This window comes from Papaver somniferum, chromosome 3 (assembly GCF_003573695.1).
Source record: "Papaver somniferum cultivar HN1 chromosome 3, ASM357369v1, whole genome shotgun sequence".
Lineage (NCBI taxonomy): Eukaryota > Viridiplantae > Streptophyta > Magnoliopsida > Ranunculales > Papaveraceae > Papaver > Papaver somniferum.
This window is the reverse complement of record NC_039360.1, coordinates 145258428-145320543: the sequence shown is the minus strand read 5'-3', so window position 1 is coordinate 145320543 and position 62116 is coordinate 145258428. Positions and strand designations below refer to the sequence as shown.

General features: G+C 37.2%; 1 protein-coding gene and 1 long non-coding RNA gene across 2 annotated transcripts; one reads left to right on the top strand and one right to left on the bottom strand.

The window, feature by feature from the left end:
* The first annotated feature begins 37166 nt into the window (after positions 1-37166).
* LOC113361702 (cytochrome P450 CYP82D47-like) lies at positions 37167-39071 on the top strand. Its single transcript, XM_026604855.1, has 2 exons — positions 37167-38212; positions 38333-39071. The coding sequence occupies exons 1-2, from the start codon at positions 37196-37198 to the stop codon at positions 38960-38962; spliced, it is 1647 nt and encodes a 548-aa protein (XP_026460640.1). The 5' UTR covers positions 37167-37195; the 3' UTR covers positions 38963-39071.
* Positions 39072-40674: 1603 nt separating this feature from the next.
* LOC113361701 lies at positions 40675-43693 on the bottom strand. Its single transcript, XR_003365273.1, has 5 exons — positions 43526-43693; positions 43198-43254; positions 41909-42033; positions 41231-41411; positions 40675-41109 (listed from the first exon to the last, which is right to left on the bottom strand). It is a non-coding gene; the product is annotated as an uncharacterized LOC113361701 (long non-coding RNA).
* Between the last annotated feature and the right edge of the window lie 18423 nt (positions 43694-62116).

The window sequence follows — 62116 nt, the reverse complement described above, 5'->3', positions numbered from 1 at the left end:
GTCATGCGATCTTCTTCTCCAAAAGAGATGTTGTCGATCGAATGCCCAGGCACTAGGGAGACTTCTTCAACTGAGGGTGTAGGTGGCGTTATTTGCACGCTGGATGATATCTGGTTGAGTGCTGAAAAATGTGTTTGTGCGCTGATCCCTGGAGAAGTGCAGGAGTTCACATAGATTTTCAATAAAATATGTGACCTCTTGTTCCACCGGCTTCTCGTATGTGGTTAAGCTGTTGATTTGAGGGTCAGATGACATCTCAGTCCCCGGTGTTGAGGCTTCTGGAGCGGAGATACCGCCTAACTCGGATGTTAATCTGATGAGAAAGTCGAGGATGTGGATTATCGTCTCCTTCATCAGGTCCATCTTCCTGGTATGAACCTCTAGGATTTGAGCCAACTCTGCCAAAGTCGGGATCCCTCTGTCTTCCATGCCGCCAGGTGTAACATGAGGAATGTTGTCGTTTGAAATATTCTGATCTGAATTAGTTGAATTAGTCCTAAGACCAACCATCTTATGAGATTGTTAGATTGCAACCGAGAGATTAATCTCCCACTGTGGTCGCCAATCTGTAGATGGGGAAAAACGATTTGCTGGTTTTTAAGGAATTGAGGAGAGGACCGTACGGAGGAGACTGCTCGAACCGAGCGAAATGTTAAACCTCACACAGATGCACCGCTGCAAAGGGGGTGCTTTAGATGCGAGAGATCAATCTATAGTACTCCGGCCTAAATCAAGACAATGACCGTTCCAGAGTAAATTCGGTCACAAGAGAGGATGGGTTGATCTGTAGGAGGGAAGCTGAGAAATGTGTGGAATCAATGGTAATCAAAGATTGTGGGTGTGTGAATTCTGAATACGATAAGCTCTGAGTGATTGAAGTTGTTCAATTTAGAGTAGTTGCTCAATTGATGAGTTGATGATCTCGTGTTGTCGATGAGACGTGAGATTGATGATACTGTTGATGATGATGATTCAATCATGATTCAGAGAGTTATTTATATTTTTGGAATTTTAGACACCATGATTCCATGAAGTGTGACAGTTGATGGAATCAAGGAGTGGGGAAGTGGAGATCGTGTTTGAAACCAGTTGCTCAACGTGTGGAGACTTGGTCGATTTTCCACCCACTACCTCGTGAATTCCTTCAACTGATTGCACGACTTATTCACATTCCATCGTGTTTTTGAACACACGTGCCGTAGACCGCCAGACCAAAACCCTAAGTGATATCCCCCCAAGTGACACGATTGACGTCTCGTGGTTTGTTAGTCAATTGATGACTTCATGGTTTGATGGGACGATGAGTCCATGTAGTTGTTGAGTGTCGAACATGATGTTCTGAAACTCATGAATTGAACATGTCATGAGACAGAGGTATAGTTCTTACAATGAAGTGAGCAAGTATTGCTCATTCGTTGAATATTGATTGTTGAACCAATACTCCTTGGTTTGAGAAAATATTTATCATCTGAGCAACTGTTGCTCATGTGATGAATTGTTGAATATTTGATCGTCTGAGCATGTGTTGCTCGTCTGATGGATTATTAGCAGCGTATCAAAAATATTAATTAGAATATTGGTCGTTGAACCGAGCATAATTAATCAAATTAATGACCATGAGGTCGTTGTAAAATTATTAAGGTTAGAATCTGGAATGACGATCCTTGGATTCAGAAACCATAATTTGATCAATTGATGATTAATTCATGGTTCGTCATAATTTCAACCATGGGACGAAGGAGGGAGCGACTACATGGGACCGTGGATCAACCATGTAGTGTCCATATTCTCACGTGAGAAAATACGAAGAACTCCTGAAGAGTTGACGATTTGTTGGTGGAAGAATGATTAAATGCTGGCTTAATCATTTATTCAAAAATGCTCGTCTGAGTCTTAGGTGAGAAAACCTAATTAATTATGACGAGGCGAGGGACCGACCATGGAGTCATGAAACCGGCCTTGGGTTGTCTAGTGATCGCCTGACGATCACTTCATGAAAATCCAAAGTGTTTGGAAGAGTTTTGGACCTAATACGAGTAATTGTGCAAATTAGGTCAAAAATGTGAAAATTGATGGGACCGGCTTCCGTGATCCAAAGAGACAATCTTGGTCGGTCAAGATAGCGTGCTCGTGTCCCCAAGGCGTCTGCTTCTCAGTCCTGAGACTTTTGATATTTTCTGGCGTGCAATTGAGCATTCATTCGAGAAAATACGCCAAAATTAGGGTTTCGGCGAAACTGAGGAAAACACCATGAGATGATGAAAAATAATTATAAAATAAGGAATGAGGAGGCGTGGGACCTCCATGGTCAAGGCATGGTCGTCCGGTCGTGACCACGGTCCCGTGGTGCATTTTTCTTAACTTTATAATATTTTGATGATTTTATGAAAAACTCATGAATTTTGAGAAATTTGATGAATTTAGGGAGTTTCCATGAATTGAAGGAGTTTTCATGAGTTCAAGGAAGCAAAAAATATTAAAATAATAAAAACAAGGGCGTGTGGCACCGTGGAAGGCATGGCGGACCGGCTTGGGCCCGGTCCCACGAGTTTCCCAAATTTTGTGTATTTTTCATGTATTTTTGATGAATTGAGGGAATTTTTCCTAATTTGAGAGAAATACCATGAAATCAAGGAATTTGATGAATTCAAGGAAAACTAACAATAAAATAATAAAACAAAGGGGCGTGTGGGACCGGCTAGGCATGGCCGGCCGGCCAAGTCCCGGTCCCACAAGTTTTCATATTTTATTTTATTTTATTATTATTTGATGATTTGTGCAAAAATACCATGAAATCAAGGAGTTTTTTCATGAACTTAGAGAAATAGTAATAATAAAATAATAAGGAACCGTGGGGTGTGGGGCCGGTTGGGACCAAGGCATGGTCGGTTAGCCAATGGTCACGCCCCACACTCCTTTCCTTAATTTTATATTATTTTTTATGGATTTATGGAAGTACCATGAAACCGAGGAGTTTCCTCGAGACGAAGGAGATTTGATAAAATGAGAGAATTTTCATCAAATCATGGAAAATAATAAAAATGCATTAAAAATATAAAACTGGCGTGGGATTGACCACAACACGGTCGGTCAGTCGTGTGTCCGTGCTCGCAGCACCCTGGTTAATATTTTTAATTATTTATTAGTTTCTTCTCTATTTTGCATAGGTTCATCGTTTCGTTGTATTTTTGAAATACTCGTTCGTGCGGTGACTGTTAGTGTATCGTCGTTGAATACACCTTCACCATTTGAATCGGGGCTTACTTAGAGGTAGCTCAGACACCCAGTTGTTAATTATTTATTACTAATTGTGGAATTCAGTGGAGAATAATTCACAAAACTGAGTAATAAGATGTTTATTATTAATTCATAGGATTAGCTGAGGATTCGACTACGAATTCAGAATAATAAAGTGAGCATTACCATTCCATGGGATCGTAGATTCGACCATAGAATCAGAGTAATTAAGTTTTATCTATTACCATTTATGAGACCAGTTGTGGATTCGATCATGAAATCGGAGTAATGAGATAATATAGTTATTGCCATTCTATGAGATCAAGCCGTGGATTCGATCATAGCTACAGAACAATTGTTTATCGCATTCTATGGGACCAGTCGTGGATTTGACCATGAAATAGGAGCAATTGTTATCGCCATTCCATGGGACCAGTCGTGGGTTCGACCATGGAATAGGAGCAATTGTAATTAGGGATAATTAACTTTGTGGCTCTATACTAGCAGAGCAAGCTGTCTAGGAGCATTAATTATCCCGATATGAGCTTGTCGGTAAGTCATATCCTTTATATAGTCAGGGTAAACTCGTTGTTTGTTCCTGAAGACGTTATCGCTCTATACTAGCAGAGCAAGCTGTCTAGGATCCGTCCATCTCGTGATACTATGTAGAAATAATCACTGAAAGTGTTCAGTATTCATGAGATATATCGTTGTCCAGTCGTGAGACTACGTATCTACATGTACTCTGAGAGAAAGTACTCTCCGTTGAGAATTAGATGAGAGACCCGTGTCTCGATACTCACGTATGATTGATGAATCAGAGCTTCGTATAATTATGAGTTTAAGATTTTAGCCTTTGTCGAAAATCCACCATCTACATGTGGGTAGGGAATGTGACTGATCAATCCCACACGTTGGCAACTGGCCAATGGTGTGCGTTGTCAGGCCCGGCTAGCATCCCACTTACGAGTGGCAACCTGGATGACCGTCAGGGACGGTGGGCAACTGGATCATGTTCCACACAGTACTATAATTTGTTGGCACCAACTTTGTGAACTTTAGGGACTCTTGAGTGTGTAGTATGTGGGATGCACATTCAGGATACCTTATTGAGATATCCTTTTTTCACTGGCCAAATGAGATTCTTGTTAATGTTGTGGACTCTTTTTGGATTCCTGAGTATGCAGGATGGGATGTTTTCTCAGAAAGTCCTAATAGATGTTCCATGAAAAAGTCAAGAAAACTTGTGATTTCTGAGCATCTGTTATGAGACTTTTGTTTAGGAATCCAAACCGAAGAGATTGTCCATAATAGTTTTTGTTTTTAATTTCAGGGACGAAATTCTTTAAAGGGGTGAATATTGTAACATCCCATGTTTTTAGCATGGCGCATGCTAAAAGATGCGTCATGGCATGAAATGAAGCTTCATCTCAAGTTTCTGTCGCGTTAAGAGGAATATTGACCCAGAGTTAATGTTGCATCATCATGATGCATTATGCCAGTTGGCCTTGAGTGTTGCAGCGTAATCATTGTGCATCATGCGGACGATTTCTCTAGAGCCAATATCGCACAATCATTGTGCATCAGGACGGAGCAGGTTGGCTGAGTGAATATTGCACAATCATTGTGCAATATGCTAGTGCGGACTGGATTAGAGAATGTTTCGTAATCATTGTAAGCAATCATTGTGCGCAATCATTGCACATGAATAGTGAAGCAAGCACCTCAAAAGTGGCAGTTGGTGAATGTCCATCCTCTCCCTTTTCCAAAGTTGTAAAAATTGCAAGTTAACATATATAGGGAGGGGTAGTCGGTTGAAGGTGCATATGCGGACTATGCACCAAGTAAGCTTCATAGCTTAGCCGAAAGAGTATAAATGATGTGTAAGCCTCATTCATAGATGCGTAGCCTTACGAAGAGGGAATTTGATGCTAAGGCATCACTATGCCATGCCGCTGACCCGATAATGCGCAACCTTTGTGCATGTTCACGGAACGACCTATACAGACTAGGTCATTACCATTTTTGCTAGGCCACAACCTTTCAAATGAGTTTGCTTAAGTTTCTGTCCCTTCGTGATGAAATAGAGTCAGTGCTTGATCCCTTTAGAGTAGGGAAGGGTACGTAGGCAGCCGCAATGAGTTGCAGCATTGCCAGTCCAGCATGTTGGCCCCTCATATCATCTAAGCTCGGTAGCTCGATGCAAGAGATGATTGCGGCCAAGATTGATGAGGCTTAGTTGCATGCCAGCAAGTGTATGTTCATACTTCCTATCAAGATAGAAAGAGTTAGTAGGCGGAGTAAGGAAATGACAATAGGATTGGAGCGGCCTATGCCTAAGTCCAAGGCTTATGCCTTATGGGTGGACAAGACTCGGCAGTTTGACGGTTACTCAGCTAGATAGGAAATTCAGTAATGAACTCCCTACGCTGAGGCCAAACCAGTGATGCATGCAAATATGTATTGTCCTTGGCCTTATGGCCTTATACCTTTTTGCGGACAAGGGTAAGTTTGGAACTGTGTGGAAGCTAAGTTAGCCGCATCATGCTTACGGAGCATGCCTGCATGGGGAAATGGACGTGCATTTGCTTAGCTTTAAGCCCCGGACTGTAGCATCATTATGGCGCATCGGAGAAGTTATGGCCTGCGCGCCCAGGCGCGCCAGGCGTAATTTTCCGGTCCGTCACACAAATTTCAAAAGATAAACGTTATACTTCGTAACATTATTCCTTAATACATTGATCATACTATTATGACCAAGTCTAATACTCGAGTTTCATATGTATATATCTTTGCATGTTATGTTTTCAATCTAAAATGACTTGAAATATATGTCCGGAATGGAAACAAGATCAAGTCAATATTACTAACCTCAAGAGGAAGGATGATGTCATTGTTGCCGTCGTTACTTCTTCACTTTCTTGTGGTCTTCGAATTAATACTCGTACGTCTCGACATTCCTAGACTTTCTAGTCTGACCTAAACGAAGTTGGTAGTATTTAATCAAGCGACTCTAGATAAGTTTTGATACTAAAATATTACAACCAACCTTGACATACCAACACTTGGTGGCTTCAACCGAGATATGCTCTAACACTTCTAGACCATAATTAGGGTTTTAATGCGAAAAAATTATAGGAAACTCTTGTTCCATGATTGGACAATCTAGTGTTCGACGATTGGGAGTCAAGATACTATGCCTCGCGCAAAACTGAGCAAAGTTAACAAATTTTAGCGTGCTCACATGATTTTGAACAAAATAGATAAATTTTGCGTACTCACATGAAATTGAAAATAACCAATTTTGTGCGCTGACACAAAATTGGGTAAAATAATTGAATTTTGTATGTGGACACAAAATTGAGTAAATGCGCAAATTTTGCATGCTCACACAAAATTGCTAGATTTCGCAGTTCTTGCGTCTGACACGATAATTATTTGATCTTATGAATTTAGTTGTGATGCTTCAATCAAATATTTTATGTGTTGCTTGTTCAAACACTATAGAATATCTGGGAGTAATGCAACATGCACCAGTACTATTCTAATAATTTAATATGTATGTGGATACCGAGTCATACAATAAATAGATATGCATATAAATCTATATTTGCTGAGTTCAGCTGGGTGAAGCACATAGATACGTCTATACATGTGTAGAAATATAAGCATGAACTCCTAATATGATTTAAGTGTATTCCTAAAACTCTTTGCAGAGTAAATAAAAATGCTTCTGTGATATGTCAGAGACATAGATTTTTACAATTTCCGCCTTAGGAAAAAACCCACCATCAACATTTGTACTTAAAGTACTATCTCTTCTAGAGCTGTCAAACGGGGCAAGCTAGGGTCAACCCGGCCCTAGCTTGCCAACCCGTATTAGGGTCAGGGTCAGCCCTAACCCTAGTACTATTCACGAACAAGCTCAAAACCCCAACCCTAGTCCTAGTAGGGTCAGCCATGACGGGTTAACGGGTTGGCTGGTTAATGGTATCTATTCAAAAAGGAAAATAAAAACTGACTTTGGTAAGGGTCGAACTTAGCTCAGGCTTAGGTCAATTTGGTGTTTAGTTAACAGCCCAACCACTGGGATGTGAAGTGGACGTCCATAGTCCCACTTAATCAACACTATAACTAGCGAGTGCACTTTAACTTCTTAGGAACGAAACCCTAACATCAACTGAGCACTTCATTTTTCTATCATTTAATTAGTTTAATGTCGGTGAGACTAACCACAGTTTAAGTTTTTTTCCCCGTGGTTGTTCTCTTTTTCTCATTTGTAAACAATCCTCTATCACCTGTCTCAATTTTATATTTCAACTTTTACAGTCGATAATTATATATATATATATATATGAGAAAGATCTGCATCAATTTTTCATCATTTAATATTTCCCTTGCCATTGATCACTCCTCCGCTCTACTAAAATCAACTATCAGGAATATTGAAAGCACCTGCATAAAAAGAATAAAATATGCGCTTATGTGTTTATTAAGATCTTGTTTGTTATGCTACTCTTCTTATAGATTTGGGGCATCCTGAATAGATATTTGATTAATGAATCAAAGTTTTTATTTGATTTATTGATTGATATTTGAAACCTAAAATTGTAATATATGTTTGGTTAGATCTTAAATTAACTAAATTTATTGATTTAAAATGAACTAAATTGTAATATATGTATACAAGTCAGGGATTTTAAATAGTTGGTAGGGATGAAGGATGTATTTATTAATTTTGACGGGTTGGCGGGTAACCCGCGGGTTAGACCTAGCCCGGCTTGTTTTCTAGTAGGATTGTATATGCCAACCCTAACCCGGCCCGTTTAGACAACAAGCCAAGCCGGGTCGGGTTGAAACAAGCCTGGTTAGGGTCAACCCGCGGGTCGGGTTACAAATTGACAGCTCTAATCTCTTCATCAAACACGCATTTATGTCTCCTCCTGTAATAATTTTTTTTCACAACATAAAAGGAAGCTTACTATTGCGTTCCAGAATATCAACAAAAACATTTATTTTCTCTTCTTCATTTATTAAAAAAATCAATTACTTTAATATTCAAAAAAACAAAACTCAAGAGAGAATAGGAAATTACAAGAAACAGGTTGGATTCCTAGCAACCAGCTGAGCACCAACCCCTTTTTGAATGATAACCTGTTAGAGCGCCGCTTGACCGAACTCGCAACCGTTGATATCACAAGCTTTTTTGTCAAGTTTAGGTGATCAAAATTATAAGTCTTGATTTCTAGTCTACTTATAGCTATGTCTCGGATTAGAATATAATGTGTAGTTGAGCTTTAGACTTCACGACGTTCATCGATTGAAGACGAAGATCTACTGAGGAGATCTTGGAGGAACTTCATCAACAAATGGTATGTGGAGACTAAAACTTATCTATCACTCAGAAGTCTATTCTATTCTATATCCTATTGAGACTAAGTCGTATAGCTGTATAGACTTTTACATTATACACATTTGATATTTCGAGCTGAGTTTAACTCGCTTATATATTTCTCGAAATATGTGTTGGAAGCTTTTTGATTTATCCACGTTCATCATTATTCTTGACGAGTTTAGTTGAAAACAATTTATTTGTTGGAAACTAAATAATAAGTCGAAAGATGATCATGTGAAAATTGGCTTGAAACATCTTACATGATTTGTGTGAGACAGTCATTTGACATCGACTCGGAATGTTTCGTATTGATCATTCGATCCCTTGAAAATTACTTATAAGGTAATAGTTTGTGTGAGACAGCTATTGTCGTCTTCTAAGGATGTTTCAATGATTGAAATGAGAGTTTAGAACAATTAACCTTTGTCTAGATACATCACAGTATGCATACCAGTATGCAATCTGTTGTGGTATGATTCACGTTCGGAAACCTAGTTTGCATACCAGTATGTGAAGGGTTTCACTGTTAAATCCGGGAACCAAGTATGCATACCAGTATGCGAACGGTTCTACCTGAGTTACGGTCCGGGACGAAAGTATGCATACTGGGTTGCAAACTGCTGGACAAGACCAAAGTCCGGAACTTAAGTTTGTGTACCCTTTTGTAAACTAAGTGGTTAAAGTTCTAAAATCGGTTTACTATGATTTCATACTCATGAACAAATACATTTATAAATTAAGGAATGCAATCTTTGCACACCATGGCTTAATGTTCATGAATTGATTCTTGTATAAGTACTTTGTACAATCATGAATCAAATATGATTTTTCTTCAATTGTTTCTTGTACATTTATATGAGATATAAACAATTGAGCAACTCTATGAGTAACACAATTAGATTCATTTGATTATCTTTCATGTTTGATTGCTCATCATATTTGATCTAGAAGTGTTAGATGAATGTGGTTAATACAAAAGTGTTCATATGGCTAACTTCATTTAACTATTGTTGAGCCAACTCAATATACACATTTAGGTACGGTTACCCATATCTAAATGAAGGTATATTTCATTTGTGTGTAACAAGCTAAGAACATCTAACGGTGGAGAGATATTGCTTTGGTTTTAAGAAAACTCAGTTTGAATCATAAATCAGGTTTTCGTCTAACGTTAAATATTGATTGCTTTGTTTCTAAGCTATCAAACCCTGATTTGAAGAATATATAAGGGAGAACTCTAGCAACTGGAAAACCTAATCCCCACACTTCTGTGTGATACTAGTTGCGACTAGAGTCGATTCTCCTTTAACCTAGGTTTTTCCTACAACCATTATAGGTTATCGACTTAAAGACTTCATTGGGATTCTGAAGCCAAACCCAACTATTTTTTTTGTAGTTGCGTATTCTGATCTTACTTGTTCTGTGTACTGAGTACCATCTTCTCTAAGATTTGCTCGAGATTTATCTCTGATAGGTAAGATATAAAAAGAAATCACAAAGCTCTTCGTCTCATTCTTTGTGATTCCACAATAACTTCTTCTACTACCATATAGTTAAGTTATTGTGGGGTGATTGATATTTCTAGGTTGTTTTTCGGGAATATAAGACCGGATCATCAATTTGTTGCCGTTCACCTTGATTTATCAAAAGACGGAACAAAACTTCATATCTTTTTATGTGGGAGACAGATTTATCTATCGTAATAGACTTATCCGTGAGAGACAGATTTGTTTATAAGTCTTCGATTTTGGATCGTAACAACTCTTAGTTGTGGGTGAGATCAGCTAAGGGAATCAAGTGAGTAGAGTCATGCTGGGATTCAGAGACGTAAGGAACGCGATTGTACCTTAATCGGTGTGAGACTTGGTTAGGGCTCAACTACATTCCAGTCTAAATTTAACTTGTAGTAGGATAGTTTCTGTAGAGGATTAATATAGTATGGTGTTCAAGTCTGGATTAGGGTCTCGGGTTTTTCTGCATTTGCGGTTTCCTCGTTAACAAAATTTCTGGTGTCTGTGTTATTTCTTTTCCGCATTATATTTGTTTATATAATTGAAATATCACAAGTTGTGCGTAGTTCACTCAATTGGTAAATCCAACCTTTGATTGTTGATACAAATTGATTGAACATTGGTCTTTGGTACCGTTCAAGTTATTCTCATACCAATCAGTTCACGGATTCCATCCTGTTGATTTGCTGATTGATTTGAGAAAGGGATATAACTCTTGGATAGCTTTCCTTGATTGAGTCTGACTGTCTAGTTGATTCTCTTGGAATTATATTAGAGTTAGTCCATACATATTGCCGAACAAAATATTGGGTGTGGTTGTTAGATCCCCGCTTTTTCAATTGGTATCAGAGCAGGCAAACACGCTAAGACCTCATAAGTCTGTGATCGTAGGAATCTGACTTTATGGACAGAAGTGTTATCTCTATAAATGTACCTCAAGTATTCTATGGCTCGAATTACTTGTGATGGAAAAATTTTATGCGTTCCTTTCTCCAAGAGCGTGATTTTCAATCATGGGTTCGTGCTGTTAATGGTTATGATCCTCCAATGGTTACAGTAAACGGTGTAACTGGTCCAAAGGATATTGGTTCTTATGAACCCGACGAGATTCTCGTTGCAATGCAAAATTATGACGGTTTGAATGCGATCATCCATGCCATTACCCCAGATCTTCAGCACCATGTGACCACATGCAATAAGTCTAAAGATGTTTGGGATATCTTAGAAACCGTATTTGAAGGGAATACCTCTGAAAAGGAAGCTAGGCTTCAAAACCTAAATTCTGATTGGGAAAATCTTCGTATGGCTGATGAAGATTCATTTGATGAGTTTAATCACAAAGCGTCTAAAATTGTTAATGCTTCTTTTGCATTAGGTAAGACTATTCCTGAAAAGGACATTGTGATGAAAATTCTCAGATTGTTTCCAGCTAGATACAATTCTAAAAACATGTCATCGTTGAGGAAGATAACCTTGAAACGCTTTCCAGAAATACTCTTGTTGGAAAGTTAAATATCTTTGATCATGAGCATAATCTAAATGTGGAAAGGATATTGCTTTCAAAGCACAAAAAACACTAAATTACTTGATAAAGTAAAAGTGTTGGCAACTCTGTGGTTGATCCTATTGAGACTGATTCATCAAATGAAGGTCTTGACAACTCAGTCTCACTGATCACAAGACAGTTTAGAGACCTTCTTGTGAAGAGAAGTAAACGGTTCATCAGAGATAAACCTAGATCATCAGTTAAACCTCATGATCGTGTTCCTCCTAAAAACAGGGATACTGTCGACACTGATGATGATGATACGCCAAAGTGATTCAAGTGTAAAGGTTTTGGTTATTTTGCTAATGAGTGCCCAAATCGTAGAAAATACACTGGAAACAAAGGTCTTGCTGTAACTCTTGATGAAATGCCTGATAACTATGATTCAAATGAAGATGAAAAATCAAGTATTGCACTCCTTGTCAAAAATATTCATTTTGATAATTGTAGCAATACATACATCAATCTTGATATTATTCTTGGAGAAACTTCTTCAACCACCTTGGAGGAAAATATGGCATATCTACTAAAATTTTTATCTCACATGTTTCAGGTACCTCAGTTTGTTTAGAAACATGCTCGGCTATGGTACCTGAACCGTCCTCCAAATTGACATGTTCTTATTGTACTTTTAAGGGTCATGTACTCTCTAATTGTTTCAAGTACAAACATAAAATAAGATTTGTCAACAAACTTCAACGGAGAACAAATCGATTAGCAAACAAGCTCAAACTTGTTCAGAAGTCGAATACATCTGAGGTATGTTTAATTCATTTCTGAAGAAGTTAATTTCTAAAGAAAAAGATAGACCTCTACAGAAAAGAACCAGGTCTAAACGATCTATGAAAAAGGGTACAGAGAATTCCATACATGGATTACTTGGTGGATAGATTATTGTTCACCCCAACACAGCCTAATTGTGTTGAGAGCGCATCTTGTCTCATGTGCCCGATTTCAAAGAGACAAGAGTTATGCACAAATCGGGTTTTAGGAAAAGAAATTTTTTGTTTATTTTTTTCTTTTTGTTTTCTGGAATTCTGTTGATCTTTTCATATCCTATATTGGTATTGAAAAGGTTTTCCCTGTTTGATCATTAAAATAGGGTTAAAATAGACAATTCTACCTTTTTTAGGGTTGAGAGTTGTTTGTACATGAATCCTATTTACTCTGTTTATAGGTTCCGTAACCCTACATTCCTTTTTCCTTCCATGAAAACTCTTTTTATTAAAAGATTGCTTGTGGAGCCAAGATTGTACATTTCTCTCACAATTTCATATTTGAATGGAGACTCCAAGCATCATATCTTCTGATGGAAAATATGTGAATATGATTGTTAAGCCATCAATCATGAAGGAAAAAGATAAATCTCATTCTTCTACAACTTTGAAGAGAAAAACGAAGAATATGAAGAAACCAAGGGCTAACCCCTCAAATCTTCAGAAGTTTTCTGGTGTTCTTGAAGAGTTGAAAGAAACAAGGATGGATATTCATAAAATAAAGGTTATTGTTCTAAGAACTCTTAAAATTCAGAAGACCCTGATTCGGGATCAGTCAAGAAGGTTTATTGGAATTGACTTCTTTCTTCATGAACCTTATGTTCCAATGTCTGTTGACGACAAGGAGTTCGGGGACGATAAAGAATTTTTCAAGAATCTTAATGTCTAGGGAACTTCTTATGAGCATTTATTCTTGTGTTTTTTAAGAAGGATAACTAGGGTTTGGAATAACAAATATTGTGATTACACATAGCTATTGCCAACGATTTTTCATCTTGCAATGTTTTATATTTATTTATTTAAATTCTAAGTTATTTGGAAGATGATTTTGCAATATTAATCTTTATTGGTTTTATATATTGCAAAAATATTTTATGAGATATGTGTGTTTACGTCAGTGAACTATGATTATCTCATATGTGTTGAAAGTTAAGTCTATTATGTCATTATGCAAATATTGATAAAAGATAGAATGAACTTTTGAATATTCCGCAGTATTGATCTTTCCCTGATTCACTTCTATGTGAAAGTACTGTATGGGTCCGTATGTTTTATTATGTTGAGCATTTCCGATTAAATTAATCATTAAGGTCTTCTTGTGGTTAATTTATTCGAGTCTTCTGGATACAAATTCATGTTTCATGTAATTTGTTAATGTCCAAAGAAATCCTTCTTTTCTTGTAAAAGTAAGGTCGCTCTTGTTGTTCTTTCTGGAATGACATTTTATGGGGGAGAGTTCTTAATTCAACTTGTGCTTAATTTCCAAATCTTTGTGGGGAGTACGGTTGTGGAATATGTTGGAGTTATCTTGTATCTTTATAAATTCCTTAATGAATACACTAAGTTTCGACTATGTGAAATCATCAAAACCAAGTTGATATGTTCTCTTTTAGTCATGAATAATCTCTTTGAGAATTTCATTATAATCCCGCTAGTTTTCGTACCTTTACCAATTTATATTGAAAAAAATGGGGAGAACTATTTTGTAGTTCATACTATATACATATGGTTTACGGATCATTATGTAAGGGGGAGTAGTTTTCATTGTGATTTGAAGTATTGACTAAGGGGGAGTGATACATATCACCGTAGTATTATTGTCAAAGTTGTGATACAGTTGAACTTTGATGTTGTGTAATAATACTATGACATTGTATAACAATAATTGAGAACAAATGTTTTCTTATTGTTATGGCTACGGATCTTCAACAACAATGATGCTGAGTTGAACATATTCAGTATCACTGGAGTACTTGGAGTGGCGAAGAATTCAAGGAATGTTGAAGAACCAAAGAAATCAAGCATGTTGGATGAGAAGCTACAAAGTTTATTTATTTTGTAATCCATATGTATTGATAGTTTTGTCACTAAAATTGACAAAGAGGGAGATTGTTAGAGCAGTGTTCGGTCGAACTCTCAAGCGTTGCTATCTCAAGCTTGTTTGTCAAGTTTAGGTGATCAAAACTATAAGTCTTGATTTCTAGCCTACTTATAGATATGTCTCGGATTATGATAGAATGTGTAGTTGAGCTTTAGACTTCACGACGTTCATCGAGTGAAGACGAAGATATACTGAGGAGAGCTTGGAGGAACTTCATCAACAAAAGGTATGTAGAAACTAAAACTTATCTATCACTCGGAAGTATATTCTATTCTATCTCCTATTGAGACTAAGTAGTATAGCTATATAGACTTTTACATTATACACATTTGATATTTTGAGTTGAGTTTAACTCGCTTATATATTTCTAAAAATATGTGTTGGAAGCTTTTTGCTTTATCTATGTTCATCATTATTCTTGACGAGTTTAGTTGGAAACAATTTATTTGTTGGAAACTGAAAATTGCCTTGAAACATCTTACATGATTTGTGTGAGACAGTCATTTGATGTCGACTAGGAATATTCGTATTGATCATTCGATCACTTGAAAATTACTTATAAGCTAATAGTTTGTGTGAGACAATTATTGTCGTCTTCTAAGGACGTTTCAATGATTGAAATGGGAGTTTTGAACAATCAACCTTTGTCTAGATACATCACAGTATGCATACCAGTATCCAAACTGTTGTGGTATGGTTCAGGTACGGAAACCTAGTTTGCATACCAGTATGCGAACGGTTTTAACTGTTAAAGTCCGGGAACCAAGTATGCATACCAGTATGCGAACAATTCTACCTGAGCTACGGTCCTGGACGGCAGTATGCATACCGGTTGCAAACAGCTGGATAAGACCAAAGTCCTGAACATAAGTTTGCGTACCCGTTTGCAAACTAAGTGGTTAAAGTTCTAAAATCGGTTTAGTATGATTTCATACTCATGAAAAAAATACATTTATAAGTTAAGGAATGCAATCTTTGCAAACCGTGGCTTAATGTTTACGAATTGATTCTTGTATAAGTACTTTGTACAATCATGAATCAAATCCGATTTTGCTTCAATTATTTATTTCTAAGAGATATAAACAATTAAACAACTCTATGAGTAACACAATTAGATTAATTTGATTATCTTTCATGTTTGATTGATCATCATATTTGATCTAGAAGTGTTAGATGAATGTGGTTAATACAAAAGTGTTCATATGGCTAACTTCGGTTAACTATTGTTGAGCCAACTCAATATACACGTTTAAGTACGGTTACCATATCTACATGAAGGTATATTTAATTTGTGCGTAACAAGCTAAGACCATCTAACAGTCTAGAGATATTGCTTTGTTTTTAAGCAAACTTAGCTTGAATCTTAAATCAGGTTTTCATCTAACGGTGAATATTGATTGCTTTGTTTCTAAGCTATCAAACCCTGATTTGAAGACTATATAAGGGAGAACTCTAGCAACCGGAAAACCTAATCCCCACACTTCTGTGTGATACTAGTTGCGACTAGAGTCGATTATCCTTTAACTTGGGTTTTTCCTAAAACCATTATAGGTTAACGACTTAAAAACTTCATTGGGATTCTGAAGCCAGACCCAAATATTTTCTTTGTAGTTGCATGTTCTGATCTTACTTGTTCTATAGTATTGAGTACTATCTTCTCTAAGATTTGCTCGAGATTTATCTCCGATAGGTAAGATATAAAAAGTGATCACAAAGCTCTTCGTCTCATTCTTTGTGATTCCACAATAACTTCTTCTACTACCATATAGTTAAGTTATTGTGAGGTGACTGATATTTCTAGGATGTTCTTCGGGAATATACGACCGGATTATCAATTGGTTCCTGTTCACCTTGATTTATCAAAAGTCGAAACAAAACTTCATAGGTACTTCTGTGGGAGACAAATATATCTATCAGAATATACTTATCTGTGGGATACAGAGTTGTTTATAAGTCTTCGACTTTGGGTCGTAGCAACTCTTAGTTGTGGGTGATATCAGCTAAGGGAATCAAGTGCGTAGAGTCATGCTGGGATTCAAAGACGTAAGGAACGCAACTGTACCTTAATCGGTGTGAGACTTGGTTAGGGCTCAACTACATTCTAGTCCGAAGTTAACTTGTAGTAGGCTAGTGTCTGCAGCGGCTTAATACAGTGTGGTATTCAAATCTCGACTAGGTCCCGGGGTTTTTCTGCATTTGCGGTTTCCTCGTTAACAAAATTTCCGGTGTTTGTGTTATTTCTTTTCTGAATTATATTTGTTTATATAATTGAAATGTCACAGGTTGTGCGTAGTTCAATCAATCGGTAAATCCAACCTTTGGTTGTTGATAGAAATTGATTGACACTTGAACATTGGTCTTTGGTACCGTTCAATTTATTCTCATACCAATTAGTTCACGGATTCCATCTGGTTGATTTGCTGATTGATTTGAGAAAGAGATATAACTCTTGGATATCTTTCCTTGATTGAGTCTGACTGTCTAGTTGATTCTCTTGGAATAATATTGGAGTTAGTCCATACAGATTGCCGAACGAAATATTGGGTGTGGTTGTTAGACCCCCGCTTTTTCATAACCCCTATCATGTGGAAAAGAAAATTCCCCACTGCAACATTCGCATCGTGACTAGCCATGTAGATTCACAATCTCTTCATAAAGTCGATAGTATGACCACCAACTTCCCCCCTAAGTAGTGAAGGCAAAAGTACCAAAACCATGGGCTTTACACTTATCAAGATATTTAGACCCTCTTCGAGTGACAACATAATTAATTGCTTGACCAGGATTGAAAGCACGTATACCCCATCCCATAAAAAGATATGCAACAATTCATTTATTGTTTTATTAGAAATTTTGTATGCTTAAGTATCACTACCAATTTCTTAGGACACTTTGATTTTGTGTTACATTGAGAAGTATTTACGATAGTTGTATCATGAACGACACTCTTCTACAAAGCTATTTTTAAAAGCAGAGAGCACAAAATACACTACCAACCTTTTCGTTCGGAAACCTGTATGGACAGACCAAATATAATCACCAAGTAGGTCAACTATAAAAGACCCTTGCGTAAGATTGTACATAAATTTTCTCTCTTTCTCTTGCACAATTTATATGTAGAGACCAAATAGTACGCTAACCTGATTGTGTATAAGAGTTATTGGCAGATCCCAAAAATGAATATCCAAGAACAACCTAATATGTACCCGAATTGCACGAGATCCAAAATCAAAAAAGTATGAGACTTATAATATATTTTTCAAGATACAGATGCAACAAGAACAAGTCTTGTGAGATCTCAGCCAATAAGGGCTCGAAGACTATCTAGGTTGTTTACGTGGTACTTGTGATATTATTATTATAAAGATTAATATTATAATTTAAAATGCGAAGTAACACAAGATACTGGAATTTTGCTAAAGAGAAAACCGCAGAAGCAGAAAACCCCTGGGACATAGACCAGTTTGAATATCGTATTTTATTAAACCACCACAGGCACTAGCTTACAATCAGACTTCGAACTAGAACATAATTGAAACCAAATTCAGCCTCTAAGGAACTTAGCTCCAGTCGTGATCGTGAACATCTCTTGAATCTTGTAAGATCTCACACACTTGATTCTCTTACCAGACGTCCATCATAACCTAATAATTGCTTCAGCATTTGTAAAGAGTTTTGGGACTTATCTGCCTAGAACCTTAAGCCTATTAATTTTCCTTTAGATATTCTAAACAAAGTTTGGAAATATGTTTGCATTAGAATAATTCTAGCAAACTCAAGAATCCAGAATACTTATAATCTCTTACCAAAGATAATCCTATATCATGGCTACCTCACAGGAACAATCCAAACAAATCAAAGAAGAGTTTAGATATTTATCTTTTGGAATTATAAAGGCTGGGATGACGAGAACTTTATAATTTATTTCTATCTTGTTCTTGATCTATTGTTCGATAACTAAAATAACCAGTAAAATAAGATCTAAATTCAAGATCAATCAGGTAAAAATAATAAGTCTTATTAGTCTTGTTCTTCACGAATCCCTAAGTGATGTTTTCAAAGTCGTAACCTAATAAGTCTTATTAGAGGGAACCTAGGTTATAAAGGTGATTCTAGGTTTCCAACTAGGACACAAAAATGCAAGAGATTAAGAAATCCAGTGCCAGAGGTATAAAAAAAGTGCAAGGATGCCTGAATAATTAGTGCAAGAACGTACAAGGGATCCTCTGCAAGTAGTCACTTTTTTATTTTCACAAAACGTTTAAACAAACATGTCCAAACCGACATGTAATGCAAACCGGGTTTACATACCCTTGGACAGTTCATGAACTTTTCCCCTTGTCAAAAGACAAGGCACACATACTAGGTATGCAAAATATAGGAAGTTCGTGTACCTTTTCCTTAGTAATAAGATTCCAGAATTATGTCAAATATGACATGGTATGCATATGGAGTATACATACTCCTTGTAAGTTCTTGTACTTAACCTTTATAAATAAAGGATACAATATTATGTTAAATATGGCATGATATGCATACATGGTATACATACCCAAACAGTTCGTGAACTTTTGTATTTCATGTAAGGTTCAAAAATATTCCTAATATCTAAGGTACACATACAAAGTATGCAAACCCAAAATAGTTTTTGTGAACTATTTTGCTTGGCCAATATTTTCAATTCCAAAAATAATAATTTGAGAACATTAAATTGTTCTTGAATATGATTGTTAATGATCTATGAACTTCCATTGATTGAATCATATTTCGAGAGTTTACACAAGACAAGCTTAAGATCGAAATTTCTTTTTTTGTTATATTAAATCTACTAAAATAATACGACATAGTCTCATTAGATAAAAACAATAGATAGTTTTAGTGAATAGGATAATTATGCCTTCACATACCGCTTGTTGATGAAGTTCTTGATAGACGCATTTATGTGTCTAATATAACTCATTTGTATATATTGTTAGTACTCGATATTGTACTTATTTGGTTATTTTATGTATTTGTAGGTGTTTTTGGAAAATAATCTCTTGCGGCGAATTTGGCTAAAAATGTGGCATTTGGACCTCCGTTGATAACGTACCGGAAGAGCCTCAGAAGTGTACCGGAAGTATCCCAGAAATACCCCGGAGGAACCCTGAAAAAAGTGCGGAAAATGCCCCAGAGGACACTTGCTATACGGACCCTTGATTTTGGATAAGGGGTAACCTAATTACTAAGGGGTGACCCATTTCCAGGCAGCTGCTAAAGGGACACCAGAACTGGATAGGGGGAGATCACATTTCTTCACGTTTTCAAATTAATGTTTTGGCGGGAAACTTCATGCATGTTTACTGGCAGAGTTGGATTCGATTAATGGACGGTTTATAAAGAGATTCAACCCCTAAAATCAGTTGGGCTGGATGTGAATGGACTAAACAGAGATGGTACATGTGTTTTGATCAATCAGATTGGGCTGGAATAGCCGGGAGAAGAAATCAGAGTCCAAATAGGACACGTATGGTTATGTTTACGTTTCAAAGATTTTTTGAGGAGATTCTGGGAGAGTTTTACGCTAAAGAAAACTCTACTTGGTCATGTTAAAGTCTTGGGAGAGTTTTGGGGCAATAGAATAGCTCATAAACGCGTACAGGGAGATCAGAGAGAGATATTCTCTCAACAGCGCAGAGAAGAAAAAAGAAAAGAAAAAGTCGGATTCAGTAGAGATTTTTGGGGATTAAAAGACTATATAAGAGTTGGTTCAAGTCATAGAAGGGTTAGAAACCCTTAGGAGAGAATTGGGAGTAGAGGATAGACGAGAAGAAGAAGTTACAGGAGATATTGCTGCTGCTGCTGCTGCCATTGAAGATCCTGAAGAACACGAAGAACAGACTCACATAGTCAGTAGTTCTTTAGCAGTCTTAAATAACAATACCAGTGTCGTTGTTTAACAGCAGTAATGGCTTATCGTTTACAGCAGTCTTAAAAGCACTTACCCCTTTGTAACAGTGGCGCTGTAACACCATTACAGCGTTGCAAATTTCTGTTTCATCTTATATTCATCAATAAAAACACCTATTTTAGCCATGAATTCATCTTGTGAGTGTGTCTTTGGGATGAGGAGCTAAACCCATTAGCCGAGACGACGGAGGAAGCCATTGGTCCATATTGATTGGTATAATTCTAATTTTATTATTTATTTGCAATATTATTATTTGATTATTTGCATGGAATTGAATTTGAAATATTAGTTTTTATTGAATAGTTGTGAATTATTTTAATGAAGCATGCTGGGTTTTAAAAACTTTTGATGTTTTATACTTTGTGATTACAATTATTACTTCAAAAATATATTTGAGGCAAATATTAGAATTATTTTTAAAGATAGAATTGCATGAATATTATTTAGAATTTACTATTTAATTGGTCAATGGTGGAATCCTAGTCTTGGTATTTTCTCTAAAGGTTTGAACTATTTTATTTATTTGCCTGTTTAATTTAAATCTATAAAAATTGTTTTCTTCACAAGTCTGAAAAGACCCAGTTTTTACCACTACTACAATCACTATTTGAAAACCATCAAATTTTTGGCGCCGCCGACGCGGACCTGTGTTTAGTTAGCATTTTTTTTAGATTTTTTTTTATTATTTTTGTTCTTCTTTACGTTTTTTGGGTTTTTCTTGTTTCCTTGCAGATTTTTGAAGATTGGAGCGAAAGACAATTTTGCCAAAGCTTGTGGTGATTTACTTAAAGTTTGGGAGCGAAAAGCAAAGCTATAGGAACGAAAGAAGAAGAATTTTTTTTATTTTTTGATAAAAAGAGAGAAAAAAAAAGAGAGACATTTTTATTTTGTAATTTTTTTTAGACTTTCTTTTCTTTTGTTTTTTTTATGGACTTTGGACATTAATTTTGGGACATTTTTATTTTTTTTTTAAACCCTACGGAAGGGTCCTTAATACAAACTGTTTGCAGGGAAGGACGGTTACAATATCCTCGGCCCCTCGGGTTCGCACACATAGGAGTCGTGGCCCGAGTCGACTTCAGCGGTTCTTCGCCCGTCTGGTACGGGAGGTAAAATTCTAAACACCCGCGAATCTCCTGCAAGCGGGTTACTGGACTCCTTAAGGTGAATATATGCTGAGGACTTGAATATGGACTGTTTTTAAATTCCTAGTAAAGGGCAAGGACTGGACCATATAAGATAAGGGTTCGGATTTCATCACCGCTCCCTTCTTGCCCGCCTTAGGAAAACGAAACCTAAAGCGAACCTAAGCCTAAAATTTGGACTAGAAAGAGACCTATAGGGTATCGAGCTTAACAGGACAATCATTCGAAAAATATTGGTTACTCTTTTAAGCACACCTCGAAGTTCTTGACGGTTTCTGCGAGTTGAATGCGTGACTGCGCCGCATTGGATCGGTGAGGTTTTGGGTATCAAAGCTCCACTGAGCTTCCCTCGCCTCGATTCAACTTGCTTTAACTCGGATTGATTCCAGAGGGGTTTGCTCAAATTGTAACGAATTCCCTTTCGAAGGATTAGAAGCTGGTCTAGAAACAATCTAAGTGGAGCCATCATGCTTGTTGTTTGCTAGAAATCTTTAGGTTTGCTGTGGTAAAGTCGAGTCAGCCTGCTGTGTGATTGCTAGAACCTTCTGTTAGGATTTTTATTTCTTTTTGAATTCTTTTTAGTGTATGCCCGATTTTGTTTAGGGCTTGGAAAAGAGATACTCTAGGTCGATTGATTAGCGAAAAACCTAGTAGTTCTTCTGATTTAAGCAGGGAGCTCGAAGACTCTTCTTTGGAGAGCCCTGTTTTTGGAAACTTCTGTTTTGAGAATCTGTCTCTTTGTGAGGATAGTACCCCTAGTACTTCTGTTGTGCCAGCGATGGCAACTTTGAAAGATTACATGTTCCCAACTAGGACCAACCGAGCTTCATGCATTAAATTGCCAGCCACTACGGCTAATTTCGAGATAAAACCTAGTATTCTTCAAATGATCCCTATATTCTTAGGAAAAGATGATGAGAACCCTTATTTTCATATTAGGGACTTTGAGGAAATCTGTGGGACAATTAGGATAAAGGACCTTACCGATGAAGTCTTGAAACTTAAGATGTTTCCCTTTTCTTTGAGAGACAAAGCCAAGACCTGGCTAACAACCTACCGTCTGAATCCATAGAAACATGGCAGGAACTTATCGCTGCCTTCTATATGAAATTCTACCCTAAGCATAAAACTGCAGCTGTTAGGCAGAAAATTAGTGCTAGTGTGCAACAAGAGGGAGAGTCTCTTTATAGGTTTTTAGAGCGATTCAATGATCTCCTATCTCAGTGTCCTCACCATGGATTTGATAATATGAAACTTGTACAGATTATTTATGATGGTTTAGACTATTCGACCAAAGCCATGGTTGAGTCTATGTGCGCTGGTGAGTTCACTAGTAAAAATGCTGATGATGCTTTTACCTTCTTAGGAGCTATCGCTGAAAAATCCCAACAGTGGGAATCTTGTGTTGAACCCCCTAAAAGACTCTTGGTCAATAGAAGTAGCACCAATATGGTAGATACGAGTTTTGCGTCAGATGCTAAGTTTGCTGCTTTGTCCAGAAGGTTAGAAGCTTTAGAAATGGGTCAGTCTAAAAATAGGTCCCTTGTTGAACCTAATAGAGCCTCTCAAGTCTCTAGTTGTGGAATAGAGCCCGATAATTCATTTTGGGAAGGTCAGTTAGTGAAGAACAAGCCCATGCTGTCTATAACAACTCTTTTGAGAACCGTCAGAAGTTTGACCCATACTCAGAAACCTACAACCCTGGTTGGAGAAACCATCCTAATTTCTCTTGGTCTAAGGGCCAGAGTCAAGGCCAGTCTAGCAATTCTCAGCCTCCCCCAGGTTTTGGTTTTAAGAACTCTTCAGGTCAAACCCAGTTTCAGAACACTTCCGAGAAAAAGATCTCTACCTTAGAGGATACTCTCACTATGTTAGCAAATAACCATGAATGCTAACAAAGAACCACATGAGCTTTCAACAAGAAACTAGGCAAGAATTGAAGAATAATTCCCAGAGTCTTGCCAAATTAGAACTTCAAGTAGGACAAATAGCTAAGTTCATAAGTGAGAGAGAGATGGAAGGTTCCCTAGTCGTACTGATCCAACCCAAAGGAGAGAAATCGTACAATCATGTGAATGCTGTCACAACCCTAGAAGTGGAAAGAAAGTTGACAACAAGGTGCCATGCCTGATAGTGAACATGTGTAGTTCACCCTGCTGAGCCAGAAAATGAGGAGACTGATAGAGTCTCCAAAGAGACCAATGAGGGTCCTGTTGAGCCCCTTTGTCCTTCCCAGAGCCCCATTCCCAGCTGCTAGTTCCGACTAAGAGGGAGTCCAACTTTAATGATATATTGGAGGTTTTTAAGCAGGTTAATATCAACCTTCCATTATTAGATGCAATTAGGCAGATTCCCTCTTATGCCAAGTTCCTTAAGGACTTGTGTACGCGAAAGCGTAAGCTCAGTGTCCAGAAGAAAGCCTTCATAGCTAGTCATGTGAGTTCTATTATTCAGAATACCACTACTCCTAAGTATAAAGACCCAGGGTCCCCTACCATTTCTTGTACAATAGGTAAGTACCGTGTTGAGAAAGCGTTGCTTGACTTAGGAGCCAGTGTGAACTTACTCCATACCATGTGTACCTTAAGCTAGGACTTGGTGAGATGAAACCTACCCAGATAACACTCCAGTTAGCTGATAGGTCCGTTAAAATCCCTCGTGGTGTGATCGAGGATGTTCTTATTGAGGTCGACAAGTTTATTTATCCAGTGGATTTCGTGGTCCTAGATACCCAACCTGTCCCCGACCCAGAGAACCAAATACCTGTGATTTTAGGTCGCCCATTCTTAGCTACGTCTAATGCGATCATAAACTGTCGAAATGGTATTATGAATCTATCTTTTGGTAATATGACTATTGAGCTGAATATTTTTAATGTAAACAAGCTACATTCTGAGCTAGAGCACGTGTATTGAAGAGGTGAACATGATAGGAACCTTAGTTCGAGTCATTACCAAACATCGTCGGAAATACATTGGAGAGTTGTATCCCATTTTAGCCTGGATTTCGACGATGATAGTAACATTGAACAAGTAAATGCTCTGTTGGATTCTGTTCCTATGTTAGATATTGATATATGGAAAGATAGGTTCGAACCATTACTAGCTTCTGAGTCTATCTTAATACCTTATTTAAAAGAGCCTCCTGAGTTGGAGTCTAATTATACATTTTTAGGCCCACCCGAGTCTTTCCCTGTGATTATAGCCTCCGATTTGGATAGTGATCAGGAAAGTAGTCCAGAGACCGTGCTTCAAGAAAATAAGGAAGCCTTAGAGTGGACCATAGAAGATATGAAGCAAGCTGAGGATGAACCACCTGATTATGACTTAGAGAAAGCAATTGACCTTTTTCAAGAACCCGATGGTCTAGAAATTAGGAACATTGTGACTAGTCATTGTAGAGGCACCCAAAATTCTAAGTTTGGGGGTAGAGATTGTCAATTATCCCCAATAGAAGTCCCTAACTTGGGACTCAAGCCTAGTGCATCTGAGGTATCGCTTGAGTGTATTCAGACTCCACAACCTGATCCGCCTGATAATGTCCAGGAGAAAATCTATTGTTAGAGACCCGTTTTTCGGATGAATCTGTTTGCCGAGACACTCATATGAAGCCCAAGTGGGCACCTCAGATAAATCCAGTTGTCTTGCGAGAAACTTTAGATCAGGTTGTGCTCTATCTGCTCATTTTTCTGATCTTGAGCATTTGTCTCCTATTTGTGGCAGTTCTATTTGGTCTTATGGACCCACAATTATTTCGACTATTGGTATACGACTTTGGAAGGTGAAAATTCTTTTTGAGGTATTTGATGTCTAGCTAATGACTATAAATTTAGCATTTACTGGGAGGCTCCCGCGTTCATGTGATACGGTAATATCCTTCCTTATTTCTTTTCCCTCCAGTGGTAATAGTTTCTCCTTGTTCATGCTTTTAATTTGATCTTTAGAACATTGAGGACAATGTAAGATTTAAGTTTGGGGGTGGGGAAGAAACACTTTTTGTCACCTTTTTGCAATAAATAAACTCCAGAGCCTAGAAATTTATGCCTATTGAGGATTGCACTAACTAATCTAAGTGGATGGAAGCATTTTGATTGTAGGAGTTTGAGGAACCAATCTGATTAGATGGAAACATCTAAAGAGTCTATTCATAAAAGCACAGAGCTCAGGTGTTAGAAATAACATGATAGTTTCACCATATCTCGTTGAGTCCTTTTCACTTTTTCTTTTTATTTTATTTTGTTTTTAAACTATGTTTCTCTAAGTGATAGGTGGGGCCCACGATTCAAGTTGTTACCAATGCTAGGGTGAATTAGAGTGATTGAGATACCATGAAAAAAAAGATTTAAAAAAAAAAAAAAAGGTTGAAAAAGTAATGAAAAAAAAAGATGAAAAAAATGGTAGTTACCAAAAAGTGAAAAAAAAAAAGAAAAAAAAAAAAGAAATTGAGACCAGACCATTTGACCAAAAGGAATAAATTCAATAAAGTCGACCACTGGTACCCTTGTATAAGCCAGTTGTGTTGACCTAGAGTTAGGTTATCGACCACTGGTACCCTTGTATATGCCAGTGTGTTGATATTAGTCAGACTAGTATCTCAATCCATTAGGATAGGTTCATTTTGGCGGAGGCCTTCAGACAGATATGGGAAACGCCGTTCACTTAGTAAACATCAAAACCATATATGTTTTTCTATATCCATCTTCTTGATCTATCCATGTGATTAGTTTTGACTCCGAATATGATGTCCATAGTGCAACTATCTGAGTAGAGCTCTGTCACTTTATATGAATTTTAGTATGCTTGAGTGCAAACTCGTGTACAGCAATTGGAATTTCGCATCAGGGTACTTCTTCCTGTAGTCAATAAGTATGCCAACCAAGGAGATTCTTTAGTGCCTTCCAAGGTTCTGCGTAGATAGCTAAGCTCTGGAGTATTAAGGTTTTGTGGGTACACCTCTGGTAAACCCCCCGGAGACAACACTCCGCCACTAGGGCCACCTAGTGGTTTAACGGCTTACTGCACGTGCTAAGTGTAGTCATTTTATTTTAGATTAGATTTGCTCGAGGACTAGCAAATAATAAGTTTGGGGGTATTTGATAGACGCATTTATGTGTCTAATATAGCTCATTTGTATATATTGTTAGTACTCGATATTGTACTTATTTGGTTATTTTATGTATTTGTAGGTGTTTTTGGAAAATAATCTCTTGCGGCGAATTTGGCTAAAAATGTGGCATTTGGACCTCCGTTGATAACGTACCGGAAGAGCCTCAGAAGTGTACCGGAAGTATCCCAGAAATACCCCGGAGGAACCCCGAAAAAAGTGCGGAAAATGCCCCAGAGGACACTTGCTATACGGACCCTTGATTTTGGATAAGGGGTAACCTAATTACTAAGGGGTGACCCATTTCCAGGCAGCTGCTAAAGGGACACCAGAACTGGATAGGGGGAGATCACATTTCTTCACGTTTTCAAATTAATGTTTTGGCGGGAAACTTCATGCATGTTTACTGGCAGAGTTGGATTCGATTAATGGACGGTTTCTAAAGAGATTCAACCCCTAAAATCAGTTGGGCTGGATGTGAATGGACTAAACAGAGATGGTACATGTGTTTTGATCGATCAGATTGGGCTGGAATAGACGGGAGAAGAAATCAGAGTCCAAATAGGACACGTATGGTTCTGTTTACGTTTCAAAGATTTTTTGAGGAGATTCTGGGAGAGTTTTACGCTAAAGAAAACTCTACTTGGTCATGTTAAAGTCTTGGGAGAGTTTTGGGGCAATAGAATAGCTCATAAACGCGTACAGGGAGATCAGAGAGAGATATTCTCTCAACAGCGCAGAGAAGAAAAAAGAAAGAAAAAGTCGGATTCAGTAGAGATTTTTGGGGATTAAAAGACTATATAAGAGTTGGTTCAAGTCATAGAAGGGTTAGAAACCCTTAGGAGAGAATTGGGAGTAGAGGATAGACGAGAAGAAGAAGTTACAGGAGATATTGCTGCTGCTGCTGCTGCCATTGAAGATCCTGAAGAACACGAAGAACAGACTTACATAGTCAGTCGTTCTTTAGCAGTCTTAAATAACAATACCAGTGTCGTTGTTTTACAGCAGTAATGGCTTATCGTTTACAGCAGTCTTAAAAGCACTTACCCCTTTGTAACAGTGGCGCTGTAACACCATTACAGCGTTGCAAATTTCTGTTTCATCTTATATTCATCAATAAAAACACCTATTTTAGCCATGAATTCATCTTGTGAGTGTGTCTTTGGGATGAGGAGCTAAACCCATTAGCCGAGACGACGGAGGAAGCCATTGGTCCATATTGATTGGTATAATTCTAATTTTATTATTTATTTGCAATATTATTATTTGATTATTTGCATGGAATTGAATTTGAAATATTAGTTTTTATTGAATAGTTGTGAATTATTTTGATGAAGCATGCTGGGTTTTAAAAACTTTTGATGTTTTATACTTTGTGATTACAATTATTACTTCAAAAATATATTTGAGGCAAATATTAGAATTATTTTTAAAGATAGAATTGCATGAATATTATTTAGAATTTACTATTTAATTGGTCAATGGTGAAATCCTAGTCTTGGTATTTTCTCTAAAGGTTTGAACTATTTTATTTATTTGCCTGTTTAATTTAAATCTATAAAAATTGTTTTCTTCACAAGTCTGAAAAGACCCAGTTTTTACCACTACTACAATCACTATTTGAAAACCATCAGTTCTCGCAAATATCTTCGTTTGTCCTCCGGTCTTCAATCTTTGACTTTATTCAGTGATATCTGATACTCAACTACCATGCTATAATCCTAGTCCGAGACTTGACTTTAGTAGACTAGAAATCAAGATATAATTTTGTACATCTAACATAAATAACAAGCTTGAGATAGTAAAACCTGTGAGTTCAACCAAATGATGCTTTAACATATTTAGCTTCATTTTTTTAGAGGTGTAGCACGAGATGTACTCTTTAAGTCAACGTAGTTATTACGTGACTCGATCATCTGTTGTTTCGATTGTTGCTGTCAAAGGTACGTTCACCAAACTGCACTGCTATCATGGAGCTAAGTATTTTTTTTCGATTTATATCCCAATTGTTGTTATTGTTGCGTTATAATCTAAAGACAATAATATAGTTTAATTTTATACAACAACAATGGGAAAGAGTAATATACACAAACCTGCTAAGTTTAGTGGAAAAAAATGATGTTTTTTTTTTAAATGAGGTTGCTTTAAAAAAACTCTCATCAAGACTTCGTGACTGTGGTTATGATAGACAAACTAGATAGGTAGACTGAGAAGAATTGTATTTTATTAATAATCATGCATATACTGCTTGGTTGATTTGTTATATGATTTTTATAATTTCAAAAAAAACTTTACTACTTTTGATTTACGGGAAGCTTTGTAAGAAAAATATCTTTTTGATGCTGCTGGAAGCAAAAAAATCTTGGGGGCTAGGTTCCTTGAATTCATATTGAATGATGAAAAACTTTTGGTTGATCAATTCATGTAAATTTAGTTAATCATCAATAAAGAATTTGCTAAAGGCATGGTTATTAATGAAGCTTTCCAAGTAACTGCAGTTATAGAAAACTTTCATCCCACTGACTAAGTACAAAAGGAGACTGCAATACGTACAAGAATCGTGAAATCACCATGGTGCAGCTGGGCAAGAATATTCAAGTAAAGAAACAACTTTGACGCAAGGACAAGAACATATAATGAGAAAGGGCAAGTTTAACAACACTCACATTATGGAAGACAATGGGTCTAGAAAGAAAAGACATGATGGAAAATATGAATCCAACAAAAAAAATGTAAAAAACATTACAACTCCATAGGTAACTATCCTATACCTAAGGATGATGTATCTAAAAACATTGTCAAAGGTAATTGTTCTGATTGTGGTAAAACCGGGCATATTTCTCAAGAATGTAAAGCTAAAAAGTTTCAAAATAATTCAAAAAACAAAATTAAGGTTAACCTAGCAGTTGAGTTTGTATATTTTACTAGCATGATGCGTAAAGTCAACCTTGTATCTAACGTGACCAATACGAGAGACTGGTGGTTAGATTCTGAGGCCACCAGGCATGTCTTCTAGTTCAAAGATGCTTTCTCCTCTTATGAAAAAATGGAAGATGACGAAGAACTGTTTATGGGAAATTCCTCCACCTTTAAAGTGATTGGAAAATGCAAGGTTGAATTGAAGCTTATGTATAAAAACTCTCGCATTGGATGACGTCTATCATGTTCCAAATATATGTAACAATCTTATTTCAGAGACCATCTTACTTAGGAAAGGCTTAAACTTGTTGCTGAGTTCGAATAACTTGTTATTTCCAGAGGAGGTAATTTTGCAAGAAAATATGAATAACAATATATTTTCTTTTGTTTATATTTGTGACTAATCTTATGTTTGCATGATAGAGTTGGGCATGCTAATTTCAAATTTGTGCATAAAATTTACAGTTTAAATTGCATTCCTACATTATATACTGATGAAGATCATAAATGTGAAATCTTTATTGAATCCAAATATGCAAGAAAAACGTTTAACAAAAAGGTACAACGTAGCAAAACTTCGTTGGAACTAGTTCAGTCGCATTTGGGATATTTGAAATCAATTTCAACTAGAGGTGGCGAAATAAGGTATATCGATTTTGTAGAAGGTTTCTCTAGATACTTTCAGGTTTATTTTTATGAGTGAACATGAAGCTTTAAAGGCTTTCAAAATCTATAAAAATTGAAGTAGAAAAACCAAAAAAGGTGTTATAATTAAAACTCTTGTAGGACATACCGTGGTGGTGAATATGTAATAACTATAACATAGTTCTGCAAACTTAATGGAATCATCATTTAATGCAGATACCATATTACACATGCTCTCCTAAGCGTAAAAACTAGTATTGTTATAAACACTAAGCCTAAGTCCAAGTCTAGGATCACTTTAGAATGTATATAACTTAGATAATGTACCATTTGAAGAGCACCGAACCGTTGAGAAGATTCTGATCCAGCGCTCCACCAAACCTATTGAATATGTAATCTAAGCCTCAAATCTAAGAGCGTCCACAATCATGCAATCGAACTAAACTAAAAAAATAAAAATAAAAATGGGTTGGTACGTGGTTGCACGCCATGGTGGTGGAGCAAAATTTGGTCAAGCGTAATTTTAACGAGCGCCTGAAACCGAGTGTAATTTTAATCTACGTCTGACACCGAGGCGTACGTCTAAGCCAGCGCTTCAGTTGGGCGTACATACTATTAACGCCTGTTATGGGACGAAGATTTAATTTACGTCTATTATCGGGTGGAGGTGTAAAGGTACTCTTGAGTGACAAGCGAAGATAATATCCCCGCCTGATAGCATCACTTCCTATGCTAGTATCACTTCCTATGCTACTTTCTTTGGGGCGGAGATTGTATGTGCGCTTGATGGGGTGAACATTTAACTTATGCACATCTGTAGCGAACTTTCAATTAAAGCTTGATCATGGAACGAACTTATAATATACGCCGTGTTTCAAACGTAGATAATATTTACGCCTGATATCAGACGCACTTTTAATTTCCGCTCAATTATATATAGTTTGACTCCAGTTTTTCGACCAAATTTACTCTGAAACCCTAAAAAATCCACGAAATATAGTTTTACTCCTGTCGACTGTGATTGAATTTTCGACCAAATTTAGTTTTGGTGCACCTTTTACTCGTCCATTGTGGACGCTCTAAGGATCCCATCCATGATTCTTCCAAGAATCCAAACTTGAGAATTTATATCAATGAATTACAAATTTTTATTTCCTAGTGTCTCTTTAATTATGTTTTAGCTTATTCGTGAGTTTAGATCTCTACTTGGGTGCAGTAATTCGCTTTTAAGCAACTCTTCCATAGTGATCTGATCAGATAGGAATTATTTAGTCGAAAGATACATGGCCCACCCTCCAAGTGGGTGCCAATTCACGCAACATCATATGCATCACCACAAAGACAAGGTAAAGCACCATCGATCCATATCCATATGATGCGATGTGGGTCTCCGTCATTGGTCTTACTCAAGTGGTGCAAAAAATTGTTACCAAATGATACCAATTCATTCACAAACTCGATGGTTCGAATTTAGCATAATAGGTGGCCAAAGTGTCGCATCATTCACTCTCCTCTAAAAAACGCACATCGATTATGCATGCATGTTCTCATCCAACGTCTTTTTTCTACATATGTTTTATTCACGTTTCCACGAAAGTGGGTATAAAGGATAAAATAGTAAGAATCTATAAACCTTGCACTTTTACTTCTCAAAGTCAATTCAACGAGAACAATAAAGATTCGTATCCCATATAACTATCACCATGTTGGCAGTTAATCATGCTCTTTTGTAGTATAATAAAGTTAGTAGACAAAATGATCTATCCATGGTGTGGATGCATAAAATCTCAATACCAGACCCAAATAAATCTAACGTCTAATAAAGTAACAACTTAAACATATAAAGCAACTCCAGAAGGAACCAATCACCTCAAACTACTGTTACAGGCTTAAGGCACCTCGGCGGGTCAACACATCAACGACTTTAAATCCATACTGATACATCACCCGAAGCTAGAACAACTCCAGGTAGATAAGTTAACCCAATATTTCAACATGCCAACAAAATCGAATCCCCCTAACTATTTAGGAGTACAATTTAAACATGGTAGATCCTCTAGCCACATATTTTCCCCTCTGCTTCAACGGATGACACGCAAGGCAAAAGGATGGATGACCAGATGCCTCAACCAATCGGAAAGTTTCGAGCTCATAAAATCATCACTAACCCCTACTGCCAACCACCTCATGCAAACCCAAATCCTTCCTTCTCATATCCACCAAACAATGGATCGTATCACGAAAAACTTCTTCTGGGTCACGATTCTTCAATCAGAAAACTCCACCCACTGGGAAAAGACAAGCTCCACAAACCCAAATCACATGGAGGGCTCGGTATCCGAAGTAGTAAGGAACACAACAAAGCATTACTCGTGAAACGAGTTTGGCACATTCACCAAAACCCTAACTCTATCTTAGCCAGAGTATATAATATAAAATACCTTGATCAAACCCCCATTTTCGAAAACATCCCACCACTCCCGTCTTCCCTAGCCCTCAGTGGAGGCAAATGCCCTCGCTCATACCATTTTTCAAACAACATCTCTTCCACCAAATAAGAGATGGATTACACACCCCCATACAAGCAAATTGGATACCACAATTTGAAAATACCATTAACCTAGCTTCTTGTTATCCAATACAATCAGTAGCAGACATCATCGACCTATCAACCAGGAATTGAGATCATGAAAGATTAAGCCTACTACCCCACCCCATAATTCAATGAATCATCAACATCCACATCCCACAGAGCAATCAACCCGATAGGATCATATGGCCTTTTTCAAAAAGCGTACAATGTACTACTGCTTCAGGATACAACTGCCTCATTAGTGATTATGTGCAAACTCACCAAAACCTCCTTCCATCATCCAACTTCCTTTGGACACTCCTATGTCCCCCAAAAGTACAACTTTTCTTGTGGAAAGCAATTAATGAGGGTTTACCAACCCTCAACATTCTTCGTCGCATCCATCTCACCAACTCCAACTTATGCCCTCAATGCAGTTCTAATCCCAAAACATCCAGTCACATTCTGCTACACTATCAGACAGCTATAGATTCTTGGAACCTCTTACTAAACCACCCCAGAAACCTTCACGTCGCCTCGCAAGGCATACCCATATCACTACCTCACCAAACAACCATATCCGAACTCCTTCAAACAAAACTTCCTGCACCGATATCCACAACCTTCTGCTTCCTATTTTGGTCCTTATGGTTAACCAGGAACGGTGTGTTGTATCGCCAACAACAACAAAATCCGATCAATGTAATGAAAATGGACATCAAGCTCCAGCATGAATATTCTTGGGCCCAGACACACCTCCCACCGGTGCTCCCTAGGATGCAGCCATATCCAAACCCAGCACAAAGAACAGTAACAACTTTAACCATCTTTATAGGATGTCTCAAGCCTCAATCAGATTGGATAAATATCAACACGGACGGCGTAGCAAGAGGAAACCCCGGAATAGCGGGAGTAAGTATTATTTGTTGAAATGAGGAAACCAACACTATCCTAGCAATAACACAACCTCTAGGCATCACCACAGCTCTTACAACGAAGACCTGGACCATGCACATAGCCTCTAAAACAGCGACGGAACGAGGATGGTAAACAGTCCAATTTGAAACGGATTCGGAAAATTTAATGAGATTTATAACCTCAGATACAGTCCCCCTTGGTATATATCTGACCTGGTTGCAGAGATCAAACAAAGGCTCGCCCAAATCCAGCAATATACCGTTAGCCACGTCTAGAGAGAAGCAAATCAAGCGGCAGATGGTTTAGCAAACCGAGCAGCGGATGATTTCTCCATAGGGAGACTCACGGCAGCAGTATGGGAACATACAATTCTTCAATCTATCAGTTCTATTGTAATAGCAGATTCTATGGGTATTACATACCCTCGTTTAATTTCAGTCTAATCTAATAAATTTCATGCTTAAAAAAAAAAAAACAAGTATGGAAACACAATCTAACATCAAGATGCAAAAAACATGAAAATAAATATAAACACAACTATGTAACGTGGTTCGGCCATGAAGACTTAAATCCACGGTTGGAAAGTATCATTTTTATTAATATTTTTCAAGATCTTACCATTTTCGAGATTACAAATTCTCACTTCACTATTTCTTACTTAGACTCTATATCATAATAACAGAGCTATCTGAAAGAATGTATGTCTCCTTCTACATGTAATGGTGTTTATAGACAAATAAACTCTTCCGAACATGTTATGGTACTCCTCGATTTATGTTGGTGTGGTATGCCATCATCGCTCGGACAGTCTTTCCTTAGCGTCTCATCGATATATATCGTGCCAACTCCTCTATCGGATTGCACTCTTAATCGAGCTTCATTCGAAGCTCTGATATGGCGTGCGCTCTTCTACAACTGTATTGAATCTCTTCTGCTATCTCAATAATTGCGTTGTCTTATGTTTGAACTTGACCGCCGGATAGCTTGACTGACTTTCCACGCGTTATTCGTAAGACAAAATGGTAGATATATTTGTTTTTGTTTTTATTTTTGATCGGAAAATGTAATAATATATTGAAAAGCATATCAGGGGTAAGCAAAACGGAAATTTGGTCATTTGTCCAGATATTTTTAAAACATGGTTCAAATGGACGAGTAAAAATTAGTATGGGTGAATGGACACTAAAAAAATAGCAAGAATGAAACTGGATTCATCCTGGCTTGAACTTAAAAAAGAGCGAGGATGAAACTGGATGCATCCTGATGTAAATTAAAAATAAGAAAAAGTATTTCAAAATGGGTAGGATGAAACTGTTTACATCCTAGCTATTTTTACATTCTTATCCATTTAAACACTATCAAATTTTACATGTCTTTTTCACCCAGAAATTATTGATTTTGGCCTTTTTAACCAATTTTGTGTAAGCAAAATAACAACCCATACAAACAAAGAGACGAAAGAACATACTCCAACAAGCTCTCATCCCATATTTCATCCTTGTACAGTATCACTAATAAAAGAGAAACAAAAATAAAATTTCCAAGATAACCTACACCAGAACAAGGTTACAGGCCTAAGTGCCACTCAAACTCAACAAAGGTACGTAATTGCCCGTCCACTTGAGCCCAAAGGTCTTTTTTGATTACCCCCACCATCATGCAGGCGCCGCCATTGATACATGTTGAAGAAATTGTTGTGAGACCATCATGACACCCGCCATGAAAACAAATCCTTGAGATGGCATATAATTGCCTTCATCATGCTTCAAAAAAGAAAAAGAAAAGAAAAACAATTACACTTAATATAAAATAGAAAAGTAAAAATGCAATACATCTCATTTGATTTTCTATATGGACTCCCCAGTTAGTAAAATCTGACTAAGAAAATCGGACATACACTTTTCCATGAGATGACCTCGAGTACTCCTTGGACTAATCAAACCGTGCATAAAAATTGTTGGACTCAGGTACATTTCCTATTTTCAACAGTTGGAAACCTAGTTTTCTTCCATTCAACAAAAAGAAAACCTACACCATGGTACCCAAAAACGGTACACATGCACGCTGTTTAGTGCGTATGGCAGCAAAACAAAGAGAATTTGCATGCATACCGATGGAGAATTAGGAATGGATTGTTCAAAGCCATGTGTTTTGGTGAAATTCAGGGAAATTGCTTCGTTGAATTTCCATCAGCAGTATAGCAAGAGTGCTTTTTTGTTCTTTGAATCAAATGAAAATCGGGAATAAGGACCGAGTTAAGTTAATACTAGGACGACGTCACTGGAAACGCTGGAATGTTTTGATCAGGTCTCCCGTTTACTCTTCTTATCGATTCTTTGTTATGGTTGTTTACCCCCAAATTTTAGGGCCACCCCCAGTTTTGTTGAAAGTCGAGAATAAGTACCTGGTCAATTTTCTTTTGTTTATTTTGGTATGTGGTCAATGTAAGAATTGGCCATCACTTTGACGTAAGAGTACTTTAACGACTTTTACCTAATTATTATTATTATTATGCGTAAGATAAAATGTATATCAAACTCGGCCAATTAACGTATTAAAAAAAAGACGCCTAAGGCTAACAATATTACAAACACAAAATTGGTTAAAAAGACCAAGATCATTAATAATTTCTGGGTGAAAAAGACATTTAGATTTTGTTACTGTTTAAATTGGCAAAAATTTAAAAATAGTCAGGATATAAACAGTTTCATCCTACCCATTTTCAAATATTTTTTCTTATTTTTAATTTATATCAGGATGCGTCCAGTTTCATCCTTGCTATTTTTTAAGTTTAAGTCAGGATGAATCCAGTTTCATCCTTGCGATTTTTTTGATATATATTTCACCCATACAAATTTTTACTCGTCCATTTGAACCATATTTTAAAACTATTTGGACAAATGACCCATTTTCCGTATTACAAAGCCGTGTTATACCTTGAATTTTTCACTGAAGTACAACCTAAAAGAATTAAGTGCTCGTTTCTTTTCCGGCGGCCATATGTACTTATCTATATCGATGTTAATCCATTTCCTTTTTTCCGATAAGGAACTACACCCAATTAAGTAGTATAATTTGCAACTGCTTATAGAAGAACAATGGTCAATGAGAAGAAATTCTTTTGATGTTACTATAATATGAGTCAATGATGGGTAACGCACGTCATTTCTTTTCATGGCAACTCCTTAATTTTCTTCCTTAGTGTCTATGGTAGCATTTAGGACTTCTTTTTTTCTTCCCTGGATTATCTTTCTCCGAACTTTCGTAACTATGCAGCACTATATAAACAGCACGCAGCTGATTCAATAACCATAATTAAGGAAATCCTAACTAGCAACGTACTTCCATACTCATATCTAGCTAGCTAACAAATAACCATGGATTCTGTTCCAAACTACCAGCAATATCTTTTCACCACCACCATAGTACTGCTCTGCATTCTATTCTTCAATTCCTTGATAACAAAAATCAATAGAAAAAAATCTAGTCGTAATAGGGCACCTGAACCGAAGGGTGCATGGCCTATAATTGGTCACCTCCCTCTTTTAAGAGGAGCAGACCTTCCTCACGTGGCAGTGGGTAACTTGGCCGACAAGTATGGACCAATCTTTTCCTTCCGAATCGGTTTGAAACCAGCAATTGTTGTAAGTTCTATGGAGGTAGCGAGGGAAATTTACGGCCACAACGATAGGGTATGGTCCTCAAGACCAACTCGAATAGCTATGAAGCACATGGGTTACGGCACCGCAATGTATGCGTTCTCACCTTACGGACATTATTGGCGGGAACTTCGGAAAATGGTGAAGCAAGAATTTCTTTCTAACAGTAGGTTAGAGTTGATAAAGCATGTGTGGGACTCTGAGGTTAACATATCCACTAATGAACTTTACAAGAACGTTGTATCTGGTGGCAGTGCAGGGGGTTTGGTGGATATGAAGAAATGGTTTGAGGTTTTCACGTTGAATACGTCTGTTAGGGTGATTGCAGGTAAGCGATATTTCGGTAGTACTTGCGGTCCTTCTGATCAATTAGGAGGGGAAAATGCAGTTAGCAAGAGGTATCAGAAAGCGCTGAAAGAATTTTTTAGGTTGATGGCTGTGTTTGTACCATCGGACACCATACCATTTCTCCAAGGATGGATAGATTTTGGTGGTTATGAAAGGGAGATGAAGAAAACAGGAAAAGATCTCGATTGTATAGTAAGCGAATGGTTAGAAGAACATAAAATGAAGAGGAAACAGAGAATAAGCGTATCATCAGGAGATAATTATCAAGAGAAGAAAGAAGCAGCGCATGACTTCATGGACGTGATGCTGTCTGTCTTTGAAAGGGACTCGATGAAGGTCACAGAAGACAATTTCGATGCTGATACAATAACGAAAGCTACTTGTCTGGTATGCATGATGTTCTTCGTTCAGATAGATTATTTGATAATTAAAATTCTTCTGTCATGCACATATTATATTATACCAAAGCTAAAATATATATTAACAATATCTGTTGTGTCCTTGCAGCAACTGATCCTTGCTGGTAGTGACTCGACCATGGTTACCTTACTATGGGCTTTATCTTTAGTAGTAAACCATCCACATATGCTAAAGAAGGCTCATGATGAGATGGACATCCACGTTGGCAAAGAAAGACAAGTGAACGACTCTGACATCAAGAACCTCGTATACCTCCAAGCCATAGTAAAGGAAACGATGCGTTTATACCCAGCTGCGCCTCTATCGACTAGAAAATCCATTGAAGACTCTACAATCGCTGGCTACCACATCCCGTCGGGGACTCAACTAGTGTTGAATATCTCGAAGATTCAACGTGATCCACGGGTTTGGAGCAACCCATCAGAGTTCAAACCAGAGAGATTTTGCGTGGGTGGTGAACATGTAGACGTGGACGTTAGAGGTCAGAATTTTGAACTTATGCCGTTTGGGGTGGGTCGAAGATCCTGCCCTGGTTCATCACTCGCTCTGCAGGTGGTGCACTTGGCATTAGCTCGTTTGATACATGGGTTCGAGTTCAAAACACCAACTGGAGGACCAACTGATATGACTGAGAGCATTGGATTAACCAACGTAAAAGCCACTCCACTCGATGTAATGGTCACCCCTCGCCTCCCTTCTGAACTTTATACTTGTTAAAGTTACTTCCCTAATTTTTATTTTTTTAAACACCTCCCAATAATTGTAGAGAGCATAGACATTCTTTGCCGTATATAATGTCCCAATAATTGTAGAGAGGATAGACATTCTTTGCCGTGTATAATGTCTCAAAATTTGTTGAAACATAAAATAATAAAAAAAAATTTATATTCCATTCTCAAATCTGAACTTTAAAGAACCGTACCGGTAAAGATTCTTGTATAACTTTACAGAAGATTCTCAATCTAAAGTCCAATCTCATCAGCGGAAAGAAGTGAATCCTGTACAATTTTACAGAAGAACTGGATTGTGTGCCCGTGTTACGCACCGGACGGACCCGAAAACCAATTACCAACATTTTTCCCTTTTAACGGTATTTTTGATTTGGTGAGATGTGGCTTCGCCTCTTCCGTCGTGCATTTTTGATCTGGTGTCGTGGGGCTTCACCCCGCCCCCGTCACAATTTTGATTTGGTGTGGCTCGGCTTCGCCTTAATCTGTCGCGATGCATTTTTGTTTTGGTATGACTCCGCCTCGCCTCGCCCGTCGCTTAAGAATTTTTATTTGGTGTGGCTCGGCTTCGCTTCGCTCCGCTCCCATCCCGATTCATTTTTGATTTGGTGTCGCCAAGTTTGTGCCGTAAAATTATGTCGACGAAGCTAAAGGCGCCAGATTTGATAGAATCCCCACGCTTGATGTCGATTGATGTCTTTAACTTTCTATCTTGTTCAAATCCCCGTGCTTGATGTCGCAGAAACACAGTGGAACCTCTGCAGTCTTATAGAATTGAAAGATTTTAATGGATCGCCACTTTAGTTGGTGGAGTAAGTTCTATCTGAAACAACCCAACAACAATTCAGAGAGAGTACTAAACATGAAACATTTTAGCCAGTTTCAGTGAATGCATATCTTTAAAGTGATGTTTACTCTAACATCTGTATCAGATTAGACAATTATGAAAATGATGTTTCCTAACCGTTGCATACCATAGCACCAACGAAAGAAAAAACAGAAGAGGAGTTTTACCCGGCCAAAATGCAAGGCAACAAAGAATCTGTAGAGCTTACTACGGCTTAAAAAATTCCCTCTCTTTTCCTGAAATCTGCCTCTTCCTTACCATAGGTCGTACCTCCAAAACGCAAAAAGTTTCATTAAGCTCACTGCTTATGGATAGAGTTATGATGCCATCTAATATTATGTAATCTGAGTCTGTAAACTACCTTTACTAAGATTTTCAATACGCTACGGGCATATATCTTTTCTCATAAATTTTATACAGTTTTCTTTTACCAAAACTGGCAGTTAACCGTGCTACACACAGCCCCGTTGCGATACACTGAACCTTGATTGCAGACTCCTTGATGTCATCTCTAAAAGGTGTGGCACATTAAACCTTGATTTGGTTTGGCGGGTCTTCGCCCCACCCTGTCCGAAGCAACAAATCTATCTTTGCTAATGAAAAAAATTCTTAGTGTGCCTTTGTTGTAGGTGCAACTCTAATAAGTCCAATGAGTCGTGACCAAAAATGATGTACATGACGCCCCTTTTAATTAAGAGTTATTGGCATCGGAATCATGTAAGGTTTTAGCCTACTCAAATAAGAATACCATCTGTGGGAGTCAAACCGCACATCTACATGGTTGAAAACCATGTGCTCTTCCATTTGAGCTAAGATAGCAAGTACTCAATAGTCAATATAGAAGAAAAAGAATCTAAAGAAAAGATTGTTACCTGAGCTAGTATTTGAGATGTAATGTTCAAAATGGAAAGCTACGAAAGTTAAATACAAATGTCTAAGCAATTCCTAAGCAGGTGCATACCAACTCAAAACTGTACCTCAGGAATAAACTTCCCATTCTCATGTAGTTACAAAATTGATGAACGGATATACTAAATTCTGCGACTGCCTCAACATTCACGTCGTGTGAGCCTATGAGGTTCCAAGGAACCATGATGAGTTCCAAATTCCCGTAGCAGGTTTTGCCATTATTCTTGAGTCAGATGTTGCACTCTAGAGAAAGTGATTGAATTCCTAAAATTCATTTACTTCCACCTTAACAGATGTAATCTTTCCGCCCTCTCAAAACAGCAAGAGCAGGCCTTGGAACCATTTCCAAATGATTTTCGCCTAACCAATACAGAACTAAGCTGCACATGAAGAAACAAATACGATGGATTGAAACTCGTTCCGTTGAAAGCAAAGAAAACACGGAAATGCAAGTTAGAATAAATGGCATAGCCATCTAACAGAAGAAATCCAGCCACGTACACTTATGCCACAGGGATGATGAGACATGTACATTTCTTTGGATCATCATGGACACTTCAGATGCAATCCAACCACGTATACTTACGCCACATGGAAATGCAAGTTAGATCGGATGCTACCTTCACTAAGCGACTTTCAAAACAGAATGGGACCCCCAACTTCTGAAATCAGAATACACTTCCTATGAAGTAGTTAAATAGATCATGTTAGACAAAAGATATACAAACGTGGCTTGCAAAACTTAAAATTTTAATCAATATTATCCGGAAGGAGAAAAATTGCCTAAGCCTGAAATTATACCTGATAAATTGTTTTCACAAAGATGCTGATAACAATTAACAGTCATTTCCCTGAGTGGTACATCCACGCTTAAATCCGGTATCGACGGAAGCAGGATCCAAAGTCTAGGTGGGCTAAAACAATACTATGCTAACTTTTAAATTTCTATAGGGGGTCTAATAAAAAAATTTCTTCAGAAAACACACATGAAAAAATTGATTTCGGGTGTTTTTTTTTTTTGTAGATTTGGGGGTGGCTGGAGCACCCCCAAGCCACCCCCCACTTCCGTCACTACCGGTATGTACCACAGATGACGTTGTATGGCTACATTCGAGAAAAATGATTACCCAACAAAAAGACACAAATGAAGTCCTAGAGATTTCTCAAAGCATCTCTCACCTGGAATTGCCCCTTGAATTTCACCCAGCATTCTATCAGGTGCTCCGGCATTACTTGCTTTGTTAATGGACCATCCAGTAAGCTACAACATATGTGCAATAATCAGCCAACAAAGACCGAAGCACCTGGACATTGAAAGTGAATTAATCCTTAGACATGTACCTTAAAAGTGATGTGATGAGTAAAGAAAAACATTGAGAGACTCTGGTAGGTGCAACATGCACATTGCTGTAGTGACCCTACAGGTGCATCTTACATATTGCATAAAAGAAGCTTCTGAAATAAATAAAGTATATAAAATCAGCTGAGGAATGATAGAGGCGCAAGCGGCACAGGTTACCGTTTGTTGTTACTTTTAGAAGCATAGTTTATTTTAGTGGTGCCGGCCTAATAATATGAATAAACTAAAGTACCCATTCCATAAGATAGATCAAGCTATTAAGTTTAACCGAAAAAGTAAAATACAAATGCATGTCAAGAGTTCCTAAAGTTTCACCTACGGTAGTAACTAAAAGCGGACGCCAACATAAAATCAATTCCACAATTTCTGAAAATTGTTCTCTATGGATACCTCCAAAACAAAGATAGTTAATCCTTTAGTCAGGAACTGACACTGAAAGCTCATTAAAAACTCCACATCACGCAGGATTGGAATGATTGTTGCAGTAACTCCCGTTAGAGGCAATGATGTTACGAATTTGTCTATCAAAATCATGCCAGGTAGTTACATGACACGCATATTTGCACTAAAGTAAAGATTATATACCAAAAGCTCATCAAATAAGGGATCACCTACAGATTCGATGACTTGCATCCTTAACATAAAAGAACTTCTCATTTCATACTTCAAAATACTGTTATCAGATGACTTGCATCCTTAACCTAAAAGAACTTCTCAATATATACTTTAAGATACTGTTCATAGACCTGCATAATCTAATCTACTCCCACAATGATCAGAAAACTGACACTATTCCGCAAATATGACTAATATGAAAAAGTCTTCGATTACCCTACAGAAAGACGGTAAAAATGGTGCAAAGAATCCTAAAAACTTGTTTTGGGGTATCATTTTATACACACAAACAATCAAATCAAACCAAGCCAAAATGTTCTTAGCTATTAGCTCTCAATCATGCTAAATTTTAATATTCAATCAAATCAACATAAGCCAACTTTTCTTTGAAAACCCAATCTGATTTTATCAATCTGCCTACACCAAATTAAAACTCAATCGGATTTTTTTTTAAAATTAAAGATTTAAAAATATAGGGTTTCCACATGTTTACCTTGTTCTTCCTTTCCTCTGCATTGTCTTTGTAATCAAACTTTTCCTCATAAATTTCCTGCAAACATCAAGCACACAAAGCAAACATAAATCAACATACATCAACCATAATAATTCCTGCAATTTATAATCTATGATCCCTAATTTCTCTATTTCAACACAGCAATCCTAATTCTCTAATTTCCCAATTCACATCCTCAAATTAGAATGATAACCTTCCTCTTCATGTCATATTCTTAAAACCCAACCCTAACTATTCAATAAATAATCAATTTTCGAAATAAATCAATCAATACAGAAGAAACCCTAAATTATACACCCGGATTTACCTTTTCTGTTACATTCGAATCAACCACACAAACTCACACAATCACTATCACTCGAATCTTGATCATTTCCCTCTTTCTATGATCTCAAATCCTCCATTTATTTTTCGATTTTCAATTGCAGGTGAAGAGAAGAGGAAGAAATAAGGAGGAGAAGAAGAATAAAGAACGAAGAGTAGCTTCATCCAGTTAAGGAGAGAATAAAAACCTAGTTTAATTGGGGGCCATCGAATTTTGTTTGCCCCCAAAATTTTTAGGGCGTAAATATCGAAATATGAATATACTATTTTACCCTTCACTAATTGAAAATCAGTTTCACTAATTAACTACCCTAATTAAATCAAAGAGAAAATCAGTTTCTCTTTTATCTTCATCTTCCTCTCCTCCATTTCTCTTCTCCACCTCCACCATTAACGACTCCACCTCCACCGAGGAAAATTCTTCGAACCGATTCTTCGCGTAATCGTCGATGATAAAACTTTAATCGACGATTAACTTCTTCTACAAATATGGCTAAAACAAAGCAAACCGCTCGCAAAGCACTTCAAATTCCTAATCTTGTAGACACGGTGAATGCAAAGGTGTACGTGCGAAGAGCTCCTGAAGCAAGCAAATCGAAACCCAAAAAGGGAATGGCTCCAATTAGAGGGTACGTGAACTTAAACCCACCTCCTATTCGATGTTTTGGTTGTTTTTTGATTATGTAATCGAGATTGGTAACTGAAAAATAGAAGTTACAGAGTGAGAGTCGTTAGCATCGAAGAAATAATACCCTAACGACTCTTACATTGCATGCTTTTTCTATGAAAATTCGTTAACCTGTTAGTGTAAATATGACGACCCTTGTTCTGCTACTTCGACCTTTTGTGCCCTAGAATAGATTCGTTGCCATATTAGGTTGAAGATGACGACTGTAGTTTGACGACCCCAAATTAGTGTGTAACGACTCTGGGTTGAACTTGAACTGCCTTCTGTTGGAGAAAACGATAGAGTCGTCAGTAGTATATAATCCCTAGACTAGAGTCGTCAGTAATCTATAATCCCTAGATTCGTCATCTCTTTTATAGGGTCGGAAGTTACTTGTTTGACGACCCAAGTTTAATCTTTAACGACCCTTTAAGGACCAAAATCATCCTCACTGTCCAATTTTTGCAAAGAGTCGTTACCTTATAAATTACAGTCGTTACCTTGTAATGAAGAGTCGTTTGTTTGTTAGAGCATATCATTGACGACTCTTTAACTGATAGAGATAAATTTGAAGTCTTATAAAAAAAAAATTCGTGTTTGGAATGTAGTGACAAGAAAACGAAGACAAGGTTGAAATCACGATAACTCCTCCTTCGAAACCTCCCCGCAACGATAAATACTTACTTGCCGGTCCATTGCGCGGAAGAAGGCCGAGTGAGGTATCATTTTCTATCACCGAACCAAGAGACAAAGGTAATGAGTTGTCTGATTCGTCAGAATCAGACACTCCTGTTGTTTCAGCTAACACTAGTGCTGAAGAAGAAGATGAACAAGAAGAAGAGCAAGTAGAGGAGGAACAGGGTGTAGAACATGAGATACAAGAAGAAGATATTCAAGAAGAAGAAGAGGAACAAGAAGAAGAGCAAGAAGAGGAGGAAGAGGGTGAAGGTAATGGTAGTGGTGATGATGAGGATGATGGTAATGAGGAGGAACAACATAAAGGTAATAATGGCGGTGATGATAATGATGATGAGGAGGAAGATAATGAAGGTAATGATGATGAAAAGGATGAAGGTGGTGATGATGGTAAAACCACTGTTGAGGATGAGGAAGATAATGCAAAGGCGAAAAAGCCGGTAAAGAGGGTTAAGAAGGATGGAACAGATATTGCACCCAGTGCGAGACACGTTCCCACTACTCATTTGATGTTGCCTCCTATTCGAAGTGGTAAACTTAGAGGAGAACCTAGAGATGGGGGCAAAGTTATATTTGGATATCCTGGATCGTGGACTCATTGCATTAGTGAGGCAATCGTAAGAATCACAAATTTGCTTGCTATTTGATTAGTTGGTGTTAACTTTTTTATGTTTTGTTTTTTAAATACGTGTTTGTTTATGTTTTGTAGGATCATAAGGATGCCACACGTCTTTTCCGGCACCAATCTTCTTTCAAGAAAATGGAGTTGTGGCTGCTAGAAGGTGAATGTGCAAGAGTTAGAGATTTGGTTGAAAAATCAGGTTTGGACAATGCCGTTGTGAACTATGTGATTGCGTATGACAAGGTCGCAGTATCTAGTTTCTGTGAAAGGTATCACGCTGAAGTCGACACATTCCAACTTCCTTTTGGTGAGATGGAGATAACTCCTGATGACGCAGAACAGATATTAAGGCTGCAGGTCGAAGGCAAATCAACCGGTGAGAAGTTCAACAGAAGGCCTAGTTGGGAAGACATCTATACATGGACCAAGAACTTGTTTGGCTGGGATTCCGAGAAGACTAATGGGCTTTTCGAGAAGGGACCTAAGTACCCGAAGAAAGAGTTCAAACTTGTAGATATTAGGAACATGTTTTCTGGGACAGAAAAGAAGGAAAAAGAAGGAGGTCTATCTGATATGGAATGTCGCTATGCGGCGGCTGGGTATTTGTTGTATGTCCTTGCGTCGGTTATATTTCCTGACAGCAAAGGTAACCGGGTGAGCGCCAACCTTCTTCAGCTTTTGGATCCCTTGGAAGATGTGAGCAAGTACTCTTGGGGGACTGCCATAATTGCACACCTGAATGATAAGATTTCTCAGGGATATCGCAAACTAACTTCTCAAATTAATGGGAATTTGGCTCTAATCCAGGTATTTGGATTGATGAAAGTTTTCTTATTTTTGTACATTTTAAAAATTGAATTATTTATGTTTATTTCATTGGTTGCTATAGGTGTGGATTTATGATCATTTCCCATCACTGATCAAAGATAATGAAGATGTGGAACTCAACCCAAATTGGAGCAAAGGCAGTTCAACGGGAACCAAATACTTGTTCACTGGTTCTCAAGATAGGGAAAAAACTGATGCGTTGATACAAATGCGTCAAAAACTTGACAACATCACGACTAAAGAGGTAGTCTTCAATCCGTACAAGAATAATAGAGTTGGCGCAATGGAAGATGCCGTGTATTACCATGGCCCTTTGTTTCACCCTAACAGTTTTTCAATGTACAATCCGATAAGAATCATGCGTCAACTTGGTTTCATTCAAGATTCACCCGATGAGGATTATGTACCTCAGTTCAAGCACAAGTTGGAAAAGTGCGAGGCTGACGAAGCGGGTATAAAGGTATCCTATTAACCTGAAGTTGATGTCAAGCATTGGAAGACACTCTAGGCTTGTAGACATCTCACGGTGGGTGCATGCGGATGAAGGTCATGAGGTAACACCGGATTACGTCGAATGGTATGAAGGCTTCTCCCATGGTAGGGTGATATGGGTAGATCCGACTCCGGGTAGGAGGACCAACAGAGCATCCACCTCTTCTTCTTCTCAAGTCGACAGTAGAGATGCTACTTCCATTCTGACACTAGTGGTGAGTATTTAATTTTGTAATTGTGTTATTCATCTACATATAAGACAGTTAATGTGAAATTGTTTTTGAATGCATATAGGGGGAGCGAATCAAGCTTCTTGTCAAGGCTTTTTGTTGCTCGGCTGACAAAGGGGAAGTGATGGATCCTGCGAAGCAACGTCGGTACGCTGATTACTGCATGCACATTGAAAATCCCAATGCAAAGAAGATGTTCAAGGAGCTGGCTAAGGAAGGTAAGAGGAGCCGGAAATCACGTAGCCAAAGATCACAAGAAGTTGCTGAGCATGGCCAAAGTAGTTAACATCATGATGAACATCCCTCAGAGGTACAAGAAATTACTAGAGAAGATGCTGGTTCCCCAGAGGGTGCTCCTCCTAAGAAAAGCCGGAGAGTTCAGGGAGGCAGTAAGGTAGTGGTCGAGGTCGAGATGGTCGACTTCAACTTATGTTAATTTTATTTTATGAATTTAACTTAAGTGTATGTTGAAACAACTTATGTGTTTGGTTTGGAGTCTTTGTTTCGAGTACTTTTATGTTTGGTAACTCATGTGTTTGTTGAAAATACTATGTTTTCAAGTATGCTCGTTAGAACCATGTAGTACTCCAATGCAGACAACATTTCCCTTTCTCATACCAAGGGTCGTCATCTTCATTTCATAGTACTTTGACGACCCTAATTGTATTTACCACTTCAACACACAGAGTCTTTAATATCCTCAAATAGAGATCTAACGACCATTTTTCCCAAAACATCCAGGAGATGGAAAGAATATTTCTGGATAGAGTCGTCAGTGTTTATAATGGAATCAATGACGACCCTTGGTTAACAAAATATATCCAGGAGGTTTGAATTTATTTGGATAGAGTGGTTAGCTTTTTCATGTCAATGGCGACTGTTTGTTGGATTCAGGAGTCATTACTCTGCCATGGATACCTGTGACGACTCTCATTTTGAAACTAGAAAGGATTTTGATTTCATTAGGAAAATAACATTAAATCTATCTCGTATTACATAAGAGTTAATATGGGTATTCTTGAATTTGATGCATCAAATGTTCGTCAACGTTGTATATTCTTTATGGTGAATGGAACTTAGTTTCCCCATTACGTATTGTCCATAACCCATCGAAACGTTCCAGCTGAAATTAAACGAGGAATGTTATAACTTTGAAGCATGACAGAAGTATAAATATTAACGGAATACTCACTTTTTCCTTAAGAGGAGCTCTTGGATGGCGAAGTAGATCCCAACGGTCTGTTTTTTTGAAATTCAAAATAAGGGTCGTTAGCTTTGTTTTTACACAAGATGACGACTCTGGAGATAACTAGAGTCGTCACTTTTTTACTAAAACTGATAACGACTCTTTATGAAAACATTATATGTTATTGTTCTTTCCGGTGCGAGATTTAACTACCATTGCGGCTTCGATGTGATGAAACTGCTCTCCTCTCCATTTGGTATATTCTTTTTGGGTCGCACGTCTATCGCCTTTATGCCTCGCGAGAAACTCGTTGTACTTGTTGCACAATCTCATAACGTGAATTGTCCTATCACGAATGTGGGACGGTTCATAATCATAGCGTAGATGCGCGTGGGAATTAAGGAAAGGACCGCAACCAACGTTTATCCAAAATATGCTTTCATCTTTTTCTTCTTCGTCAAGATCTTTGACGTTGTAATAGTTTTTAACCCATTCGGTCTCTTCCTCGACTTGCTTGAATACTTCCCGGAGATGCGCTTGTTCTTTTCCCCGTTTTTCAGCCTCGCGCATCTCTAATTCTTCCTTTGTAGGATGAAACATCGGTTTTTTGCATCTTCTAAGTATGCTTTCAATTGATGAAACATCAGATGCTTTGTGGAACCGCGTATTCATTATTTTTGTGGCGTTGGACGGAAATTGCAACTCAAGGTCTTTGAAACAAGTCAAGGAACGCTTCCAGAAGATATAATTCGAGTGTGATGTTTTGAAAAGAGAACTTAAGGCTGTTAGGGAAGCCTTTCCGGGTATGCTGAGTGTTGTAAGAGTAAGTATTTGAACAAGAGGTAAAACTTAAAAAAAGCTTTTATCGATACTAACTAAGTATATTTGCATTTTCAGTTGGGGAAGGCAGATCGCTATTATGAGGAGCTTCGTGGGGAAAAGTTTGAGCTCCACGATTGCTACTTTATCTTGGAAGGCACTAGATATAACTACGCCATATATGATTAAGTGTATAAGTGCACCTTTATTATCTATTGTATTTCATTTCCTTCAATGCAACGCTATGCGAGATGTATGCCTTTAACGATTCAATGGAATGATTCTATGAAATCAAAAATTATGAGAATCTAGTGCAAGGGTCGTTACTTTATATAACTAATCAAACTAACAACTCTAAAAGAAATTAGTAATTGATAGCTAGGATCGTCATTTCATATGACTACATGTATGACGACCCTAAGTGTTACTTTTTACAGAGAGTTTTGGTTTTAGAGTCGTCTATGTGTAAAACAAAACGACTCTAAGTGACCTAGTTAAAAAGGATCGTCAATGTTTAGCACACTACCCTAACGATTTTTCATAACCTGGAAAAGTTGTAGGTTTGAGTCGTTATTGGTAGTGTCAATATACTGACGACCTCAGAGAGTCGTTTGGGTATACACCCCCCCACCCCCCCCCCCCCCCCCACCCCACCCCGACTATGACGATCCTTTCTCTGAGTTGTTCCATAGTGTGGATGATTCGACCACTTGGAGCACCATTAAGACAATTTGAAGAGTATAGGAAGTTTACCTGATTGTTTTGGCCTTGGGGTTCCTCATTTTGAGTGTTGGTTCCTTCATCTTGAGCAATGAGATCTTCATTCCAACATTGTTCATGCCTTCCTCTATCAACATATCCTCATCAAACATCCAACCCATATCATTAGTTGAGACAATCTTACCATCAACACAATCATTGTTGTTATTTGAAGCTTCACCAATCTCATTCCCTCCACTTGAATCACCCATTTGTAAAAACCCTAGGTTTTCCTCTCAAAACTCCTCCTCTTCTTCTCAACACATAAAACACATTTTCCATAATTTTTTTCCTAAAATCAGATTTTAATCTAAATACACTTACCACACTAATCAAACTAATTAATTCCTAATACTAATCATATAAGGGCAGTTTTGCCATTTAAAAAATATTTTTTTAAGGGGTGACCCAAATTAGGATTGGGTGACCTTTTTTGTCTCGTAGTGCATGGCCCCCAATTAGAAGTTATGGCCCCCAATTAAACTAGGAATAAAAATATTAGCTTTTTGTTTAGTTTTTCACGGGAGTATCGTCCACTTTAACGGTGTTACTTAACGTCCAGTTAAGTATTCGGTGTAAACAGAGTGTAACAAATCTTTTAGGCACAAATTCTAACAAAAATATTGTCTACCCACGTTTTTGTTAACGGGGTTACAAACAGCCAGTTAAATACAGGGTGTAAACAGAGTGTAATCCAAGTTTTAATGTCCCAACCAATAGAGTCCCGCCAAGTGTCCTCTCCAGAATTACTAATGCCCAAAACTTTTATCTAATTTAATTTGAGGGGGTGTCACACTTACCGTGCAACGTGGGAGCTCATATAACTTAGCATTCTAAAGGAGGGAGATTTCAAATTTGTACCAATCTCATTAGTAGAAAGTAGAAAAGGAAAAATGAAACCGCATTAATATTACTTAGCTATCTTGAAGGCTACTCAAATAGGTTAAGAGTTTTTTTTTTTTTTTAGAGGGGTGGGGGGGCTATGTTGAGGGCTAAATAGTTTGGAATTATGTAATAAATAATAAAATAATTTCAACAATTCTTTATCCAAGTATTTTTATTAATGACTGATTGATTTTTGATTAATTGGTCTTAATTAGGAACCCCTACAAGAGTTTTGCCGCATTGGACTTAAAAAAAGGTGAAATCATGTCCCTTTCAGAGTCCTAGTCCATTCCAAAACAGAAACATACGACCAAAAGAGAAAAAGAGAAAAATATGACCAAGAAAATATCCGTTTATGTTCCTAAAATGATGACATATATGATTGCATGACGAATGCGGTAACAACATTTTCTAGAGTGCATTAATAGTGCGTTACAGAAATTGAATGGTCAACTGGACTCATTTTGAATGGTCAAAAATACTACATATACTACATTCGAGTGTGCAGCACGAATGCACCCCCATCCTATACTGGTCAACTGGACTCATTTAACTGGTCAAGGACGGTTTTTGTTCCCGTACTTGTCAGTCAACTGCACTCTAAGAAGATTCGTTGACCAAATATGAAAAGTCTACTATGGGGTAAAAAAAAGTATTGTATAAAAACGGTGCAAAATGTCCAAAATATCGCTCTTGGAATTTTTGATAAAGAATAGTAAAATTACGGAATTACACCATTTGTTAAGTCTCTTTACAGTAAACAGCTTCACCTCTACATATTGGGGGATACATACACACACAAAAAAAAGAAAGAAAAAAAGGTAGAGACAATATGAAGTAATACTACACCCCTTATCCAAATATATTTTATAATTGCTAAAGTATCCTAATTAGTTGTTAATTATAATAGATTAGTTTATTAAGATTAAACTTAAGATTTTGAGTTTGATTTTTTCTTTTTTCAATGGGTTGTAGAGAGGAGGAGAAGAAGAAGGAGGATGATGAGGAGGATTTTGGAGATTTGAGGAAAATGAGAAATTCTAGTGAGTAATTTGATGTTAGGAATCCTTATCTCATCCAAATTTTGTCTGTAAAGACATTTATGAGCATGATGGTAAATCTTTAGGAATCCTTATCTCATCCAAAATGTCCGCAAAGACATTTTGCCTGTAAATTCTAATTAGTAAATCTTTTGGAATTTTTCTCTTGTGAATCTGCTAGCAGGAAACCAGTTCTCCTTAGAAGATATTCTTGTAAATCATCATCAACCAAACTGATTCTCAACTCCATTAGCAAGTTCGTAGCATCATAAACTTCGAGTTTTTCTTTCATCAGGCTCCTTCCCTGAACTCATCTTCATCACTAGTATCAACCACAACTTCGTCGATCATCAAACCACAACTACGTACAACATCACAACCACTGAGAATCACTTTCTTCTCATGTTACTCGAGCTTCACCATTGACAACACCAACTGATTGTGATTCCATAGTGAAACTCATACATCCAACCAAACTCCATCTTCATCGCTTCCAGCAATCACCATCTCATTGATTTTCGGTTATGATTATCAATGGGCAGCAACAAGTTCTTCAAAGTTGACAGTTAATAGTAAATATCTTACAAAGCTTGTACCACCACTTCACTAAGCTAAAATGATTTTGATACCCCCTTGGACTCCACGAGGTTCATGCCTAGCTTGCTGTGACGAGATTTGTGTAGTGACGAAACTGGATAAGCGATCGTGATTATGTTGGTTTGAATTACGAAGAAGGCGATGGTGCCGTGAGAACAAAAAAGCAAGGCGCCTTTAGTAGTTTTAAAATATATGGCAGCCCTGAGTAATTCAGGAGGGTGTCTTTATCAATTATGTGTTTCGACACCTTTCGCAGCTTTGGCTCGCTTCAAATGCTCATAAATTTCTCATAAAACATCGGAGTGTCCTAATTCTTTCACCGTTGGCATCGTATTTCCACTTTCTTTTGGTTAAGATAACCTCAAAACACCTAAGAAACTCAAAAGTAAACAAAATTAAAGCATAACAAAATATAATCTAATAAGAAAACAATGAATCAAGGTTTGAAACTAGTGCAAATAATGTCCTATCAAATCCCCCACACTTGCTTTTTGCTAGTCCTCGAGCAAACAATCTAATTAAACTAAATACAACAACTCAGTTTCATGAAGTCACGGTTGCACTTAGCATGTGCAATAAGTCTTTAGATCTCTGTGTGTCCCTAGTGAACGATTTATAATCTCGTGAGGGTTTACAAAAATTATACCCACAAAACCTAGCCAACTTCTATATATTCCAAACTTACAAAGCATCCAAGAGCTATGAAGACATAAAGTTTATGCACACAAATAATAAGAAGTTCGAAGTACAAAAGAACATATTTTTCATGATTAAGTGTTGAACGAGAAACAACCAATGCCATATTAAATAATTTAGTTTTGAGAGTGATTGAATGTCTCGACTTCTTCCTCACCAATACGGTTACATGAAATTGCACTCAAATGACAACTTTTTTTGGTCTCACACGCGTGCAGGTAGGAATGAAGGAAGAAATCATGCACATGTTGAATGGTGGGAAAAGAACATCTTCTGAATTATATTTTGAAAACACTCTTCTTTTACCATTTTGAAAAACCCTTTCCCTGATTCTCTCTACGAAAGGAAATCAACCACTATTTGAGAATGGGAATATGCCTAAAAGCATTGTTTGTATTTGGCAACATAAGAATCAATATTGTGTATCACGATTCGTGCTACTGTATATGAGTTTGTTTCTAGATGATATTTGATAGGTGCAGAATACACCCTCTTTATTATCTATTTGTTATGCTTTCTTTGCTATTTTTCTTGTAAATTATGCATTTTACGCGTGTTTTTGAGTTATTAGGTACATTGAAGTCATGTGGAGAAAAAAAAAAGAAATCTATCTAAATTGAGAAAGAAGCGCAAAATAGTCTTTTACAGGTGAATACTATCGGGAGCCAAACCAAGTTTAAGGGGAAACTCTCTCGAAGGAGCATTAAAAACAGCCAACTGATGTTAAGGGGTGACCACCTGTTATAGAGCTGCCAGATGGTTAGCCTTTATCAAGGTGACCGGGTGTTGAATAACTGACCCTACTTTTATACCCTAAAATCGAGAGACTTCTGTCTTTCATTCATTCATCTCATTTACCTAAAATTGAGAAGAAAAGAAAAGAAGCGGTTGTTGTAGATTCAAAAAACAGTTATGGCTCAGATCGAGATCGAGTGGAAGTTTGGGTCGAATTGAGTGAGTATACCGCATATTTAAAGGGGTTCTGAAACTGGAAATTATGGAATCAGTGAAGAAAAAGATGAGATGAAAAGGGATCTGCTGTTGTTGAAGTTTGTTGTTGTTGCCGTACAAAATCAAGGAAGACAATGTTGTTGGTTGTTGGAATTGAGGGAAGAAAGTGGTGAAGAGAAAATTGGGTGTTGCTGCCGTGGTTGGTTAGAGTTTGATGATTCAGAAAAAGACGAAGGTGATGAAGTCTCTGTTAATACTAAATGAAGGAGTTCAAAGAAGAAATCGAGAGATTATCGAGAATCATAAGATGGGTTTGTATGAATTTGAAGAGGCTGTGAAGAAGTTGAGTTGATGCCGTTATACCGTGAATCTCAGGGAAGTGTTGGTGGTGCTGTGTGGTTGAATTACAGAGATGTTGCAAGAATTGAAGAGTTGATGATAATTTGAAGATCTGTTGTTGAATGACACAAGTTTTAATGCTAGATGTAGTTAGGTGTGCATGAATTGAAGAAAAGTGAGGCCTGAATTCGGCCGGGAATATCCAGAAAACAAACGGAACTCTGCGCCGACGAGTTAACTCAGTACCGGCCGATAAGCCGATCCAACCCCTTGACTCAGCTGAGTAATATCCAGTAAGCTCAGTAAGACTGACTGAGAAGCTGACTCAAGATGGCTGACTACCTCCCGTGTCTCCCTTGACTAACGGTGTAACCATATTGACCGATAACGGTACAATAACGAAATATTATTTCAGAGGAGAAGAATCTCAGGTAGTCGTCATCGACTTTTCTCGTCGGATTCCGGTCACACCATGATTTCTCCGGCGACCCAAAATAATAGAATTTTGTGTGAGCTTTTCTCATGGGTGTGAAGACTTGGACTTGGAATTGGATGAAAATTTTGGCTTGAATTTGGAAAGAAAATATGGAAGATTTGAGAAAGACTTGGATTTGGAAGTTGAGATATATAGGGAAGGAGATTCTATTCCTAAGAGGATTGCAAACAAATTGAATCCTATAAGTAGAGAAGTTCTCTACTTTTCTCTACACACCTCTCTGTATACACGTCAACACACACAACACTTTAGTTTTTGCTTTATTTCTTTTCTTTATTCTTTGTGAACTCCAAATTATGTGTGGCTAATTTTCTTATTGATTGAGGATAAATTCCTAGTTCTTAACATGTTTTGATTTTTTTTTTTTTAAATCTACTTTGAAGTTTTCACATGATTATCATTTGTTTTTACTAATATGAATGTTTATGGTTGTTTGATAGATTATTTAGAGTGCACGTTGAATTGATTTGTTAACTCAACCTAAAGCTAGTAGAAGTTAGGGAATATGTAATAGTTTCTTGACTCTTACAAGTAGAAAACGCGAGACCTTGCAGAGGGATTCTGTGAAGCAATTGTGTGTGAAAACAACGCTAGAAAGTGAACCAAGCGAACCGAGTTTAACTACTAGTACTAAACCTAAATGCATAAATCTTAATGCATTTGATCGAAATACATCTTGTAAGAGAACCTCAAGGTGGTTCTTTTGAATAGAATCTGATAACTAAGCGGACCTATTACTCGGTGAAACGAGGAATTTTGGGGATAGCTAAGTGAACCTGCTATTTTACGGTTGGTGATAATCTTTGACTAATAAAAAGTGTAAAAGAAAATAACTTGAATCATTGTTTTGCAATGAAGAAGGATTCCTTAATCTAATTTCTCTTATTGATTTCAACTTAAACTTTTAATTGCTTTGTTTAATTTCTTTTGCTTTTAAAATCTAAAACCAAATTCTCCCTTTGTGACATTATAAGACAACCACAACCTCTTGCTCCTCGTGGGAACGAACTTGACTACACTATATTACTTTTTAATTAGGTAGTAAAATAATAATTAATTTGTTGTGGTTACGACACACACCAAATTTTGGCGTCGCTGCCGGGGAGCAGCGGAGCAGTTATAGTTGTTTTTCTTTTCTTTTTATTTTTTAGATTTTATTTTAGTTTCTAACTTTCTTTTCTAGAATTTTTATTTCAGGTACCAGTTCTCCATGTATGGTGCACAAGAGCAAGCATGTCGCAAAAATCAATACGGTTTTCAACCTCAAAATTATGGCAACTTCCAACCATCCTTAGGATACAATCAAAACCAATATTTTGGCTATGATCAATTTCCTACAGAACCTTATGGATATTCTCATACATATCAACAACCTTATGATGGGTATGTAAGTGGAAAATCACAAGGATGGGAGGATAATTATGCTCTTGATCAGAAAATTTCTAATTTTGTGGAAAATTGTCTAACTTGGTATAACAAGAGCTTCAAAAAGTTGAAGAGACTAGAGAAGAGCAACTCCAACAACTTCAGGACGGCATTGCTAAAATACGAAGAGACATGGATCAATATAATGAAGAGAGAGATAAAGAAGAATTTTTCTTTCAAAGCAATAACTATTCTAATGTGCCTATGGTGTGTAATGAATATTCGATCGATGATTATGTTGGAAAAGGCCAACCTTTGGATACTTTTGATGACGCTAGTGTAGCTTACTCTAGCCTTGATCTTAATAATGATCAAGCACCTATTCAAAAGGTAGAACTTGAGGATGATGCAATTAGTGCTTTTAAAAAATTCCTTAGGGAAAGAAATGAGTCCGCAGTCGAGTATGAGCCTTACAACAATGAGGATGTTATTCCAACTCCGGATCATAATAACGATCCTTCACCTATTCAAAAGGAGGAGTTTGGATATCACTCACTTATTGTTATAAACGATGTAACATACCCACAAGAAGGTCTTGAGATTTACACCGAAGAATATTTTATGAGAGAGGAATACGATTCGGATGATGAGAGTGTTGAAGAGATGATGCTCGATATGAAACTAAATTGATTGAATTCGTAGAAGACCCAATTGAAATTTCCAATGATTTTAATGATGCCAAGACTTTGGTTAAGGTAGAAAATAACGAAGAATGGTTGCAAGACTTGATAGAGGACCACGATATACAAGAGGTAAGTAATTCACTTGAATTCTCTAAGGATGAAGAGGATTCCGTAATACAAGATTTTTTTGCAAGGTTTGTCTAACCCTTTGCATATTGATTCTTCTCCTTTACCTCTTATTGGTTTGAATGTATGTGCATCGAAATTATTTTTGGACGACTTTGTTTCTATATATCCACCATTGGAAACACTTGATGCTAACAACATTCAGGTTTGCCAAGAGGAATCCATGGAAGTTCCCAAATTTTATGTTCTTTATACACTTACGAGTGTAGACAAAACTAAGGGTGGGGGAAACTTTTATCGAACGATAACATTATTTGTTTTCTTGTGCTAGAATTTGTGTGAAGCTATTATTTGCAAAACAAGTACTATGGGTGGATCCCTAAATTTTCAAATTGTTAGTATATGGGGAGTGAATCTTACAAGTAACAAGTCGGGCCGACGACTTTAAACCAAGCGCCAAATGGGAGGCAACCCAACGGTTTTGTATTTCTTATCCTTTTTTTTGTTATTTATTTTTTTTCTTGTTCCATATCATATTAGGATTTCCCACCTTAAACTTGCTAAGAGGATTCAATTACATTGAGGACAATGTAAGGTTTAAGTGTAGGGGGAGTGGCTAAGCATATATTTAAAAAAAAAAAAGTTCATAAAAATCTCCAACTTGTAGAGATTTTAGAGTCACTTGTATACTTTTAGCTATGTTTACATACGGAATTCCCGGCCGAAATAATGGAACGTAGAATTGCTAGAGAATACTACAGATTAGGTGTTATTAATCTTTGCGATAAGTCATTCCTGTTTGTGGCTCAACTTAACCATGTCTGTGATGCAAATGAGGTGCAAAAAGATATTTAGTATTAGAGTAGTTGATCAATCATTAGTGGAGAATACCCATATTTACATCAAGCGAGGCACCAAACCATATATTCTTAGTAGCTAACTAAAGAGCTTTGTTTTGAGTGTGTGTCACCGTGCGTTAATTCTGGGTAGAATGGTGAGCTACCCAACTTCACACCAATTTTCATCACTATTTTTGATCTCTTGAGTGCTAATCTTGTCAATCATGAGGGTGACGTCTGTAGATGAAATCCTCCTTCTTGCAGTTCGATTTGCAGTTAGCACCATTCTCTTTCTCAACAACAACAGGTCCATAGAAACACTATCATCATCAAGGGAGCGACATCAAAATCTACAAGGAAAGTTGAATACGTTCAAGGTTTACAAGCAATAGAACAAGAAAAGGAGCAAATTTCATATTCAAGTAAAGCAACAAGACAAGGAGCGGAATTATATATACATGTTGAAGACTTATTTACAAGACCAAAGAAAAGCAAAAGGTGAAAATTATTGAAGTTTATGATTTCGAGACGATACAAGTTGTGAAGAATCAAGCGATAAAGTACTTTTTCACGGCCATGGTTTGTTTTATTTTCACTTTGTTTTGTATTTTATTTCGCTTGTCTTAAAATAAATAAATAAAACGAGACAAGAGAAATTTTATTTTTGTATTTATAAGCCGTGGGGAAGGAGAAATATATGAGGAAGTTTCAAGCGACAAGGATTTAAGATAAAGAGTTACAAATTGTCAAGGATCTACGAAGTTCGAGAGTTTATCATCAATAGTTGAAGTCTAAGACAAAGACCAAGAAGATGAAGACGAGGAGCCGAAGACGTTTCTATTGGATACGCGGGAGTGGTGTTATCATCATTGTCGATCGGATGTGAAGGTGAGTAAGTAATCTTATCCTCGTAATAATGGTTGATTTCCTTTCTTAGATATCGACAGAAACAGATTTTTACTTCCCATGATTTTGTGGGGTCTCCAAAAATTATTCGGAAGGTTTCCTTCCCACCATTCTACGTGTCGCAGGATTTCTCTCTTCAATCCTACCTGCACACATGTGAGAACCATAAAGTGCGTCCTTTGAGTGCAATTTCATAAAACCCTTTTGGTGAGGCAGAAGTCAAGGCGAAATTCTTATTGGTCGCTCTCAAACCTGAAATCTTTCATTATGGCATAGGTTGACCGGTCACACTTTCTTCGATTAATCGCACTTTATATTTGAATTTTCTCTTGTACTTTTGATTTCTAGACACTAGATTGAGAATCTTTATGTCTCCTAGCTTTTTGGATACTTGGGGACGCTGGAACACTTTGAATTTGGAGTAGGTTTTGTGGGTATATCTCTAGTAAGCCCTCACTTGACTATTACTCGTCCACTAGGGACACATAGGGGTTTAAAGGCTTGTTATACATGCTAAGTTTAACCGTATTCTCTATGAAATGGAGTTGTATGTATTTGGTTCAATTTAGTTTTCTCGAAGACTGGCAAAGTCTAAGTGTGGGGGAATTTGATAGATGTAGAATACACCCTCTTTATTATCTATTGGTTATGCTTTCTTTGCCATTTTTCTTGTAAATTGTGCATTTTACGCGTGTTTTTGAGTTATTAGGTACTTTGGAGTCATATGGAGAAAAGAAGAAGAAATCTATCTAAATTGAGCAAGACGGGAAAAATAGTCTTTCACAGGTGAACACTATCGGGACCCGACCCAAGGTTCAGGGGCAACTTGTGACGCCCCAAGTACTAAACCTGCTTAGCTAATAGGTTTACAAACTAATTGAAATATAAAATCTAGATTAATGATCTTAAGAATCTCAATTACATAAGCTAATCCCAAGGAAAAACCCATACACTCTGATATTATATAAATGAAGATCTCTCGAGTGATACAAATATAATAAAGTGTTGTTTTACAGATTACCAAAGATAAACATATACAAAAGACACGCAACATCTCTAATACGATAAAAGCTTTCATCTACGAAACGGTTATCTCTAATCGCACCTTTTCTTCTGATTACTAAAAACTTCAGTGAGAACGAGTGAGCACATCATCCCAAAGGGGTTCCCAATGGAAACAATAACTTTCAAGTAATCACTAATATGCTTCACAGTGCTAAAGAAGTAGTAATTTAAAACAAGTTATCGTGCATAACATGTGTAAGAGTAATTTCCCCAAATACCTCGATATACTATTTCCTTATCTGGGTCATTAACGACATAAATTAGGTTATAAAATAAAAGGTAATAGTATTTCGCTTTACGCGCTAGATAGCTATTATATGCGCTTCCCGTGCTATGTATTGCCTCATCTGGGCTATAAGACTTAGCAAGGAGCTGTGGGGATATCACAAACACTCCCTACGGGGAACTCACACAAACACACATCAAATTATTCACTCAGCAATCAACAAGCATCGTAATATAACATTCATGAAAGAAAGGTCATTCTAGTCATACCTCCTCAGATATTGCGTACCATAATGACAATATCCGTGAAAGACCACAGATGATCTACAAAAGTGAAACTAGAACACGCAAAAAATATGTCACTCAGACCTCGCCAAACTCATTGTAGAAAGCGAAAGCAGAATAACTCCAGACTCGAATGATAGCGCCATCCACACAGAGTGCCCATACAAACCATGATTCAAGATCTACCATCATAAGTCCCGAAGGTTTTGCAATCAAGCATAATATGCAAACGATTGTATTCTCACAAGAAATTGTAAAAGGTAATATTCCCCTATATAACGATATTGCCTCATCTGGGCTATAATAAGCATAAAAATAGATATAACATTTGAAGAATCCACACAATGCATATTACAGAACATACCCAATCATTTACACACAAATATGTTCATAATAAGTAATGGCACATCATGCTCGCATATGAAAAGGAACTTAATGATTACAAGAAGGTTACAGAGTTCCCACCTGATTTGATGACAAGCCATGCCTACCTCGAGATCTGAAATCCATTGGTTCATATCACGAAACCAATGGATACAAGTCCAAAAGGATAAAATCTAGTCCTAATAGAATCACGGAACAAATATCTACAATATTTTCCTACTGAAGATTTTATATATCTCACTTTAAGATACCTAATATTACACAAACTTATTCATACTAGTGACTGATTACACCTTGGTTTTGCTGCGTCGATTAATTTTCCGACATAGATATCTCACTCGTTACTCAGCCGAATTAAACAAACTATATATGAACAGAAAGTCCACCCGACGTACTACAAAATCCATTTATAGAGATAAGTCTAGTTATGTCTCTAAGGATCCTTATTAAGTCCATACATATATGTCAATGAAACAAATACCACTACATAGAATCATGATTTTCATGCACAATAACTTTAATTGTTTCTCAACCATTTCTACAAACAACAACTACCCATATCATTATAATCATACAAGAATCACATAAAGGGTTTACCTTGATTGATTATGCTAGTTTGCATCAACGACAACAATCATCACCATTAATTAACTCTTCTTCATGATTAATATGGAAACTTTCTCCTTCTTTCTTCAAACTCTTTATTTGGTTACTACCATACTACTACTCACTCTATTTTATATCTCTCTACCTCTTAATATAACTCTTCTATGAATCCTAAATCATTATCACCTCACTACACATAAACAAGATCATAGTTTCCTCTTAACTTCCTCTCATCCTCTTTCTCTATTATCACCAACCTATAACTATCCTTCTCTCTTTCTCACTAGTTCTTTCATTTACTCATTTCCTATAGATATATTCTAGTCTCATGGTTCTCAATATGGTTACACCGAGTTGTATGACTAAGCAAGGAAACGAAAAGAAGGTAAGTTACGGCTTCTTTTAAGATTTTATATGCAAATAGCATAATTAATTAATATTATCCTAATTAAACATAGTAAAACCCTAATTACGGTTAAATTAGATTTAAAAACGTAATTAATATGATCAGCCACGTTCAGGTCAAGTCTAGTCTAGTCAAGGTCAAGTCAACGGTGACGATTCACGAAAGTTTGACCGCTTTCTATTCCATCTTCCGTGTCTCGTATCTTCTTCGTCCGATATCCGATTTACGCGTTTGAGTAGTCCATTTTACACAATTTTTCGAGACCCATTCAATGATACTAATTTCGTATCCAAATTATTGTTAGGTTAATTCCTATTAATTAGAATCTATATTAACTAATCGAGTCATTTGTGGATAAATCGTCTCTAAATCATCTCTAGA

Bases quoted from the DNA above. Each gene is read 5' to 3' on its own strand.
- LOC113361702 (XM_026604855.1), top strand. From the start codon at position 37,196: ATGGATTCTGTTCCAAACTACCAGCAATATCTTTTCACCACCACCATA. The intron at 38,213-38,332 runs GTATGCATGATG...GTGTCCTTGCAG, and splicing joins TAACGAAAGCTACTTGTCTG to CAACTGATCCTTGCTGGTAG.